General features: G+C 35.2%; 1 protein-coding gene, 1 non-coding gene and 1 pseudogene across 3 annotated transcripts; 1 reads left to right on the top strand and 2 right to left on the bottom strand.

Moving 5' to 3' along the window:
• Positions 1 to 19469: 19469 nt before the first annotated feature.
• Positions 19470 to 22548, top strand: LOC132032827 (casein kinase 1-like protein 1; annotated as a pseudogene).
• Positions 22549 to 26320: 3772 nt separating this feature from the next.
• On the bottom strand, positions 26321 to 43806 carry LOC132032809 (myosin-1). 2 transcript variants are annotated; one of them, XM_059422553.1, is made up of 22 exons: positions 42832 to 43806; positions 39225 to 39326; positions 38437 to 38583; positions 38188 to 38338; positions 38008 to 38035; positions 35787 to 35952; positions 35621 to 35684; positions 35486 to 35499; positions 35303 to 35387; positions 34647 to 34750; positions 34363 to 34501; positions 32956 to 33074; positions 32697 to 32849; positions 32532 to 32621; positions 29126 to 29203; positions 28801 to 28959; positions 28295 to 28707; positions 28072 to 28207; positions 27851 to 27980; positions 27625 to 27771; positions 27347 to 27414; positions 26321 to 27187 (listed from the first exon to the last, which is right to left on the bottom strand). In XM_059422553.1, exons 1-22 carry the CDS (start codon positions 43117 to 43119, stop codon positions 26522 to 26524), a joined length of 3447 nt encoding a protein of 1148 aa, XP_059278536.1. In that variant the 5' UTR covers positions 43120 to 43806; the 3' UTR covers positions 26321 to 26521. The 2 variants fall into 2 exon arrangements, with proteins under 2 accessions (XP_059278536.1, XP_059278546.1); XM_059422563.1 differs by having other exon boundaries at positions 38437 to 38580; positions 42832 to 43805.
• A 7183-nt stretch (positions 43807 to 50989) lies between these two features.
• LOC132048415 (5S ribosomal RNA) lies at positions 50990 to 51109 on the bottom strand. The gene has a single exon (XR_009412963.1). It is a non-coding gene; the product is annotated as a 5S ribosomal RNA (ribosomal RNA).
• Positions 51110 to 72089: the final 20980 nt, after the last annotated feature.

Here is a 72089-nt window from a genome sequence, read left to right as displayed (position 1 = left end):
GCACCATCTCACCCCTTTCCCTTATTATTATAATTAAACTTTTTTACGAAAAAATTAAAATTTTTCCCACAAGTCTTATTTTTAATAACATTATTATTTTCCTATTTCAATTTTTTTAGCAATATATACAAACTATTTTCCAAACATTTAAAATGTTTAAAATTTATACTTAGCCTAATTAAATTTGAGTCCGGCCGGATTAACCATTAAATGGAACTTAGGGGGATGCCTAATACCCCCGGGGTTAGTTGAACCCTTACCGATTTTTTGGGTTTTCCCAAGACATAAAAATAAAATCAACTTTAGATAATTATTTTAATTAACTTTGGGGTGCCCTAATTCACCATAATTAATTGGGTGGCGACTTTAATTTTAAAAAACCCCTTTAATTCCCGGGGATGTTATAAACTTTTTGACTCCTTAAAATGGGGATGACAAAAACTTTTCTAATCCTAGACGAAGATCACATTTTTTTAAACATGTTTGTTTTGTGCACTTTTGGGACTCGTAGATGATCCATGAGTTACATTTTAGATATGCACTTTTAAAACAAATTTAGTCATGATGTTATATTTTGTAACTTGATTTTGATGAATGATTTGACTATTTTGGGTTTTCCAACCCCAAGTTTTGGGGTTATTTTAAATTTAGTACTTATGTTAAAATTGGGAAATTTAAACCCAAAATTGTTTTTGAGATTGGGAGCCAATTTTAAATGCTTGGTAAAACCCTTTTAATTTTGAAGCTTTTAAAAGTATTTTTTTATTTAGGGTTTGAAAAACCCTTTTTAAAGTGTTGATTTAACTAAAAATGGGTGTTGTCCTTTTTTTGGGATTGGCTACTTTATGTTTTTTTGGTCCTACTATGGAAAAATTTGATTTAAAACTTTTTTTAATTTGGGGGTCTTTTTTTCACTACTAAATTATTTGAATATTTTAAATTAAATAAATTTCTTCTCAATTTTAAAGTATGTTCTTTTGTTTCGTAAGTGGCATCCTCCCAAAGGGGTGCTGTTACGAAAAACGATCCATCATGTCAACTGTGAAGTAAAACTTTCATGCCTCGTAGCCTTTAAAAACCTTTTTTTGTGCTTCTATCACCGCCCGAAAAAAAATTTCTCGACCTCGGAGTTCAACTCGGTTTTGAATCCATGTAATCACCTGATCAACGCCCATCTTGAATTAGCCCAATCATCAAAAAAAACACAAATTTTATAAACCACAAAAAAGTCACAAAAATATTATTTTTTCACATTCAAAACTACTCCTATGTCTCAATATTTTTCGTACTTTCCCTTTTTTTCCCCTTTAAAAAAAAAGTTTCTTTCCTTTTTTTAACCCTTTTAATTTACAATTTTCAATGCCCTTTTTTAAAAATTTCATTCCCCCATATCTTTAATTTAAGACTATCTTTTCCCTCCCAAAAACCACCCGAATTTTATGAAAAAAAACATTTAGTTCTTTTTATTAAAAAGATGATAAGATTTATTTAAATGTATGGTAATATGGTATTTTCTATGCATGCTGAGCTCACACTAAACTGATTCACTTTCTTCATTTAAGAAGGGCCCTACAGTTTTAGAAAATCAAGTTCAGCTCCTTATCCAATTTATTTAGTAAACAAAAAGATCACTAAAGAGTTTTATAGCAATAAGGATTTTCCAAAATTCCCCCCCTTCTAATCCTATTTTCTACTATTCATATTTTATTATTTTTTTTACCCCTTTTTTTTGTTATTGTACCTACAATTGTTTACAAACTTTTGGGAACTTACCTGCAGGTGATACCGTCATCGTGTGAGAAGTTCCTGCTTCAATTGTCCCTGTGGACGTTCGTGCATCTCGGGGCATTCCCTGCTAGTAGTCCAATATATCTTTAATCATGGAAACTATGTTGCTGTCATTTGGTTTGTTGTGCAAATCCTATTGCTTTAAGGTCCTTTGTTGATGTAAAAAAAAGTAACTCATCAAAATGCATCATTGTTGTCTATAAAAAGAAAAAAAAATGGTATAATAAATTGCAACCTATCCCAAAAACGAATAGCCACAAGCAAACCCTATATAATAGGTGATGCTGGTAACAGATTTTGGGTTTTAACAAAAATTCAACTCCTTGCAGAGATTTTTTTAAAGTAAATAGACCAGGCCAATCTCTTAGATACTGTAGACCCCTCTGTTCGTTTGAATTGATGCTTTTTAAAAAAAAAATGAAGAACTAAAAAAAGATTAACAATACCAAAAAGATTTTAAATGTAGACACCACATTTATCTCATGACATTAATATTTTTAGACCTAAGGTAGAAATTATTGTGTTTAAGAATACAAAAGAGATTGAGCCAGCCACATTTCAGTAGAATAATATGAAGAAACTCACATCTTTTGGGGAAGATGTTTTTGAGCGTTGTATTCCCGGGGTACCAGAAAAAAGAAAAAAAAAAAAAGAGAAGAAGAATCTACTTTTTTTTTTTATTAATCTTCTAATGTGGAAAAACAAACAAAACATCCCTTTAAGCCAAAAGGGGGATCTACTCATCATACGATCCACCTTATGAAACTTAAGAATTCACCCTTGCAACCAGTTTGGGGAAGTAAACATTGAGAGAAAAACACATGACACAATAGATTAAGCCCATAACTCAAATTTCTTTAGCTTAGAAATGATATTCTCAAACGCAATTTTTTGCCAATCATTTTTTAAGACATATGCAAAAGGGGAAAATGCCAAATAGATAGAAATGGGAAAAATCTCAAAAAAAAATTCAAGGGCAACGCATAATTGTGGGAAATGCAAAAACCCCCGATTGTCGTCCCCCCAAAAAGGACAAAAAAAAGGGTCAAGTCAAAAAAGGGGGAGAAGAATGATGAAGGATGACCCGTGTGCAATCTATCGAGTGAAATTTTGGGTTGGAAACCCAAAGGGTGGTGGCTTGATTCGGTGCCACTCGCATGTTTTCAAAAGAAGCATTTGAAACCTACCCCCCCGGGAGGAAGGGGAACCGTTTATGGGAAATATTAATAGCCATAAGGATATAAGATACTTCAAGAGACTTGGGAAGGGTGACTCTCAAAACTTCGCAGTTTAAAAATTAGGAAGAATTTAGTTTCACCGGGGTACTCGCCAAAAAAGAGTTTAAGTGCGTGCTTGTTAGTGAGAAAAATTTTAATAAGTAAGAATGATATGTTCATAGGGGGGCTACCTCACCGAGGGCCTTTTCAAACTAAATGTAATGGTTTTACGATTTAAAAAGAATTCAAATTTTCCCACTTATTGGGGTCAAATAAATCTGTTCGTTTTGGAATTTAAAACCAAACCCAAATTGATTTAATTTAGAAATTGCCAAATTAGTGTAATAAATCAAAATGTGAAATTTTTTGAATCTAAGGTTTAAAATTCATATAAGCTATTTATAGGAGTTAAATCCTTTAGACTTAATCCACAAATATATGGATATGAAGTCAATACCTCTCGGGTGGAAAAAATATTTTTTAAAATTTTATTGATGTTTCCTCGATATTGTTAGTGTATTTGCTAATAGTAAGGATAAAGAAGATTTAAGCAATACAAGAACAAGGGGAAAAACAATTGAATAAAAAAATAAAAATGATTTTAAATGATAAAGGAGAATACGAATTTTTTTGCGTATATGTTTAGAACATGGAACTATTCATCAAACTACTGCCCCCTACACACCACAATCAAATGGAATCATGTGGAAAGGAAAACGGAACATTAAAGTGAAATGAGTGAATGCTTTATTAATAAGTTCCGGTTTACCGCAGGGCCAGCTATCCACAGCTAATTGAATACTCACCGAGGCGCCCTACAAAGAAACACAATATATTCCATATGAACTATGGAAAGGAAGAAAACCCAAACGGAAATACTCGAAAGTTGCGCGGGTGTTTAGCACAAGCTCCTCACGACCCTTTCTTGTCCTTTTCTAGAGACGACAACCTCGGGGCTTCGTGGGCAAGCTCTGGACTATATGTACGGAACTTGATCTTTTTTTCTTGTTTTGCTCCTTACTCTTTCCAAAATAGCGATAAAGCAAATTTCCGATGACATGCGGGAAATTCTTAAATTAATCCGGAAAGAACAATCGCATCATTCGACTAAATCCGAAATCCGAATCCGGCTCGCGTTAACGACGACGACGGCGGCGAGGGGAGACCCTTCTTGACCCTTTAGCAACAAGAAGGAGTGCTTCTACTTTTAAGTAGGAGAACTTTTCTTTCCACCACCTATGAGTGGACAACAAGCTTATTTCATAACGCAAAAGTGAACAACTCATTTTCCCTCCACTTTTTTTCCTCCATTTCCCATTCAACCTAATTAAATTAAACCCAACAATCCCCCACATGAATGGGGAATGGCTATAAGATAAAGGATTGCATGTATATGTGATATACAAGCGGAGATTAATTGTATCCGGATAAATAGGTTTCCCTTGAACTTTCCATAACGAACTTATATCTGACAGTACTGGATCAATTCCGTAGATGTGATATCTTTGAACCGTCGAACTTTATTATATACCTAGACAACATAAGTCACACAATTAACCCTCAACCGTCTATGGTTCTCACAAATATGTTCGTTTCTACTGCGAAACACCACCTCGGTTTCGTGAACGCACATGATAATTTATTTTTACCATCATTCCCCTCGAAGTCGCTTATACTTCACACTCACATAGGTGATTTCTAAACGTGTAGTCCTATAGACACACTATCCGGTCATGTTCGCCGTACTTAGATACCATTAAGAAACTTCAATGCTTTATTAACTCATTAAAAGTTCTTAAGGTTTTATCCTTATCGAACATTGTCTTCTCTATCGTAGAATGTGTTTAGTTATTGACAATGTTGAACCGTCATTCATAACTCTTGTTTGATCTCTTTGAACCTAGCTCTTAGGATCTCCGCCTACTAGGTAGAGTTACTCAGCGATGATAACTGTCCTAGGCCTTAACCCCGTCCCCTCACGATCTTTCAAATTTCCGTAGATAAGCCTTTGCTAGGCTGCCAGATCCGACACGTTATCTCGACTTTACATAGCTTCATAGGCATAACACCATTGAGAGTAGTTGTCTAACCGTATTATGTCACATCGAACGTGACGCGATTTTCCGTACAACGCTTCCTCGCCCTACCTATTGCCGCTTGGCTATCAAGAAATGTATGGTTACAGGTGCTGAAGTGTCTGGGCCAAAATGGAATATCTTCCAAGAAATTTTGGAGCCATTTAGCTTCTTTCACCGGCCTTGTCTAAAGCTATAAATCTAGATTCCATTATAGAGCGAGCGATTAGTGTTTGTTTTTGATGATTTTCAAGACACTGCTCCTCCACCAACGGTGAAAACATATCCACTCGTGGATTTAACTTCAGATGATCCGGTGATCCAGTTTGCATCACTATATCCCTCAATTACTGCGAGATATTTATTATAATGCAAAACATAGTTTTGGGTGTGTTTCAAATACCCTAAGACTCGTTTCATTGCCATCCAATAAGTTTGATTGGGATTACTCGTGAATCGACTTGCTAATAGCACATGCCATATCTGGTCTTGTACAATTCATAATATACATTAAACTTTCCAAAACTCGTGCGTAGTCCAATTGTGAGTCACTTTCACCTTCATTCTTTTGAAGTGCAAAACTTACATCAATTGGAGTCTTTGCAACATTGAAATTTAAATACTTGAACTTGTCAAGCACCCTTTTGATATAATGTGACTGTGATAATGATAAACCTTGTGGAGTTTTATGGATCCTAATTCATAAGATCAAATCAGCAACTCCTAAGTCTTTCATGTCAAATTTGCTAGCTAGCATACGCTTCGTAGCATTTACATCTGCAATATCTCTACTCATTATCAACATGTCATCAACATATAAACAAACAATGACTTCATGATTTGGAGTATTTTTAATGTAAAGACATTTTTCACACTCATTAATCTTAAATCCGTTTGCCAACATTGTTTGGTCAAATTTTGCATGTCATTGTTTGGGTGCTTGTTTAAATCCATAAAGTGACTTAACAAGTTTGCACACTTTCCTTTCTTTACCAGGAACCACGAAACCCTCAGGTTGTTCCATGTAAATTTCTTCCTCCAATTCTCCATTTAAGAAAGCTGTCTTGACATCCATTTGATGGATTTCAAGACCATATACGGCCGCTTAGTGCCACTAACACTCGAATAGACGTTATCCTTGTTACTGGCTAGTATGTATCAAAGTAATCAAGGCCTTCTTTTTGTTTATAACCTTTGACCACAAGTCTTGCCTTATATTTGTCAATAGTGCCATCAGCTTTCATTTTCCTTTTAAAGATCCATTTTAATCCTAAAGGTTTATTTCCAGGAGGAAGATCAACCAATTCCCATGTATGGTTGTTCAAAATTGATTCAATCTCATTATTGACTGCCTCTTTCCAAAATGCTGAATCAGAAGAAGACATCACTGCTTTAAATATTTGAGGCTCACTTTCAAGCAAAAATGTCACAAAATCTGGTCCAAAGGAAGTAGATGTCCTTTGACGTTTGCTACTCCTTGGATCCTCTTCATTTGGTGTACTTTCCTTTGGCTCTTCCTGCAGTCGTTTAGATCTTTCACTTGACGACTCACATTCAGTTTTATACGGATAAATGTTTTCAAAGAATTCAGCATTATCTGATTCAATTACCGTATTAACATGAATTTCGGGATTGTTCGATTTGTGAACCAAAAACCGACAAGCTTTGTTTTTCGTAGCATAGTCAATAAAAACACAATCCACAGTTTTTTGTCCGATTTTTACCCTTTTGGGTAAAGGAACTTGGACCTTTGCTAAACACCCCCACACTTTGAAATATTTCAAGTTGGGTTTTCTTCCTTTCCATAGTTCATATGGAATAGATTGTGTTTTGCTGTGGGGCACCCTGTTGAGTATTCGATTAGCTGTAAGGATAGCTTCCCCCCACAAGCTCTGCGGTAAACCGAAACTTATTAATAAAGCATTCATCATTTCCTTTAATGTTCCGTTATTCCTTTCCGCAATTCCATTTGATTGTAATGTGTAGGGGCAGCAGTTTGATGAATAATTCCATATTCTAAACATATCTCTGCAAAAGGAGATTCGTATTCTCCACCCCTATCACTTCTAATCATTTTTATCTTTTTATTCAATTGATTTTCCACTTCGTTCTTGTATTGTTTAAATGCATCAATTGCTTTATCCTTACTATTAAGCAAATACACATAACAATATCGAGTGCAATCCTCAATAAAAGTTATAAAATACTTTTTCCCACCGCGAGATGGTATTGACTTCATATCACATATATCTGTATGGATTAAGTCTAAAGGATTTGAACTCCTATCAATAGACTCATATGGATGTTTAACAAATTTATATTCAACACAGATTTCACATTTTGATTTATTACACTCGAATTTAGGTAATACTTCTAAATTAATCAATTTTCGCAAGGTTTTATAGTTGACATGTCCTAAACGAACATGCCATAAATCATTTGACTCCAATAAGTAAGACGAAGCTGAATTCTTATTAATACTGTCAACAACCATTACATTTAGTTTGAAAAGGCCCTCGGTGAGGTAGCGCTTTCCTATGAACATATCATTCTTACTTATTATAATTTTCTCACTAACAAGCACGCACTTAAACCCGTTTTTGACGAGTAGTCCCAATACTTGAAACTAAATTCTTCCTAATTGTTGGAACATGCAGAACGTTATTGAGAGTCAGCACCTTACCGGAAGTCATCTTCAGAAGTATCTTCCCATATCCTTCAACCTTGGCTGTTGCAATATATGCCATAAATATTTCCTCTTCGGGTCCAGCGGGAGCGTAGGTTGCAAATGCTTTTTTTACAGAGCAAACATGTCGAGTGGCACCAGAATCAAGCCACCACTCCTTTGGGTTTCCAACCAAATTGCACTTTGATAGCATTGCACACAGATCATCCATGTCATCATTCTTCTCCACCATATTGGCTTGACCCTTTTTCTTGTCCTTTTTTGGGAGACGACAATCTGAGGCTTTGTGGCCAGCTTTCCCACAATTATAGTAAAGCTTGCCCTTGAATTTTTTCTTGTTCGCTCTCCTTACTCTTTCCAAAAGGTTTCTTCCTTTTCTTATTCTTTGGAGCAGCTTCTTCAACGATGTTCGCTCCCATAATCGTTGAATTTCCACGCGACTTCTTTTCAGCAATTTTATTATCTTCCTCAATCTTCAAGCGAATCACAAGATCTTCCAGCGACATTTTCTTACGCTTGTGTTTCAGATAGTTCTTGAAGTCTCTCCATGAAGGAGGCAACTTCTCAATCACAGCAGCCACTTGAAATGCCTCGTTGATCACCATACCTTCAGCAATAAGGTCATGGATAAGGACTTGGAGTTCTTGAACTTGGGTTCCAACAGTTTTACTATCTGTCATCTTGTAGTCAAGAAACTTGGCAACCACGAATTTTTTCAAGCATGCATCTTCAGTTTTATACTTCTTTTCGAGTGCAAGCCATAATTCTTTTGAAGTTTTGGCAGAACTGTAGACATTATACAAATCATCATCTAGTGCACTAAGGATGTATCCTTTGCACAAAAAATCTGCATGCTTCCAAGCCTCAGTAATCATAAAGCGCTGGTTTTCAGGCATTCCTTCTTCACAATGTGAGGATTTTCGTTTGAACTTCGCATGCCTAGAGTAGTCACCGAAGAACATTTTTTTTCGCCATCCTTTGAAGTTGATACGGAAACTTCCCCGGTTTTTCTGCCGGTGCCATTGCGTGTGCAGCATTTGGACGGCTTGACGACACAACATTTGTCGCCCCAACAGTAGTACCAATAGTAGTACCAACAGTCGCAGTTCCATTAGGAGCATTAACATCACTTTCTGTTTCCATTCTTCATTGTCAATAATTGACAAACTGTTTAATAAATGGCAAATGAAATGTAATAAAGAAATGAGAAGATATATATTTTTCAAATTGATTCAAAACTGTTTCACAATGAAGTTTTTATGTTCTTCAAATCGCTTCACTGTTATGAACTTTAATAATCCAACCAAGTTTTTATGTTCTTCAAGTTGGACTACAAAAATTCCAGCGGAGTAGAAAGCCAGAAGATTTTAGTCTCCAAAACAGAATTAATAACAATCTTAAGAAAATTAATGTTTATATATTTAGAATAATTCCTGAAACATAAAATGTAATCATTCCGATTTCGTAAAACCGAGAAATGAAATTAATACAAATCGAAAATAATATGAATAAATTGTTAAATAATATGGAAAATCAAATCGAGCCCACCGAATTCACAGCATTATTGTCCTTAAGAAAATTATTCCCCTCAATGTACCCGAGGTATTGGAATCTTTCCTCCCAGGATAGAATGATTTACTCACCAAAATAGCGGTAAAGCAAATTCTGATGACTACGACTCAAAGGTAGTATATCACACGAGAGTTTTTAAGAAGTGCAGAGAAAGAAGAAGAAGAATATCAGAAAATTTCGTAACAAAAAATTCTGAGGATCAACGAAAATATATAGCCTATTGAATCATTGTTTGGGAAAAGGTTTGCAACCTTTCAGAAAAAATCCGTTTAAAAACGGAGGGAAATTTGAAACTAATCCGGGAAAGAAATGGGTCACGGGTCAGACACGCGGATTCGGGTCAGGATCTGGAAATTTTAATTAATTAATCAATCAGATCATTTGATCAAAGCCGAAGCCGAGCCAAGCGACGACGACGGCGCGAGGGGAGACCCTCTTCTTGACCCTTTAGCAACAAGAAGGAGTGCTTCTACTTTTAAGTAGGAGAACTTTTCTTTCTACCACCTATGAGTAGGGGTGTTCATGGTTCGGTTTGGGTCGGTTATTGATTAAAATCATAACCAAACCAATTTAGTCGGTTTTTAAATGTCTAAAACCATAACCAAACCAAATAAAATAATAACCACCGGTTTGGTTATTGTCGGTTTGGTTCGGTTTTTAGGTTTATGTCTTTTTTTTCATTCAAACGATAACTTTTATTTATAGTTTAAGGTGGAACATACATCATAGAAATATTTTCACTATTAGTGATAGTGTAGTACTCAAGTTACCCAAAGTTGCTAAACTATTACATATAGAGCTAAAAACTAACTTAGTAGTGGCTGCACCATTTTTGTCATCTTAATACACATACCTGGAAATAAAGTAGAGCATAGGAGCTTTTAGTTGTTGTTACAAACATACATATTAATTAAACATAAAGACTACCTAAAATTAAAATGAAAATATATGAAATAAAAAAACTTTGTGTAATGATCCCAAACTTTGGGCAAAAGACTTGCATTTTGCCCACAATTCTCCCATTTTATTAAAAACTCGTGTAATGATCCCAAACTTCGTATGTTTTTCTATCATTATCCCCAAGGCTAGGATCTCGACTACAAGGAGTTGTTCTTTTCTCCTTAAACAATCATGTGAAATAAGTAGACCAAAATCAAATTAATGATTAAAAGGTATAAAATATTTATAATTATTTATGAAAAACTAATATTATACATATAAATAATTATAAAATTTATCGGTTTGGTTCGGTTATTTATTCGGTTATTTTTTAATAGAATCATAACCAAACCAAATATTATCGGTTTTTAAAATTTAAAACCAAATCAAACCAAACCAAACCAAATGTCGGTTTTTTTATTCGGTTTGGTTAAATTTTCGGTTTGGTTTTGGTTTTAACCAAAACTGTAAACGGCCCTACCTATGAGGGACAAATGCTTATTTCATAACGCAAGAGGGAATAACTCATTTTCCTTCCACTTCTTTTCTCTCCATTTCCCATTCAACGTAGCAATTAAACCCAACAGAATGCTATATAAATATGGCTATGTACTTCAACATATTGATAATCTTTTGATGTTATTATACATGAAATTTCCTAACTGATTGGTAAAATCTATGTTATAAATTTCCAATTACTGTGAGAAAGAAACTTAAAAACTTTTATCTCTTATTATTGGTTTCTTTGGTCCCCAACATTGACTAGAAGGAATGAACTAGAAGCTGCTTGATATTAGTTATAGACATTATAATACTACTCTCTAGCCGTGCATTGGTCAGCATTTAAGATTATTGCATATCTCTTGCTTTTTGAAGTAACATTAGGAAGATGAATCGAATATTCCTATAGACAAGTATGTATGTGCAAAATTGTTACGTAACTGAGGTGCTTTATTTGCTCATGCTTTGAAGTCTTGCTGCTTTATTTGATCATGCTTTGAAGTCTTGCCCTGGAATGTCTCGTTTTTTTGACATTATAAATGGCTGTTCCAGCATCTATTTATTCTTATTATGTTACAAGATGTTAATGTAAGTCACGTTCTATTTGGACGTGTAAAATGGTCCTCTATTTCAGGGACCAGTTGAAACTCTTTTCAACTCCTTTCCTTATGTGAAACTGCTGCCCAAATTGGTAACTGCTGCCCATTTAAATCCGGTCAAATAACTGTTCTTGACGGTAGAACAATATATATGAAATGCACTGGTTGGGTCCCTAAGTACAGAAAATACCTCCTTAAAATAAACTACACCATCTAGTGAGAATTTTGAGTGCTTAAAAGGCTCACTGGAGTTAGAGAAAACCGACGACGATTCCGAAACAATGGCTCGAGGTTCGCCACTCTAATTTTTCCGTTGCGCTATTGCTCTGTATTGTCTTACATTTGGCATCAGAGCCTCAGTTAACCTCTGTCTTGTTATTTTCGGAGATTGCAAGTTGGTTCAAAAATGGTGTCTGATTTCGGATCTGTAATTTTTGAACTTTTGATGCAAATTAGTGTTAGAAATCATAAGGAAACAGATTTTCTAACAATTGCGTGACTTTTTATCTGATTTTCGAAATCTAGTATGTTGAAAATTAGACTGGGTCTGTTAAATGGGTCGAATGACCCAGCTTAACGAAGAAGACGACTAAATTGTCTGCGCATAAAGAGTCTTTTTCCCTTATGTTTCGATAATAGCTTTCCTTTACATGTGAAAACTTTTTAATAAAGTGAGACCATGTTGTACTTTTTCATTTATTAGAACAAAAGTGAATGACAGTGGTTCTCGTTATCGGAGCTTTCAAACAATATTTAATCTATATAGAAGCATGGGTTTGCACCCATGCTGCGTCGTCCGTTTTCCACTAAAAAAAAAATAAAATTAAAAAAAAGGTGTAATTTTCAACTAAACATCAACCAATATTAAAAAAAAGTGTGGGCCCTAATTAAACACCAACCAATATTTAAAAAAAAAGAAATTAGAATCCACCATCTCCAAACTCACGGAAAAAAAAAATGAACCTCATATTAACAAAATCAAGAATATAAAAAAAATGAATCCCATAAAAAAAAAAGGTGAAACCCACCATCTCCAAACTCACGGAAAAAAAAGTGGACCCCATATTAACAAAATCAAGCAATATAAAAAAAAAATGAATCCCATATTAAAAAAACAAACAATGTAAAAAAAAAAAGTGCATCCCATATTAAAAAATCAAACAATATTTATGTAATTTCCAAAATATCTCATTAAATCAATAATGATGGATTCATTGCCACATGCGTATCAATCCATTGGTGGGAGCAAATGAAATTATTGTACAACAACATACTTAAAATACTTATATATTAAAATAAGATAGAATTTAATTACTTTTTCATTTTTTCCTTACTTTAATAAATGTGAAAAGAGATTAATGTCATAAAAGAAAAAATAATATTAAATGGAGATCAAATAATTAATAAGGTAAATTAGTGAAATTATAATTCTAATTGACGTTTCCTTAAAAAACCGTGCAAAAGAAAACATGACAAGTAAAATGAGTTAAACCAAAGATATTTACCAAAAATTAAAAAATACTAGTTCTTCATTTAAATAGAAAATCAAATTTCTACTTTGTTTCATTTTAAACATGTAAAATTAATACAATAATTTGAATTAGAATTATCCAAATCAAAATTTGATAAAAAAATAATAGGTATTGTTTATGCCTAATCTACATACATTAACAATAGAATATTTTACACCTTTAAATTAATCGAATTAAAATTCAAAGTATCAACTGATGCTTAAATATTGCTATTGTTTTATCTCAAAGAGAGGAAAATATTTTTTTTAAATAAGTCTATTAATAAATTTTTACCAACTTTGTATTCGTAGCAAACACTAATATAATAAAGTTTTGGATACGGAACACAACCTACAATGTTATATTAATTGTGTTTTGAACAATATATATATTACTTTACTACTATATAGAAGAGCCGGTTTATAAGCAAGATCGTCGTCCGTCCTTTGGTCCCACTTTTTTATTTAAGGGCAAAAAAATCCTTTGTGGTCCCACCCACTTTTATATTTAAGGGCAAAAAAATGACACTTTATACTATATTACCAACTCTTTTAAAAAGTAGATAGAAATACTTTATTATATTTCTATTTTTCTACTATATGAAGACGGTTTTACGTTTCGTTCACTACCTTTAAAAAATGCTTCTATATAGTTTTAAAAAAAAAAAAAGGAAAAAAGTAGACCCCACCCTCTCCAAACTCATTAAAAAAAAAGGTAGACCCCACCCTCTCCAAACTCATGAAAAAAAAAAGTGGACCCCATATTAAAAAAAAAAAAAAAGCAATGTCAAAAAAAAAAAAACGTGCACCCCATATATTAAAAAATCAAACAATATTCATGTAATTCCCAAAGTATCCCCATCAAGTCTTACGCGTATTAACCCATTAGTGGGAAAATGAAATTATCAAAAACAAAGAAAAACACCGACCCCATATTATTACTTTTCTTCAAAAGTTTCAGTAGGCAAATACATACAATTCCCTTTCTTTTCTTATATTAGCCTGAAATCTAATCTAGATATTTAATTGTTGTATTTGCTATTCCGCCATGTCATTTATTTGTTATGATTACTAAAATAAATATACTTAAAATATTTATATTTTAAAATAAGATAGAATTTAATTACTTTTTCATTTTTATTCTTAGAATTTAATTACTTTTTCATTTTTATTCTTACTCTAATAAATGTGAAAAGAGATTAATATCAAATGGAGATCAAATAATGAATAAGGTAAATTAGTCAAATTATAATTCTAATTCACGTTTCCTTAAAAAAAATCATGCAAAAGACAACATGACAAGTAAAATGAACTAAACCGAGAATATTTACCAAAAATTAAAAAATAGCATTTCTTCGTTTAAATAGAAAATCAATTTCTACTTTATTTCGTTTTAAACATGTAAAATTAATTTAATAATTTGAATTAGAATTTTCTAAATCAAAATTTTGATAAAAAAACAATAAGTATATTACACCTTTAAATTAATCAAATTAAAATTGAAAGTATCAACTGATGCTTAAATATTGCTATTGTTTTATCTCAAAGAGAGGAAAATAGTTTTCTTTTAAACAAGTCTTCTCTTTTAAAAAGTATTAATAAATTTTCGTAGCAAACACGAATATAATAAAGTTTTAGATACGGAGCACAAAATCCATGCTTCGTGTGTGTGTGTATATATATATATATATATATATAATCACTATCCAAACACAACTACATATACATATATATACTATAATCTAAAGTGTTGGGCACGCTAGTATGCAAATATGTATGTATTCATTGCCAAAGTTTTATTACGTGCCTCACATGCCACGTCATACTTGTGTGAGGCACTTCTTTACGTGACAAATGGACAATTGGGTCCCACTTTCAAAGACTTCCTCGCTTCTCTATCAAACTCTCCTAACACCTTGTTTCTCTGTTCCGGTAAAGATCCATCATTCTAACTTCTATTTCCCTTTTTTTTTTCTTTTTTTTTTTTAAATCTTCTTCCTTGTTTTATGCAACCATTAATTTATTTTTTGTTCCCCTTTCAGATTATTTTCTTTCTGTATTTTGTTCAATTTATTTTTTAGGAAAACACAAAAAAAAAAACAAATTCTATAGCAAGTTTTATTTCTTCATAATATGAATTAGAGTGATTTATATTTCAAATGCTTAAATTTGGAGAATTATTTTGGGGGATTTTTGTAGCTGATTGATCAGTTCTAGACTTTTGAGACTTCAGATAAGGCACTTGCTAGCACCCTGATTATGCAATTCTCATCAATGAGGTCTAGAGGTGCGAAGTAAGCACATCATGAAAATGCGAGATTTAGCGGCTCAGCTAAAGACTCTTGAGGTTGAAATGTCTGAAACTTTCCTTATGCACTATATTTTGAACTCTCTTCCTCTACAGTACGGCCCCTTTAAGATCTCTTATAACACACATAAAGATAAATGGTCTATTAATGAACTTATGGCCATGTGTGTTCAAGAGGAGGGTCGATTGCTGATGGAAACAGGAGAAAGTGCATTCATGGCTACTCAAGGAAAGAAGACCTATCAAGCCAATAGGAAGTGGAAAGGAAAAGCACCACTTGACCCTGAACCTGATATCAAGAAAGAATCAAGTGTCGTTTCTGTAGAAAGAAGGGACCCATAAAGAAGGATTGTATCAAGTATCAGAAATGGCTTGAAAAGAAAGGTACTTCAATCTCTCTCGTATGTTATGAAGCTAATATGGCTAATGTTAATCATAACACGTGGTGGATTGATTCTGCTTCTACAATCCATATTGCGAATTCATTGCAGGGATTAAAAAACCTGCGGAAGCCAGTGGGAGCTGAGCGAAGCATCTATTCTGGAAACAAGATGCAGTCGCGTGTGGAAGCTATTGGGACATGCACTTTAGTTCTTAGTAGTGGTTTCATTTTAGAGTTAGAAAAGACCTTTTATGTACCTAACTTTTCTAGAAATTTAATTTCAGTTTCAAGACTTGTACCCTTGGGATATTCCTTCTTTCTAGAAGGTTATTCTAATCTATTTTATAAATCTAAACTTGTTGGAAATGGTACATTGTTTGATGGTCTTTTCTCTCTTAACTTACAAAATGATTCCACTCATAATGTTATGCATGGCCAAACTGGTACTAAACGTTGTGTTATGAATGAAGATTCCTCTATTTTATGGCATCGGAGATTAGGACATATCTCCATAGATAGAATCAAGAGATTAGTAAATGATGGGGTGCTTAATACTTTAGATTTTACTAATTTCGATACTTATGTGGACTGCATTAAAGGCAAGCAGACTAACAAGTCAAAGAAAGGTGCCAAGAGGAGTTCAACCATATTAGAAATCATACATTCAGATATATGTTGTCCAGACATGGACACGTATAGTCAGAAATACTTTATCATCTTTATAGATGATTACTCACGATACATGTATCTCTACATGCTTCATAATAAATGCGAACCATTAGAAGTCTTTAAAGTTTTCAAGGCTGAAGTAGAGAAACAATGCGAAAGTAAATTAAGATTGTGAGAACTGATAGAGGTGGTGAGTACTATGGTAGATACACTGAGGATGGACAAGCCCAAGGTCCGTTTGCGAAATTTCTTCAATAAGATGGGGTTGTTGCCTAATACACTATGCCTGGTTCTCCAGATCAAAATGGTGTAGCAGAAAGAAGAAATCGAACATTATTAGGCATGGTGCGTAGTATGCTATGTAGCTCTAAGCTACCTAAGTCATTGTGGATTGATGCTCTTAAGACAGCAGTGTATATATTAAATCAAGTTCTAACTAAGGCTGTCCCAAAGACACCTTTTGAATTGCTCAAAAGTTGGAAACCGAGTTTGACACGTATACGCGTATGAGGATGCCCGTCTGAAGTTAGAATCTATAACCCACAAGAAAAGAAACTGGATCCTAGGACCATTAGTGGATATTTCATTGGATATGCCGAAAGGTCTAAAGGATACAGATTCTACTGTCCATCTAACAACACTAGGATTGTGGAATCAAGAAATGCAAAATTTCTTGAGAATGACTTGATTAGTGGGAGTGATCAATTTCAGAATACAAATTCTGTAAAAGATCAACCTTCTACTTCAAGAGAAAGATTAGTTATCGTTCATAACACCCCTCAAGTACAACCTGGTGTTAAGCAAATAATCAATGAGATTCCACAAGCTGCTGAAAATATTCCAGTAGATCAAGTTGTTCAAGAAATTCTAGAAATTATTAAACAACAAGTTGAACAACATGATCCTCAAGAAAATATTGACACAGCATTAAGGAGATCTACTAGAGAAAGAAAATTAGCAATTCCTAGTGACTATGTTGTGTATATACAAGAATCTGACTTTGGAGTCGAAAATGATCCTGAGTCTTTTTCACAAGCTATGAGTTGTAAAGAGTCAGAATTGTGGCACAAATCCATGAATGAAGAGATGAATTCGATGAAAAGTAACGAAGTCTGGATCTTGTCGAGCTGCCTAATGGTGTAAAAGCCATTGGATGTAGATGGGTCTTTAAAACTAAAAGGGACTCATCAGGCAACATAGAAAGATATAAGGCAAGACTGGTTGCTAAAGGATTCACTCAAAGGAAAGGAATTGACTACACAGAGACTTTTTCTCCTGTGTCTAAAAAGGATTCCTTGCGCATCATATTGGCATTAGTAGCCCATTTTGACTTAGAATTGCAACAGATGGATGTGAAAATCGCATTTCTCAATGGTGATCTAGAGGAAGAGGTTTATATGAAACAACTTGAAGAATTCTCCTTTAGTAATGGTGAGCACTTGGTATGCAAGCTAAAGAAATCCATATATGGACTAAAACAAGCCTCCCGTCAATAATACTTAAAATTTCATAATGTTATCTCTTCATTTGACTTTGTTGAGAACATTATGGATCAATGTATATACCTGAAGGTCAGTGGGAGTAAAATTTGTTTCTTAGTTCTATATGTGGATGATGTCTTGCTTGCATCCAATGATAAGGGAATGCTACACGAAGTGAAACAATTTCTCTCTAAGAATTTTGATATGAAAGACATGGGTGATGCGTCTTATGTCATTGGCATTAAGATTCATCGAGATAGACATCAAGGTATCTTAGGTCTATCTCAAGAAGCCTATATCAATAAAATTCTAGAGAAGTTTCGAATGAAAGATTGTTCACCAAGTGTGGCTCCCATTGTGAAGGGTGACAGGTTCAATTTGAATCAGTGCCCGAAGAACGATCTTGAAAGGGAACAAATGAAAGATATTCCATACGCTTCTGTTGTTGGAAGCTTGATGTATGCTCAGGTTTGTACAAGACCTGACATTGCATTTGCTATTGGAATGTTGGGAAGATATTAAAGTAATCCCGGTCTTGACCACTAGGGAGCTGCAAAGAAAGTCTTAAGATATCTTCAAGGGACAAAAGACTACATGCTTATGTACAAACGATTAGATGATTTGGAAGTCATTGGCTACTCTGATTCAGACTACGCTGGCTGTGTTGATTCACGTAGATCAACTTCAGGATACATTTTTATGTTAGCCGGTGGAGCGATATCTTGGAGGAGTGCCAAACATACTCTTATTACTACTTCCACTATGGAGGCTGAGTTTGTTTCTTGTTTTGAGGCTACCTCACATGGTGTATGGTTGAAGAGTTTCATTTCTGGGCTTAGAATTGTCGACTCTATCTCTAAGCCATTAAGGTTATATTGTGACAATTCAGCTGCTGTCTTTATGGCTAAGAATAACAAAAGTGGTAGTCGAAGCAAGCATAACGACATCACGTATCTGGCCATAAAAGAACGTGTTAAAGATAAGAAAGTGGTCATTCAACACGTTAGGACTGAACAGATGTTAGCTGATCCTTTAACTTAAGGCATGCCACCACAAAAAATTTAAGGATCATGTGGTCACAAAGGGACTTAGTTCCACTATGTAAAATTTCATTGTAACAACGAATATTATTGAAACTCTATTTTAAGTGATATTTCTCGTATTTGTTACTGTGTGCACATTCAGTTTTACTTTGAGAAATATCGCTAAAGTATGGACCTAGAATAAACATTAGGTTTGTTCATTAAGTAATATGGGCTAAGGCTTAGAGACATAATGCATTGTGATACATGGAAGATACTACTCGCTCTTAGAGGAACTGTCGCCATGATTCATGTATTATGATTCTTTTTAAAGTATACTTTGGGCTTTGCGTATTAGGACCAAGTGGGAGAATGTAAGTCACGTTCTATTTTGGACGTGTAAAATGGTCCTCTATTTCAGGGACCAGTTGAAACTCTTTTTAACTCCTTTCCTTATCTGAAACTGCTGCCCATTTAAATCCGGTCAAATAACTGTTCTTGATGGTAGAACAGTATATATGAAATGCACTGGTTGGGTCCCTAAGCACAGAAAATACCTCCTTAAAATAAACTACACCATCTAGTGAGAATTCTGAGTGCTTAGAAGGCTCACCGGAGTTGGAGAAAACCGACGACGATTCCGAAACAATGGCCGGAGGTACGCCACTCTAATTTTTCCGCTGCGCTATTGCTCTGTATTGTCTTACAGTTAAATATTTTGCAGGAAAATGTCAATCCAAAGAAACCTCAATTGCTATTTGAATCAAAGTTGTATAGACTTCTTCAGGGAGGAAGTAACGGTTTATCTTGTTTTGTATTCCTAGTCACTTGTCTAGTTTGTTCTGGTTAGCTTTATAATTGTAGTACTTCTCTTGTAGCTGGAATTCCAAATGTGTTGTGCTTTGGCGTGGACGGAGATCGCAATGTTACGGTCATGGATTTGCTTGGACCCAGTCTCGAAGATACATTTAATTTTTGCGGTAGGAAGTTTTCCCTGAAGACAGTTTTGATGCTTGCAGATCAAATGGTTAATTTTAATTTATGCAACAAATTTTTACCTTCTTAAAATGTGTTGGTTATATGGTGATATTTACTGCAGATAAATCGTGTCCAATTTGTTGATTCTTACTCATTTTTACATCGAGATATCAAGCCAGGCAACTTTCTCATGGGCTTGGGTAGACGTGCAATTCAGGTCCCATATTCTTATTACTTTTGTTTCCATGTTTTGCAGGATTTATTGTTTCTTTAATAGTACTTCGTTTTGGGTTAAAATGCAGACCTACATTATTGACTTTGGTCTAGCCAAGAGGTACAGAGACTCTTCAAGTCGCCAACACATTCCATACAGGTAAGTTGATTATGAGTTGCTGATAGAACTTAAGGGTTCACACTTTAATAGTTCACAACCTAAGAGTTTACTGGAACAGTCTAAGGGACCTGGTCCCTAAACTGTTTTCAACTGATAGTTGCAAGAAGTAAATAAGGCAAGATATTTACGTGGAAAACTCATTGCTCAAGGGATTAAAAACCACGACTTACCCCAGTAGGATTTCCAACTTCACTAAACTGAGCAATGTTTAGATTACAACTTATTGCAACCTAGGAATTAAAACTCTTAATCCCTCACCCTTACAATAACTCTATTGTAAACAACTCTTGACTACCTTTAGCCAAGCTACCTAATACACCTTGCCTACCTCTAGACAAGTGTACCCCTCAAAAGCTTAAGTAGGTAAACAGCCTACAAACAACTTCTAAGAATTCAAACTAATACACCTAGACTAACTCTAGCCTAGTGTACCACTCAAAAGCTTGTGAAGATAAACTTCCTACAAGCAGCCTTTGAGAATTCAACCACCTACAAACAGCTTCTTAAAAGAGAAGAGTAGGTTTACAATTTTATAGAACAAAAGACAAAGTCTCTCAACAAACTAAGGACCTAACGCATCTTCAGTGGGGGAACTGGTCCTTCTGATTGTTAGAGCTTTGTTCTTGGGAGCACCTTGAGAGGGTTGTGGCGGCTGCACTTGTATGAATTGGATTTTTAAGTTTTTCAAGTGTTAGGTTAAACAATGCCAACATATTCTATATATATGAGGCCAAGTAGAGAGCATGTGAGTAGCATGTGACCATGGATAGGAACATTACAATGTTCCTTGTCTTTTTATTGACATGCAACTGTGTTGCTGTGGTTACTTGTTGGAACAAGCTATTTGAACTTAAATCATCTATGTACAAATCCGAGCAACGTATCTTAGGTTGTAATCACATCACTTTCTTATTGTCGCTTTTGACTAATAATATTTACGTTATTCTTTAAAAAAAAATGATATAGTCCTGTTGGCGTCAGTTGAGTAAAGTTATAGGTAGGGTTGTTTTTAGATTTTAATATGATGGTGCGATACTCCGACTTGCCTATAATGATGCTATTATGCGAAATGTACGATATGCTTTTAATGCATGCATGTATTCCTACCAAGAACACTTACATTATTATGTTTGGGTGGAAGGATTTGGAAGGAAAGGAAACAAGGATGAGACTAGTGATTGTACTTAACTTTTGAAAAATACTCCACCACACCCTCGAGGAGACTGATGATTTGTACTTAACTTTTGAAAGTTACTCTACCACTCCCTCTCCTTCCCTAAAGAAAACATTGTGTTATGAATATCTCTTTATTCCAGCTTAGAATTGTATCTCTTGTGTGTTCTAGGATATTTTATGATTTTTACGACCATGCATTAGTGTATCTGAATCTTATTACGTCAGTTAGTTTACATGGGTATTTGGCCCTGCAGAGAGAACAAAAGCTTTGTAGGCAATCCAAGATATGCTAGCATGAACACTCGCCTTGGTATCGGTGAGTGTTGTTATTCTTTAGAGTTGGTTAGATGAACCTTACTGTGTTTTGACTATTTTGGAAATTATAGAACAAAGCAGGAGGGATGATTTGGAATCTCTTGGATATGTTCTTATGCACTTCCTCCGAGGAAGGTGATTTTTGCTGCAATCTGTCCTCCTCCTTGTTTTTGCCTTTGCCTGCCTTCATGTGTTTGACATCTATTTATTTGCAGTCTTCCTTGGCAAGGGATCACAGCACGAACTAAGGAGGGGAAGCGTGAGAAAATTAGAGACAAGAAGGTCAATAGATAAATTTATTCGCAAATATGGTGTGGACTCCTTTTTACTCCAGTTAACTGCTGATGTGTGTTTCTGCAGGACTTATGTCGGGGTCATCCAACTGAATTTGCATCATATTTCCATTATTGTCGTTCTCTCCAGTTTGAGGATAAACCGGATTATGCTTATCTGAAGAAAATATTCCGCGATCTCTTCATCCGTGAAGGTCTTAATGAGATGCTTTTTTAGCTTTGTCTGTTAATATGTTGTCTTGCTTTCCATTACAATTCTCTTTCCTTTGCAGGCTTTCAATTTGACTGTGTTTTTGATTGGATTAGAATTGCAACTCCTCCTTCTCAACCTCTTGTAAGTGGTATTACATCTCTGTTTTCTTCATAAATGCTTCACTTATATCTGACATGGTTTGCTTTATTTAGGGACCTGACACACATGGAATGGATCCTTGTACCTGACTCAGACATGGAATGGATCCTTGTATAAATTAATGCCATGCAGTGTAGTATCGTCTATAGTCTTCTTATAATTCTATCCAAATGTTAAAAATTGCTCGTTGGCCATTGTAATACTAAAATTCCTCAAGCCTCTACTTTTCAGTTGAGTACATACAGTTTTCGGATAATTGTGTTCTAGTAATGCATGCTTACGGCTTAGGGTTGTGATATCTTCATTTCTCTGCAATATCTCTCCCTTTCTCACGGTGATTAGAACTTGGTTGGCCAAAGTTAATATTAGCTAATTATTTTAAAATCTGATGAGTCGAGAATATGATATAACTAGCTTCCAGAATTTGGTATCACTACCAATATCTTGACATTCTAGAAAATTTCTTCCAAGATCTTACCTTTCAAACTCTACATCTAAATAAAGATAATTGGTTTTAGTTTTTAATTCTGAAACTAGCTTATCATTTTCGCCAATCCAAGCATTGATTTCGTCATTTGCACAATGGCTAACCATTTCATTGCTTCCATTCTTCGAGGATACTTCGATGGATTTTATTATAGGATTGCCACCCTCCCATGGTCGCCTGTTATATTAGTCATTGTGGATCGTTTATCCAAATTCAACCACCTTATTGCTATGCCCACCAACTTCAGCAGTCACAAAGTGGCTGATATATCTCTTCAGGAATTTATTCGCCTCCCTGGGCTTTCCTTCCACAATTGTATCTGATAGAGATTACTTCTTTCTCTGTGAATTATGGCACGAGCTACACAGGCTTCAAGGGACACAATTGGCTATCAGTTCGTCTTATCATCTGCAGTCGATGGTCAAATCGAGGCTCTAAAAGATGTATGGAGATGTATCTCTGTTGCTTCACTGCAGATTTTATCTATTGTCATTGGCAGAATCTTGGTATACTACCTCCTAGCTACCGTCATATTTCTAATCAACTCCATTTGAGGTGGTATATGGTCGTCCTCTGCCAACTGTTTTGAGCTATATCAAAGAGGCTTTACTCTAATCTTAATGTCACTGCTTCTCTTCGTCAACGTGATTGGCTTTGGCTATGTTCACCTATGTCCCTACCGTCAGTTAGCACTGCATTTGCAACGTCAAACCAAGCTGAGTAGACGATTCTTTGGCCACTTCCTGATTGCGCAATGCATTATCAACGTTGCCTACAAATTGGACCTGTCTCCATCTTCCAAAATACATCCAGTGGTTCATGCTGTTTTTGTTCTTCTCATCCATCTCATCAGGTTACTCCAATTGATCTATTACAACAACTTTTTCCATGGGGAAATAACACAAATGTCCAGCCATTAGATTTTAAATTACCCGGATGGCCTTAAAAGTTGATTTAAGTAGCCTTAAAATTATTCTAGCCGTATCAGTTAGGAAAACAACGGAAAGAGGGAGAAAAACTCGGTACTACAATTAACCCATGAAAAAATGGCAAACATTGATATTCACCAACCATAAAATTTCAAATCAAATGTTCTTTAGTGGAACCTTACAATTAATTTTTTTTATACCCACTTAAAAAAAGATTTATACCCTCTTTATGGATTAATTGTAAGTACCTAGATTTTCTTATAAATTATTTTATGATCTATGTACGTAATAAATAACTCATGCATACATTTTCATTCAATGTATAATGTGTGTATAAATGTATATAACTCATGCATAAATTTTCATTTCATGTATAACGTAGGTATAAATGTATATAACTCGGGTATAAATGTTACAGCTGTATATCCGATCAAAATTGCAGATAATAACTTGGCAAGCTTAGCCAACAATATGTAATCACTATCCATGACAGTGAATTTGTATTCCCTACTGCTACTACTAAGGTACTTCCTTAATATATAAAGGGCAAAGGTGCAAATATACCCTTTAATTTTGCGATTTAGAGTAGATATATCCCTCGTTAAAAAAGTTATGTATATATACCCCTACCGTTACAAAATGGTGCAAATATACCCCTGCCGTTACACAAATGGTGCAAATATACCCTTTTCGCTAACAGATTTTTTTAAAAAAAAAAATCATTTATCTTATATTTTAATTTAAAAAAATGCCACATTGCTTTAAAAAAAAATAAAAAATCTACCCATTTTTTTAAGAGAAATAGTTTTCTAAAGCCACATGGTAATTTTTTTTTTACTGGTGTGTCGGGTCTGGTTCGTTTAAAAAAATATCCCCGTGGCTTTAAAACAATAAGTCTACCCATTTTTTTAATCGAACCAGACCCGACCCACCAGGAAAAAAAATTACCATGTGACTGTAGAAAAATATGTATACTCAAAAAAAAGAAAAAATGGGTAGACTTTTTTTTAAAGCCACGTGACCTTTTTTTTAATTAAAAAATAAGCTAAATGATTTTCACAAAAAAAATTGTCAAGAAAAGGGTATATATACACTTTTTTTTTAACGAGGGGTATATCTGCGCTAAATCACAAAGTTGAGGGTATATTTACACCTTTTTCCATATATAAATAAATATCCAGTTCGCCAAAAAAAGATAATACAATAATAATACATACTAGATAATATATAATTAAAATATCAATACATATAATATTCAACATCATATACGCATAGAAGAATTACAGCTAAGAAGGAAGATAAAAACTATATTGCTAGAGATAACAATATTTTCATTCATATATAAATAAATATCCAGTTACGCTAAAGGAAAAGATAATACAATAATAATACATACTAGATAATATATAATAAAATAACTACCAAGTACAAGCATACACTAGCCTTGGTACAATCCTATTAAGCAACTCTCCTTTAATTCGTATCACATATACGCATATGAAATATAACATTATGTATATTATTATTATGCTCAATTATACATTTGTAGTACAATAACTGTATTTATTGAAACCAACTTAAAAGGCTCTATAGATACACTCAGTGGGGGTTGAATAAAAATGCAGGTTCATTGCGGATAAATAGAAACAAAATCACTGCAGTAAAATTGGTATTTTCAATTCCTTCAAAATAGGAATAGGTATTTGGTATAGAATGAAAGATATTTCCTTAATTTGGGTAATTGAATAAAAAATTCCTAAATTATAACCTTATTCACATGACCAAGTATTATGGTTAGCCCGCTAAAAACGGAAAAGAGAATCATGGAACAACTTGCTCTTCGATTTCTTAGTATACAAGTCTATAATTCTCTTCTTTTCTCTTGAATATCCACCTCTATTGTACTATAAAACTACTGCTTGAATTATGTTTTTTTTTAACCCTTGAACTATCCTTTCGATGATACTACATTATCAGACCTTAGTAGAATTTCCACATGTTGCAAGAGCTCAGAAAGGTGTAGGCACCAATTCATTCAGTTAATGAAATTATTTTGTATTCTGATGATTATGTCGTTTCAGGTGACAACCACCCTATACAAGGGCTTTTCAACTTCATTTGGTCATGCTCTACTATAATATAAAGTAGAGCTGTCCAAAGGAAGCAGAATTTGCGGTATATATGAATTCTTTTTAGAATCGTGAATGAAACTAAACTAACACCAAAAAAGCAAAGCTAATACTTACTCTGTCCTAATTTATGGTGAAACGCTTTTTTTAGCTTGTCGCACAAAGAAACTTCTCAATTTAGCCTTAATGAAATGTTTATAACCACACAAACGTCTATTGACTTGTTCTAGACCACAAGTTTCAAAAATTCTCTTTCTTAACCTCGTTTCCAATCAAAGTGCATCATATAAATTGGGACGAATGAACTGTTTGTATGAGCGCGATGATATACGTTTGGTAATTGGATTTAAGGAAAACTTCATCTTCTCTAAACTTCTACCAATTTGCCCAGCAACTCCATATTTTATTTGTGCGTCAGTTTCTGCTTCAATAATCTATTCTAATTGTTCTTGGCAAAACAATCAATTTCCATTTCCATACCATATGATCTTTGTAACCTTATCTTTTCTGCTAAAGAATGAGCTCTTGAACACAAATATGATATATCATAAACAATGATTAACTTTACAGAAACGCTGTATTTCCAAATTACATACTAGGAGTCTCACATGGTACTAACATCCCTTTCACTTCTATACAAACTTGCTCACTGCACAACACCTGCCTGGTATATAAAGCAAAATCTTTGATCCAACTCAATGCAAAATAAGAAGGCAATATTAGTTAAACCTTGTGCTATTCCTCCTTCCCCACCATTTCTTTTTCATTTTGTCGCTGCTGCCTCCTTCTTCACTGCCCAGTTTATTCAGAATGACCTTTGTTTCTCTCAATCTTGACCCGTAATCTTTCTTCCAAGCTTCAAACATCTGCTTCAACCTCCTTAGCTCACGATCTGGACTCAAGTTAGCCTCAACTTGACCTGATTTTACTTCCACCAAGAACTTTGCATCGTCACCAAATACTTGACTCCTCTGCTCAAACTCCTCGGCTAATCGGCTTATGACACTAAGACCAGCGCTCATTGGTCTTACTCCATTGCTGTCTCGGGTCCTATGGTTGCTTCCCGTCTCCCAACTAGACTCTTTATCATCAGTTGGATTGATGGATGCATCAGAGTTCCTCCTGCTGGAATCATCCAGGGCTAAGCTCCTTTTTGCAATGGAAAGACTTGACTGCAGCGATCTCATTTGTTTCTGCCATATTTCTTCCATTGATTTCATTTTCAACTCATACTCTGACCAACGATTCTCATACTGCTGTAGTCTCTGGTGAAGTATGTCATTCTCCTCTTCTTTTTCTCGTAGAGCAGCTTCAGCTCTAAGGACTCGACGTTGTAACTCTGCCAGGAAAGCAGATTTCACCAGCACCTCTTCTGACTCATTACCCTATAATTAAGAAGCTAACCAGGATTAGAAGAGAATGGGCCCATCGCTAATGGTATGCTTTTGTCAACGTTAACTAACAAACTTAAATAAGCAGTGAGTGAAATATAGCACACAACAAAGAGACATTGTCATCCCCAATTTAAGGCCACCCATCATTACCTTTCTGCCTCCAAATTGTAACAGTCCAATGTCTCCTGAGCATCTTCTGACTAACCAGCCACGAATCACTGGAGAAGAAACTCAAAGAGGTTAAAAAACTACAACATTAAGTTTTAAAAACCAGGATAAAACTATTGGATGAGCAAGTCAAAATCCATATAGTAAATATATCACTTTAACAAATAAGAGGAGTCTAAAACACTATAAAGCACAAAAAGTAGCGATCATACAAAATAAAAACAAGTTATTCAATCATGGCTGAAAAATTGATCAATTACCAGTTTGTATGACAATTGATGCATCATGAACATTTTCGTAAGTCTTCCTTTTGGTCCTGCCTTTTATTTGCTTTTGTATACACACAGCTGCTCTGTGTCTCTGTAGTAAGTTTGCATATTCTTTTCTAGCTTTCTCACCACGTATAACTGCACAGAGAATTAGCATGATTCATAAACCCTAACTACAATAAGCCAATAAGCAAACAGTTCAATCAAACCCACATACATGACTGAAGTGTAGCAATTCCTCTTTGAAAATGTTTGAGATGTCGGCGAGCTTGGTGACCTCTAAAACAACTTTGAACACGTAAGATGCCATGGAGAGTGCGATTTCTGGTATCTTCAAGAACCCCAATCTGAAAAGAGGTACTTGAATTAGTATATTGAACAATGCTCTTTAGTTTGGAGAAATAATTATTCAAGGAGATAATTGGTGGTCTTGCTCACCTGTCCAGTTCGGAAGAACAACTTTGTGAAGCCAACTTGGTACATATCAGGCAGAATATTGAACTGATGCAATATTGCAACTGAGACACTGAGTGGATCTTGTGATGCAACATGGTCTAATAAAAGGAATCCATACCTGATGCATGCAGAATGAATTCCAGTAAGTAAGAACTCAAGGAAATGAAACCCAGATAATAAAGCATTAGTGATCGATAATACCTACCTTCTAGCAAACTTGTGATGGGACATTCTGGTAGGAAAGCCAGATCTTGATATCCGAACTACTTCTAAGACACCACAACATCGTAATTGCTGCAATACAAGTCCTTGCTCATACTTTCCAGGAGACTGAGAATTGTTGGGCTTGATACAACGTATGAAATGTGGAGTCGTGTTCTCTAGTCGTTGCATCAGTTGGAATAATTGTCCCTTGAATTTTGTGGAAACACTTAATTTCTGGGAGTCTGCTCCACCAGATTTGTACAATGGGCCAACAACAGGCTTCTCAGATTGAGAAAGCATATTTGATGCAAATGTTTGAGGAAGGCGGTACTTGCAAGAAGATAGAAGCTGAATTGAATTGGAATGCAGTAAATCACGATTCTTCTCTAGAAATCCAGTTGTATCATAAGTTACCTGGTAACAAACAATTATTACATTTCCCAGTAAACATAAACAAGCCATTCACATCACAATGTTATTTGGGGGAACAAAACAAGTAGGTCATACCTCCCCTGCATAATGGCTTACTGTAAAAGCCTTCCCTCGTTCCCCTCTGAAACAAAGATTAGAATTTAGATGCTGCTTGAGTTTGTTGGCAAATGACATGTCTGTGCCATTAGGAAAGGTGGACTCCTCGTCTAACAGAGATAACAAACCCAGTGGTTTCTGCATAAACCAGAAAAGACAAGTTTCAATATGCTGAACCAGATATATACTTCAAGAACCACTAGACAATCTTGGTTTCTGCATAAAATGTTTAATGACAACTCTAAATTCGCTAAAGAAAACAATATAAATGGATAAGGACATTTAAGAGATTGCACATACAAACCTTCTCAAACAGATTTAGACAATCTTGGTTGTCGTCAAAATCAACTTTTGTCCAATCAATGCCATCTTGAATATACTCCTGGAAAGAAAATCAGCTGTCAATGAAGAGTTACATATGGCTATATACAAATAAAACAAACTAAAGCTCCTCGAAAATTACTAAACCACAGCCACAAGCATCCTTTGAGTTACCTAGTGGTCATGCATGTCAGAGTAAAAGAGCTGCCACCTAATTCTGCTAGGTGGATTTGCAAACAGTATTTATGTTTAACACAAAAATATCCTTATTCCACCATAAGGTTCGAGACTTCTTAGGTAACAGCCAATGGATTGGAAATCAGTATTTTTGTTATAAATGAACAAGTTGCTAAAGAAGCCTTTAGTATGTAGAAGCAAATATAGAAGATCAACCCGAGGCAGGTAGAATCAAATTAAACAACCCCCTTGAAGTCAACATGTTGGTGTCACAATTATTTGTTTATTTAACTATTTCTTTGAGAAATGCTGTGACAATTAAAATGTTTGGAGCAAACTTACTGTATATCCTTTAGTACATTAAAAAAGAAATAAAGACAAATAAATGTAAGCAACAACAATAATAAAATTGATCGTTCCAGTGACCATTCCACCTGCGTCATGACCTTTCCTTGTGACCGTTCTGGTGGCACCATGCTTCCTTTCGGTGACATTTCCCTAAGGCGGCATCAGTGTTTTAAAAGGCGGAGGCGTGAGGCGAGGCGTTTTACTTAGCACGGGGCGAGGCGTAAGCCCCGAGGCATGGGGCGTAAATCTTTAAATATTTAATTTATAATATAGTAAAATAATATAATAAACAAAAATTATATAAAATATATATTAATAGTTTTAAAAAATTAAAAACATTAAAGAAACTCATAGAAATTAAAACTCCTAACATGATTCTACAAGTATAAATAATGCAATGATATAAAAGCTATTATGAGATGCAAATCAACTCTAACATCTTACTTTCAAACAATAAAAGAATCACAATTTCTTAAAATACATTACTATCATACTATGAAAGTTACCTCCCTGAAAGAAAATAATCAATAAACTTTATTTGTATTACAATTAAAACATCACTCCTTCATGAATAAAAACAAAATTCTTTTCAAATAGTGAAATAATAAAATATGATAATTTTGAGACATGACAAAAACAAGAAGACCAATGATAAGTGAAGATGTAAAATACGTTTGTCTATTTTTAAAACAAATGTTAATTGCTATTCAAACTCACGTGTTCTCAATTAGTAAGTATGCAATACTAAGGCTTGTTATTTTGAGTTACTCTCAATCTTCTTATTTCTAATTTTCTATAGATGAAAAAACTATTAAACATCATTTTATTAAAGAATTATGAGGGTCAACAGTGTTAAATTAAGGAATTAGAAACATAATTTGTGTAAGAACTGTTAAGCGAGCCCCGAGCATTGGGCGTGTTTAAGGCGTACAATCGGGCGCTTAGGGCGTAAGCCTCACAGAACTAAGCCCCACACGTAAGCCCCGAGGCGTTTTGCCAGTGCCCCCCCCCCCCCCCCCCCGCCGGGCGAGCCCCCAGACGAGTCCCAAAACTGCCTTTTAAAACACCAGGCAGCATGCATCTTTCCAACCATTGTTCAATTAGGAACTTCTCGTGCAAGATTCGAGGGTCCAGAGATTTTTCGGCAACTTTCCGACATGTTTTAAGCATTATTTACTTCATCTTTCAAAATTAACAAACTAGATCTTTCTTTTTTTTTTTTTTTTTTTTTTTGATGAAGTTGTTATATTCATATTCAAAAGCATCAAGCAGATGCAAAACTTTACAAAGAAAAGGTTATTCTCACTTTATTTTGGAGGAGTGTTTTTAAATAACTTTTTATTGTAAAGGTCAGAATGTTGAGTGTTGGTGTGAAGAAAGAGTGAAACATGTTCTAGCGTAAGATATCATCCCACATTAGACAAATATCATGTCTTGTATCTAACACCTATAAATAGGTCTGTCTTGTATTCATCAATTCATGTCTTTGATAAGTTTCTTCCCTTCTCTTATTTTCTTGCACCCTTCTTCCAATACTTAATATTCACATTCTTTAATTATGCAACCAACAGTAAAACTAAAAGTTCCTCCTGCAAAGCGAAAAAAGCATAGAAGATGGAAGACGGATGAAACCACCTTCACTGACTCAAGATACCTAGGAGGGTAAAGTCTTCTATGCTTGGGAATTAAAATCCACAAACCCATGAAGAAAAAGAATCCAACTCAATAGCTAATATTGATAAAGATTGTTCTTGATAAGATTGAAAATAAACTTCTTTCACATCATTATGTAAAACTCGTTTAGGTTAACTTTCCAAGTGAATGCCATCTGTCATTCCTTCCAACAACAGGGAGCTGCTCTCGAAATGCCTCTTATTGGACAGAATAGCTGATGGATGTTTTAATAATTAGGAAGCAGCACCATTGTGAAAGGAAAAAAAACTTTCTTGATCTGACTTCTAAGAGGCTGGATCATGCTCAGTCAGGCATTTATATTATATCACCTTCATTTCTATTCACTGTGTCACATTAATGACGTAATTCCTCTTGGGACATTTATTAAAAAAGGAAGTTGGAAAGGTGCATCATGTTAGTTTTAAAAGAAATCTGTTGTCACCATCTGTTCAAAAATGGAACTATAAAGCAGTATGTTTATTCTAACAAAATTTAGATCTTTGAAAAATTGTTAAAATTCTTAACCTTACATGGCAACAGATTCTAGATTGGTATTACATGGTCTCAGCCTATAAAATAAGTACTCCCTCTGTCCCTAATTTTGTGGCATTGTTTGACTAGATGAGGAGTTTAAGAAAGAAAGAAAGACTTTTTGAAATTTGTGGCACAAAACAAGCCATAGACATTTGTATGACTATAAATCATCACATTAAGGGTAAAATGGGAATATTTAAGTTAAACTATTCTAAACATAAAAAGGTGGCACTTTTCTTGGATAGACTAAAACATAAATGGTGACACATAAATTGGGGACACGTGGAGTATACTTTATGAATTTACTTGATCTAATAATTCATCATATGAAGTCTCACATGTCGAATAGGCATATAGTAAGAGCTGAAATCTACTACTCCATCCGTCTCATTTATGTGGCTTTATTTGACTAGGCAAATAATTTAAGAAAGAAAGACTTTGAAACTTGTGGTCTAAAACAAGTCATAGACGTTTGTGCAGCGATAAATCATCTCATTAAGTGTAAAATCAAATTTTAAAGTGTCTCTAAATACAACCGTTTGGACATGATTTCGAATCATTGATTTGAAATCAGGTTGATTTGAAGTTGAAAGTCAGGTGCAAATATATCTACCAAGGCATCAGTTTCTAAAAGGATTAAGTAAAGGGGTCATCACCTCCTGTTCCAACTTGAACAAGTGACGGTTAAAGTGTTGTTGCAACCGTTCATTGGCATAGTTAATGCAGAACTGCTCAAAGCTGTTCCTCTGGGAAGGAAATCAAAGTCAGCATAATTAGAAATAAAAGAAAGATGAATGAACCAAGCATTGTAAACCCCATACCTCGAATGATTCAAAACCATAAATATCAAGAATGCTGATAGATCTTCCAGTTCGACGTTTGCCGACTGCAAGTGACTTGTTTATTTGTTCAACGAGCCAGTCAAACAAACAAGAATAAATTGATTTTGCCAATGCATCTCTTGTGTCAGTAGCCTAACAAATTGACAGAAAGATCAAAATTGTTCAAGTACTTCTTAAATGGTCCATTTGGTCAAACGCAACTAACAAGCTTTCAGCAAGGCATATAACAAATCATTACCTGAGATAGTGTTAGCTTTTGGACAATATCATCATTTCTTACTCTCATTTTCCGAGTTGATAAAGCTAGTTTTAGCTCTTCCACACCACACCCGATTAAAGTGGAAACAGTTGTTAGGCCTACAGAATTAGACATCATAGAGTCAATAATAAAGCATGCTACCGTTGTAGTTTCTTGGGAAACTAGACAGTTCTAACTGACAAAGCTAATAAGATACTCCTATGATACTTTAGGATTGATATACAATATAAATCGCCAGCATCTTAACCTCAAATTAGTTGAAGTTAGCTACACGAAACTTCTATAGCCATTCTACTCTAATTATATTAATAATTGTTAGGCCTACCCTAATTAAAAAGCTTTAATTAGTCTAGAAAGAGCCCTTCCTAAACATCGACCAAATGTAAGTGCAACAACTAAATATGTCACAAATTGGTATTGCTCGTATAAATCCTTTTGTTGAGTTATACGTCCCACATAGGTATATAATGACACCCTACAGACTTATAATGGTAATGTACCGATCCACTTTTGTTGATACTAAATTTTTCATATGATATTGGAACCAACAATTGGTAAGCCCATCCTCGTACTCATAAGTCAGCATTCAAATTCAAATTGAGTTATATAATGCTCAACATCTGGCGTAAAAGGCATCCAAAGAGGTCTATAAGGGGATGGGTCATTCCACCAACAGCCTTAAGGTTTTAGTTAAATGTTCACATTCTTTCTTTCTTTCTTCATTGTGTTATGTTCTTAACTAAGCAGAAGTGATTCCGTGAGATTGTAGATCATTGAGCTTTCCTCTATATTCTGCCATTTATTATCAAGATGATTCATAATCTGATAATTTTGAAGCTAGTTGTCAACCTACTGCAATCCTCCTCTTTTATCCAAACTTGGAACTAGATGCGCTCTGCAAATGGCCATACAAATAGAAGATCTTTGCTATTTGAAGAAGTATGAAATAGGTCAATCTCTCCTATTGAGTCACGTGAAGATGCAGAATCAAAACAAGGGCTGCGGGAACGAGTTTGTGCTTGCCCCAACCGATACCACCATTCATTACCATGAACCAGCCCCTCTTCAGTGTTTTATGTAGGTAAAGGAAGGCAATAGTAAATAATGCCTTAAGGATTCTAAAGTGGTTATGCAAAGTCTAAAAGTTGGTCCAGTATCACACGGTTACATTACATCCAATTTTTTATCAAAACTAGCATTTTTTTTAAAAAAAATTACTTTTCTTATATGTCCCATAGTTATCTACAAAATTCAACTTGAGTCAACCAAAGTACTATATATCAAAGAGGGGAAAGGAAGGTGGCCAAGAAAAACAGACTACCGCCAATTAGGAATTAGAAAGGCCACAAATAGCTGAAGTGATAATCTTTTTACTTTCCAAATTACCTTCATCCACAACTGGCTCAGCATGGTTTTCATTATCAACAGCTGTAAAAGAGATATTTCCAAGCCATAAAACTGCAGCTAGCATTGAGAAAACACTCTCTTGATCCTCCTTGCTGATATGGACAACGTCGAGTGCTTCCTAAAACAACACACCATATTTAGCGTCTCAACAAGTTTAAAGAAACAAACAAGATCCAAAGTCAATTGGCCAAAATATAAAAAGTGAAATCATCTTTTCGTGGAATAAGGATCAAACTTGACTTGCAAGACTAGAAGAATATTACCATTACAATACGAAATTCTTCAGCATCATCAACCCCAGAAATTGAACGGCAATTGCTTTGTCTCAGATAGTTATACTCACTCACATCCTTCAAATTTAATTTCTCTGCAGATGAGGCACAAAGAGAAATGAAATAACACCTAAGTGTCTGACAAATATAGTAATTACTTGTAACTTTAAAACAAAGTACTTGGTTTTAAGTTTATATTAGCCATAGTACCTATCAGCAACCACTACAAATCTAGCACATACTATCATTCAATCTAACTTCCATTTTTGTTGAACTGTACCTGCCCTGTATATGCAATTATCATCCAAAACCTCTCATATATTGATATGAAGCTTCATTAGCATATGCTATATTTCCATCCTCATTGCAAGCACATACAGATTTTTCAGGAAAGGATTGTAAGGAGGACGGGGAAACCAAAATAAAGATTACCAATGTGCATTGCAACTAAGGTGCACTATCTTCCTCTGAATAATCCACAAGTAGTTAACGGTTTCAATGACATTTACTATAAACAATGGAAGTGCCAACCAAAAATATGGAGCAAACATATAACAGCCGTATCTCAAGGGAAAAACATCTAGAGAAGATGTATTGAGAGATCATACAAGGAAAATCTCACCCTCGTATAGATAATCAGTTCATACCTTTGAGAGCCCCTGGAGCTCCTGCACAGAGCTGATAAAATATATGATATGACCTTTCTCCCTCGCTACATTGAACCACTCTGGACTGTTCCATAAAACTTCTTCATTAAGTTTGTATTAAAAAAAATATATATATATAATCAGATTTGCTGTCGATCCAAGGCAATTTGAAGGGAAAAGTACCTTTTCAAGTAAAACTGTGAAGATCAAGAAACCACACCAGCAGTCAAAGGAAAAATGCAAATACATGTCAGCCACTTGATTTGACTTATGTATAAAAAATTCATTTCAATGAAATCATACAGGTTACTGTCTTACATGTTTGAATATTAGCCCCTGATATTTTTCCAGTCTCACTAAAGTGAATCTCAATAAGCTTCCCCTGTCAAAAAATTGTTAACAGTTTCTCAAACACTTAGAACAGAAATCTTGAAATATGATTACAAAGTCAAAATCCAGTTCCGGTTAAAAGAAAACTACTTACAAATCGACTTGAGTTGTCATTTCTTAACGTTTTAGCATTACCAAAGGCTTCTAAAATCGGATTTGTTTTCAGAATCTCATCCTCTATTCCACTACCACCTCCAAGGGCAGCCAAGTATTGCATTGCTATTTTTGCTGTTTCAGTTTTGCCAGCTCCACTCTCCCCACTGGGTATGAACAAAGCAAGGATTATTATAGGATACAGATTATCTAAGATGGTCTAATGCAATAAATTACTACTAACGATATTCTTAAAAGTCAAGATATATCACATGCATTATGGGAAATCAAAGAGGATCATTCGTAATAATCAAAGAGTACTGTTGATATAACTACTAGTCGGAGCATAGATTAGGCAATAATTGGAAAAGATGTAGAAACAAAAGAATGTATATTAGTCTAACTCCAGCTAGCAGGAAATAAGCACAATAGAAAATGCCAATCAGCCTAAACTATAAGAATTTATACTTCATGTAAGCCCCCAAGCGAGAGTACCAAATTATCAAACAAATCATGCCCATTCTGAGTTTACCAAAAGTAATCTCCTTATTACTATTTCTTTTTTTCTTAAAAAGAATATCCTTAGTGATACTAATTGTGCCAAAGTGCATATGGACCACATTCTCCATATCTTGATACTATCATTGCACTATATAAACATGTAATGAAATAGCAGTATTAAGAAAAAAAGACTGCACCTATATATAATATGCAGTGAAACAATTATAATCAAAGAGAAGAGGGAGGCACTTAGTTAATCAGAATTTAACTTCTGCTTCAAAAATAGGGGGCTGTAAAATTTGAATATCCTTCAGAAAAGGTCAGAAAAATATAGGACTCTGTAGGTAACTTCTCATTACATCAATCAAAAAGGAAGTTCAGACAATCCAGGCCTTAAAAATGGCCTTTACCTCTCGTTGAAAGGTTCTCTTCCTCTCTAACCATATGTATGAAAACATGCATTTTAAAACTGATTTATTTTGATGAGACATACATTTAAAGATAGGACCTAATTACCGCACTATCTTTTCCTGGCTTTATCCAGACCTTCCCTAGCAAAAGACAAATAATTAAATATTTTGGCAGCATACAACTATCAATCTGCTGCCCATTCGCAGTGCAGTAAAACATGGCTAGCATTTCTCCCCTTTGATACGTAAAAAGACAGCAGTCACAGAGATTGCATACTTCTATGATTATGTCCTTGCCTTTGTTTTATAGCTGCGAAATCCCCGAGGCCAATGGCGCACAGTTCAAATTAAGGTGAACAATGGTTCGGCCCCTCTAACTTTCTCCGATTAAATACAGGATTTTGTCTGCGGCAGGTTCGAACCCATAACATGCGCCTTATCCACATATCATGTGTAGCGCTCTTACATTTTGAAACTGTGTTATTTTGGAAAATAGCATATATTTAGAAAAGATTGCCACTATCATTTTCGGCCGTTACCTAAACCTTCCCTAGCAAACAAGTTTACTTTTTTTTTTTTTTTGGGCATCAACTGCTGACACACCCCCGAATTAAAAGGCATGCACCAACACTCTGCAGCCATTGAAATATGAGAAAGCAAGTTAGCATTTTCCTCCATCTCATTACAGAAAAGATAGCAATGTCATAGATTTTCTTCCTTCTAAGATTATGTCCTTTCTGCTTCTTGAACTTAAATTTAGATAATGTAATTTCTGATTCTCATCTACCTAATCATGTCTAGTAACTAAGGAGATTGGTCCCCCTATTTGTTCCCCGAACCAGCTATTATAAAGGATATCAACATTTTAGAAAGTCTTTATATACATGTTCATACAAATATACAATAGCTTGAGTCAGATTAATCTCAGTTGGAGCAAGAGAAACAATAAGCACGTAAAATGATACAACATTTGTTCGCCTTTATGGATGGATTCTTTGCTTCCAATGTGGTTTTATTCTTTCAATAACGTCAATATGGTTGAGAGATTTTTAGTCTTTCAAGATAACTTCTCTCCTTGTCACAGGTACATGAATGGACCAGTAAGTAAAAGCGGTACATGCCGAGCTCGACAGCATGGACTTACTGCCCGAGCGGGGACAATAAAGTGATGGGGACAAATAACATTTAAGAAGAAAAATTTAAAGTAGTGCATATTAGTTAGATGAGATTCAGCTCTGAAGATACTAGAAGAAAGTGGATTTTAGAAGACAACAAACAAAATGAAAACCGAAAGACATTTAACTCGCTGACCTTATAATGATAGACTGATTCACTTCATCTGCAGAAAAAAGAGAACTATGTAAGATTTATCATGATTACCAGGAATGATGTTCAGCCTCAATCATATATATATATATATATATATATATATATATATATATATATATATATATATATATATATATATATATATATATATAACATCAGTACCTCGAACCATTTCTCGTATGGCCATATCTGTGATGGCATATACATGTGGGCTCTCAACGGATTTACGTTTATAAGCTTCAATGTACTCATTGCTATACAATGCGACTTTCTTAAAAGGATTCACGGCAACAAGAACTGGACCAGCTTTTGTCTAAAAGAGGTGAAGAGGATAAGAAACAAAAAGGCATAAGAACAAGAAAACTCAAGAAAAAAGTTAACTACAATTGAATTAGGGAAATGTGTGCATACATAAATCATATCTCTATTGTATCTGTACTGAAGATTGTACAGCACTGATGGCTCATTTAGATAACTCAATTGCATAAGATCATCCACACCATCAAGAATATCAGGATTTGCAGGTGTTAAATCATCAGCTTTAACTTTTAAGACCTGCTTTGACCAAGAACAAAAAAGGCGTGAGATTAAATCATAAACTTGAACCCTCAGTAAGCATGAAAAGTCTTTTAATTTCAAGAAGAATGAGATGCGTTTGTAAAACAAATTTGGAAGAAACTTCGACAGGTAAGACATAGAGCACTTGGGTTAGGAAAAAGTGTCGAAGGGACTTGGAATCTGGGGAGGGAGAAAAATGGTTGGAGCAGGACAAGGGTAAGGTGCACAAAGGCCATGAGGAAAGGAGAATGAGAGTGGACAGATAGAAATTTTTTTTTAAAAAAAAAAAAAAAGGAGGGGCAGCCCAGTGCACAAAGCACCCCCCCCCCCAAAGGTTAGCAGGGTCCGGGGAAGGGCCGCATCCGAAGGGTGTAATTTAGAGAGCCTTCCCTAATGCAAGCATTAGTGGCTGCTTCCACGGCTCAAACCCGTGACCTATAGGTCACACGGAGACAACTTTACGGTCGCTCCAAGGCTCCCCTTCACAAATAGAAATAAACACACTTCTTTTTGTTTTCTAAGGCATCCCTTCTTTTCAACATTTTGAACAGATTGACTAGAGAACTGCCGAAACAGTTTGTTTCTTTTATCAGAAAGCTCTGTAGGCAAAAAGATGAAAGAATCTTAGTAAACTGCCTTACTTTTCCTTCAGACAATGATATGAGAACTTCATTTCCAGATTTCGAAATGAATGTTGCCAGCTCCCAGCTCCCATCAGCTAGTTGAAACCATGAATGAAGCTTCTGCAACAAGTCAACACCAAAAGTTCAAAAAAGAAGGTAAGAAAATCATTGAAAAAGGGGAATATCTTTGTGCATTCAAACCAGCATATGATGACTACAAGCCAGTAGAAAACAACCCAACACATAACATATGGGAGGGGGAATCATTGTAAAGGTAAATAATTGCACTGTTGAACATTACTTGTATTACATCGCAACCCAAATCCAACATAAATTCAAAAGAACTAGGATTCAAACAAGAAAGTATAACAATTGGAAGGATATCATTGACTATTTCAAGTCTTAAGTATTTTTCTAAAAGCTGTCTACAGTTGAGATCAACTAAGCCATCTTTTGCCTTTTGCCAAAGCTACACCAACAAATGATCCTGTAAATAATTAGCCACCAGCCATCTCACAAGATCCAACGCACTTTTCGAGAACCAATAAAATATATCCGGATTAATGAAAACCCCTGTAATTGGTTACATTGTGTCTAAATTTACGGGTTGCACAGAAACAGTGAGATTTATGTTCACAAAATCAAAAAACAATCTCTATGTTTGCAAGCTTCATGAATGGGTGATAACTGCTCCTTCTCCAACCCCCCCCCCCCCCCCAAAAAAAAAAAAAAAACCCAAAACCCCTAATTCCAGTCTCCAGAGACCTTTCAAAGCTACTTCGAATCATTCAACAACTTTCCAAGAGTTGTAACTCTCATCTAAAAGCTTAAGCTGTTAGAAAGGGAACACTTTTATTTATTTAATCATGTCTTCAACATGCCCCCTCACGTATGGGCTAGATTCTTTTTCCTGAGTCAAGAACGGAGAAATTTCTTTTTGATTAAAGGTGGCGGTGAGACTTGAAAACAGGACTTATACCTGTTGTTGTACCATGTTGAAATATGTCACTAACTCATTTAAAAGCTTAAACTGTTACGTGAAACTATTATTTATATTATAATGTCTTCAACAAAATCCAAAAAGGATAAATTGTTTGGTTCACAAACTCCATCCATTTGCACGGCCTTTAAATTGATTGGGCAAATACCAATTGTACTGGAACTCTGAAGAGGGGAATTAAGCATGAACCTTTTGAAACAGGAGTGAACACAAGTTAGTATAACTAGAAACTCTTCTAAGAGCATAACCACAAACTAGTACCAGAAGAAATACTCTACAATCACTCACAATACCAGAAATTATTGAAAAGTTAAGGTCCCAGATTTTCCTTCAGAAAGTTCTGTAATCCTGTCAAGATATTCCCAAATCAACTGGTCTACTACACACATCCTACTGTACTCACAAATTCAATCCTTTAAGTCGACCAATATGTATCGCCCCATACTCCTTGGTAAGCACATAGACAGACTTTCGAATCACCGAGCCTTTTGTCAGAAGCAGATGCATCTCTCATAATTCACAAGCCAATTACATAATGAGAAACATGGGAGATAGTCTTTATCTAAGAACAAAAGATGCAGCATGCATTATGTTTGATTCTTCTGATATTCACATGATGGCAAATCCATACTTCATTCGACAAAAAGAGGACTAGGTAAGTAACCTCTATGTGCTGAAACTTTAATACATTATTTTCACACTGCATATGGTAAGTTGATCATCTTCTAACTGTAACACAGAAGAGAATCTCCAGAAAGACATTCCTAGTAGAAAGTGTTGAGTTCTCCCACATCGGCTAGGGATGGGAGGCTTGGTCTCTTTATATGGACTTGGGCAATCCTCCCCTCATTAGCTAGCTTTTGGGGTTCAGTTAGGCCCAAGGTTCATTCTTTACAGAAAGGTTGCAGATATCGATGGTATCTGGGCCAACTTGTATACACGTCAACTAGTCCACTGGACAGCCTATCCAGCCCACAAGCACAGGTTGTTAAGGATCTTGCTCATACAGGCTGAAGCAGATGGCCTCACACCAAGTCACCATCAGATTGATACTCCCGTACCTCAAACTCTAGGTCATCGCCTTGGGAACAGAAAGGAAAAGACAGTTGCTGATAAAGCATTCTTCTTTGTCCAGATTATGAAGATTAACATAACCACCTCTGGGACTTCATTTCAAGCAACCAGATCAGAGAAAATTTCAACCTTTAACAGGCAACACATTGGAGAAAATGTCACCATCCCTTGTAAAATTCCATTTCTTGGTGATTCATCCATAGTAGGAAACACTACCCTTAATAACAAAAAGAATATATCTCATTGTTCATAAAGCATTTTCTTCTCCGGATACTGGGGAAAAAACAAAAGCTCTCTGGATGCTCCCTTCCAAGCTACAGATCAGAGAAAATCTTCAAACTATAAGACAACATACTTGGAGAAAATCCTACCAACCCCTCTAAATTTTCATTCCTTTATGGCGAGTCATCCGTTGTATGAAACACTACCTTAATTACAAGGATGTTTCCATTGTTCATCCGCATTGCTACTGTTTCTTTCATAATGAACAACTACGCGGTTGTATAAGATTTGAAAGGCAACATTCTTCAAAGAGCATTTATCCACCATTTCTTTTGAGTGATGAAATACTAACTATGTCATGACAGTCTAGTTTACAAGAAAATACTGCAGTCCAATCAAATGATAGGAGTCCATAGGTAAAAGATTAACTTACTACAGAATGGTAAGCTTTGAGTATTTAAGATAGGCACAAGAAACATGTGATCTAGAATTTCCTAAAGTTTCTTTAAGTAAGATAACATTTTGATATATACACTAACTCCATTGTGGGAGAGGTTTTCCCCAAAAAGGAGATTCTTCTGGATTAGTTAAAAAAAGGGGAGAAAATTGATTTGTTCAAACAGCTATAGTAAAATTTACAAGCACTAAGTAAATAAATAAATATACGGATAAAATGTGAACTACCGACAATTAATAATGATGCCTCTTCATGTTTCGAAAAAGCAGCTAAAATTGATATCCACCGAAAGCACAACACTCAACTCCGAACAAAAGCAAGAGTGTGGAAAAGAGTGACAACACAAGAAAAGAGATGATCCAGTGCTGATTTGTGGCCTACATCACATTAATAATCACAATATCCTATCAAAAATACTGAAATCTAAAAATAACCCCTTCGTCATATTTTTATGAATCGAGAATGATATAATTAGCTTCCAAAATTCTTAAGGTATCACCACTAATATCTTGACATTCTAGAAAATATCTTCCAAGATCTTACCTTTCAAACTCTACATCTAAATAAAGATAATTGGTTCAGTGCTTCATTTGTAGACTAGCTTATCATTTTCCTGAAAGAAAGGATACCAAAGTTGTCCTCCCTAAGAAGCTACTGATACCTCAAAAAGTGCAGGCTAAGAATCAGCTCTCAACCATTCTCACAAATCACATCAAGGTGTACAAGCATAAGTGACTTTCATAAGTAGTTTAGCCAGCAATATTATAAACCAGATGCATTAATGAGGAACCGAATATGATGGTTTATCTAAATGTCAACCAAGCAACCAACAGACAAACAGATGATACCAATCTACTATGATTATCGAGTACCTTCTTTGTCGCATAAGACATGGTGTCACTCCATTTTGATTCTACACGAGATGAGTCGAATGCATTGGCACTCGGATCATCATCACCACTAGACGGGCTTTCCTCTACAGAAAAGTTCAATCTACTATAAGGGGATTCATCAACATAACCATCAGCATTACCATTAGCCTCCTTCTTGGATTCCATTCTATGATTCACAGTCTCAGACTTGTTCAAATCGAATGCATATCCCACTGGCAGTGATTTAATGGACTGAAGGGATGCCACACCCTTAACTCTCTCTGCCATTTCTCTTCTTCAAAGTAATAAAGCTTTAAAACAACACAATCAAGATTCTAATAATTGAATCAAAAAAGTTAACTTTTTTTTTTCTTTCTTCTTCTACAAATAAAGTGAATCAAAAAGGTCCCAGTGGGCTTATCTGCCAAACCTAATGGAGGGGACAACAAATAATGTCTCCTAACTCACCAATATCAACATCATTTCCCACTTATAGCATTTCCAAAATAAATAATTGGGTCCAACAAAAGTTTCTTGATTTACAAATTCTTCCCTTCAAAGATTCAATTTTTGCACAACAAACTCCTCAAAAAGAAACTGAACTAAGCAAAAACCAAGAAATCTAATGGCAACCCATAAGATATTGATCTATTAAGAAGCACTTAACAGCTTCAAACAATTGCATTACAAGAATAGGACAAACCCAAGATCTATCTAGCAAGAAAATATGACAAAAAATGTAAAATAAAAATTAAAGTAAACCCAAAATTCCCAAGATGACTATATTTTTGAAGAGAGAAAATATTAAGTTGAAACTAAGGAAAAAAAAGAGAAAAAGAAAGGGTCAAAAGCAAATCTAAGGAGTATAGAAAATAGAGAAGGTAACAGCTTTAGCTTTACTTTATTCTCTTTTTCTTTTTCCCTTGTGTGAATGTTTGGTCTTTCACTGTACACAAACACTGCATTTTGAAAAAAAGGAGATGAGAGGCGTGGGGGGTGGGTTGTGTCACCGTGACAGCCTCCAAATTTCAATTTTTTTTTTTTTTTTGAACACCAACCATAATTTAAAATATATTCAAATTCACATGTCATAAGGTAGTGAAATGACTAAAATGTCTTCACACTGTTTGAACCATAAAAAAATTGGATTTTTGCCCAACACGACAGGTTATTTAGTTTTTTGTTTATTTTATGAGGTGAGTATGTATCTATGCCATTTGTCTCTATTTACCTGTCCTAAAAAGAATATGCTTAATATGTGGAAAACAATGGGACCAATGTCATAGACTGATTTTTGATGATCAAATTAGAGTTTGGTCAACCATTATAAATCAGAAACGATTAAAATTCGTTTTTTCACTACATGATTTGACCTGAAAGACAGTTGTATGTAAATACATATATTTCAGAGGTTTCATTTTACTTATGAATGCATAATTATAAAATACTTAAGTTTCAATTTTATGTGTACTTTTTTGTTGGGTTGTTTGGATAACGGGTAAGTATGAACTGTACTTCTAAATTTGGTATATCCATTAATCTAAAAGTTCATTACATAATATTCATTTTATTTAAGTTAAAATTTATAGTTTTGCTATTTTTCACCAAGCAAACCCTTCATTTTAGATTGTTTTACTTTTTTGACTACTGATATTTATTAGACATTATTCATGTTGATTTTAACATTAAATATGAAAAAAAAAAAAAAAACAACCTAAGCCTAGACTAGAAAATGGAAAATGTTGGAAACGTAGCATTAATCTACTGTTGTAATTTATTTACTTTTTCTATAATAACTTATGTTAGTCCAATAAAAATTCTTAAATAATGTTTGGATTGGCTTATTTTTAGGTGCTTTTAAGCTAAAATAGCATTTAAGTATTTTTGTAGTGTTTGGATAAGATTAAAAAAAAAAAGTTTTTAAACACTTGTTTTTAAGCTAAAATAATAAAAATAAGCCACAAATCATATGATAGGATTCAAACTTATGACTTTTTCGTATAAGTCATAAGTTATAAGCCTATCTAAACATGCTCTTAGAGTGATTCTTGATTTTTATGTAAAAATAACAGTAAACAAGAGAATATTCTGGTATATATTGAGGAAAGCACAAATTTGAGGGCAATATTGACATGATGAAAATTAAATTTGCAGTTACATTGCGTATTGAATTTGACCCAAAGAAGACCAGACAACACAGTAAGGCCGGTGGAGGGAGGGAGTCAAAGGTGCGTGCCCCCGTTGGCTTGGACCCATTTCAAATCTGAGCTGTTGGATTGAAATCGACGGTTGCGATTCGACCACGTTGGCTTAAGACTTGTCCTTTTTTGGTGGGCGGCAAATGGGCTCCCTTCCATTTAAAAATGGGCTTTGCTTCTGAATTGTCTTTACAAGTGTTATTTTTTTCTATTTCGTCTTTTTTTTTCTTTTTCTTTTTTTTCTTTTTTTAGGTCTTGCTTTATATAGACCTTCAGAGGACATTTGGCCCTCCAGATACTATTACTTCTCCATTTCAAAATATTTAGCTGGTTTTAACTTAGCACAGATAGTAAGAAAGTAAACAATTAAAGATATAAAGAATGTATCAAAATGTCATTTAATCTTGTGATCTTAAACATGTCATGTGAAAAATTAGAATTAAAGAGTTGTCAAAAAAGAAAAAAGACATTATTTTTTAAATGGATTAAAAAGAAAAGTAAGAGAAACATTTAAAAACGGAAGGAGTAGAAATGTTGTATTTACATGATTTGTTTCATCACTAAAGGAAGAATAATTATAGTTATATCTTAACTCACAAAATAATATTTCTCCGTCTCTAGTAATTCTCGTGAAAAATCTATTTCTCGTTAAGGAGTCTCTTGATTAACGAAGTAGTTGCGTAGAACCTGATATGTACTGTATGATAATATAAAAATTTGTTAGACGATAAATAAAGGCTAAATATAGCGAGTATTATGCATGAATCCTCTATTTAAGGATATTTTTTATTTAGATTCTTCTGTCCAAATTTTTTTTTTTTTTTGGGCATTCTATCCAAATGATATTAATGCATATATTTGTATTTCACATTACTTTCGGGACGGAGTCGTATGACGCGAGAGTGTAACACGAGAACGGAGCCTTATTAACGCAACGGGTTTAGCAGAATCCACTAGCTTTGGTTCAAACCTTATTTTTCTAGTATTACAAAATTTATTTAATATGTATAGATAATTTATCCAAAATTCAATAAGTAAATGTGATACCACCACCTATCAGGCCCGACGAGCAATATTATCTCTTATTAAGCAATATAAAGTTTTGCATAAGTACTAGTTTTAGTAATGCAAAGTTTAATATTGAAAAAGAAAAAAAATACATTAATCACGCAAAGTCTTATATCATAAATGAAATGTTTTATTCATTATACATATATAAAATAGTAATTGTTTGCACGGAAAATCGATACAGTTGAATTTGTATACGTGGATCAATATGACCGAATAATGAGATAATATGTAAAATTAAGCAAGATAATTATATAGAAAGCTAAAGGAATTTAAAGCAATAGCCCGAGCCTTGGAGAAGCTTTTGAGCTAGAGTCTCCGGCCAAGCGAACTATTAGATCTTTGCTTAGCTGAAAAATAGCAATTAGGAACTAAGAGCAAAATAAGAGCAAGGTAATTCTTGTATATATTTTCAGATGATCCTTACAATGAGATGAGCACACCTATTTACACTAGAGCTATGGGGGTGCATGATTCACAAATCATGCTCTCTTCATTACCAATATTAATGCCAAGGGTAATAAAGGGATTTAATACTATGACAATGAAGGGTAATAATGCACATTTAAGATCAGAGGAAGACTTGGGGTTTCTTGTAACTGTTGCACATTGAATAATGTTTGTCCGGTGAGTTGGCATGCTTCTCCGGACCCTTTGTAGTTTCTGTCTCCGGTAGCGGCTGCCAAGTTACTCCTCCGGAGCATCGTTTTGCTTTCCCGGAGCCCCTCGCTTGCTGACTCAAATCTGACATGTCACCATCGCCACGTGTCATCGTTTGATACGTCCACTTGGTATCGACGGATTTTATCCTATACAATAATGCAAAGTATTATGTAGGGGAGGAGTCAGCCCTTTAGCTACGGATTCGGTAGAGTTCGATAGCGTCTGTCCAACTTCTATATATGTGTTAAAAAAATTATCTGATATATATGTATAAATAATATATCAAGAATATATTCCATAAATAAAAATAATTGTTATTCAAGATACATAAACTAAAATCATTGCTCTGCCTGGTGTTATGTTACGTTGCAAACTAAACGTTGTATGGGTTAGACGGGATTGAGCTCCTCTCCATTTCCCTTCTCTCCATTTCCCCCAAGTTCTACCTTAGATTAGAGACACATGGCATGGGTTAGAATTAATGACTGAGATTTAATTAACTAAAACAAGGCCCTAATCATAGTTTATATAATTAATAACTTATCCATAAATATATTAACATATTTTCTCTCTCTTCCTATTTTAATATTCCATCTTTTTTTTTTCAATCATGATAACTCTTTAATGGTGATATTTTCCAGAATATAGACAACTCTTTCAGAAATATACAATTACCAATTGAATAATGGGGTCTATATTATGTGAATTAGTAAGCATCATAATTGAAAAAATGGAAAATATCACCAATTGAATAATGGGTCTATTAGGGAAAAAAATTAAGTGGCAAACAATAATCGGATAAAACAGAAAAGATATTTCACTAGGTAGGAAAAGTAAATAGGAAGAGAGAGAAAAATATTCTAATATATTTATGGATAAGATATTAATTATGTAATCATGGTTAGGGCCTTATTTTAGTCAATTAGCTCTAATCCAAGATAGAACTTGGGGGAAATGGAGAGAAGGGAAATGGAGAGGAGCCCAATCCGGGTTAGACGGTACCACATGATTATTTTTCTCATACCTTAAACCAAAGAAACCCGAAGTAAAGAAATTCTAGTTTTATGAAGAAAAAAAAAACATTTTGAGCCTAAAGTTTAAACTAGAAATAAGTTCAGATTAAGAAAAATCAAGTTCTTCTTTGAATAATCTTTCTTCCTAGTGTACATTTAAGAAGTTAAGAAACTTAAATTGTGTGAAAATCGAAAGGTTATATCAGATATATTCTTTGCCCTGCTAAGACGAATGAAAGAAAACTATCCTTTTTTTCACGTCTTTCAGAATTTCATATTTTTTATTGTTGCGTTATTTATTTTCATAGGTTAATTTTTTCTCTTCTTATTTTCTGGTCAATTTCTTTTATATCTCTGTTTGAGAAATAATAAAGCAAAGTAGGGAAGCCAGGTATATCTTTCGTTGGAAAAAAATATTTATTTAGTGATACAATATTCAATAGTTTTGTTTTCTTGGTTTACCTAATTATGCACATTATCTCTTCAGATTATGTTCATTCATATCCATTTATTATTCTTTTTCAATGTTAAGTTGTATTTCGTCCAAAACTTAAATGCTACCTTTATGAAAGATCATCCATCGTATAAGTTAAAAATTTAAATACCGTGTAATTTTTGTTAGGTGTTTTAAACTTAAATAGCAAAAGTAGTTAAAGGAAAGAACCAAAATATTTATCTGTGAAGATAGATAAATTATACGGACAAAGGAAAACATATCCTTCTCATTTCTATTTTGCTTGATTTAATTTTCTTTATTTGGTATATTAGTGAAAAGGGTTAAGTTTTCAAACTAATCATTCCTTTTCCCTCCCTGCCTTGTATAATTTAAGACAAACATTCAAAGCATATCTTAATCAAGCAACGAATAATATCAACAACAAGCAGGCATATTCCATATTCTATATTGTTAATTAGAAGTGTCCCATCCTACTTAAGATGCTCGATAACTCTTTTTTTTTCTTTTTCGTAGTTTAATTTTTTTTTTTTTTCAATAAATCCACTCACCTAGGTTATCAACCTATGGTGATGGGGGGTTTGGCCGGACCCCTACCTGTCCATATATTTAACCAAAAGAAGACACTGAGGAGGACATAAACCTTAGCCTCTATGATACAGTGAAGAATGAGATTAGACATCCTGAAAAAGCTAGCAAGCAAGTAGAAGATGATATCAAGAAAGGACTGCTTTCCTGAGTTACATATGAAAAAGAAAGTGTTGAAAGCAAAAACTAAGAACCACATATTACAGTAGCTAAGTTTAGTCATTGTCAAAAGTGTAGTGCCCTTTTTTGGTCCTAATTCTGAAATGAGCAAAGCCCCTTTGATCATTCTTCATTAAAGTTTTAACCTCATGCGGTAAAGAAATAGCTTGAGCGAAGAAATTATCCCTTCTGTTAGCAAGTCCCATATTACCAAGATGATCAGGAACAAAATTGACTTCTCTAAAGCAGTGTTGAGCAATAATCCTTCCTTGTGACATAGTCTACCTGATCTTTAGGATTTGATCTCTCAACACAATTGGAGTATTATATGTCCCATTGATCATGTGAATGACCATTTGAGAATCTGATTCAATCACAAAGTCGCGAAAGCCATGATCATTACACCATTGCAGTCCTTTCAAGATAGCCAAACATTCAGCAACATTGTTACTAGTAGTGCCAAAGTAAGAATGAAAGGCTATCACCAGCTATCCATTGGAGTCTCTGAGGATGCCACCACCTGTTGCCTCTCCCGGGTTACCTTTACAACAACCATCAGTGTTCAGTTTCATAGTGAGGTGATTAGGCTTGGCCCATCTAACAACCTTGATATCAATAGCTTGTTTAATAGTTTCAACCTGATCCCACAACTCTGGCCAAATTGGCTTGAGATTCAGAGATGGTATCTGGCTGTTACTAATGAGATAAGCAAGCCAAGTAACTTGATTAATGATCCTGTTATAGGAGATTGGGATATTCTCATATCTGAAAGCACATCTTGCCTTCCAAATTTCCCAACATATCAAAATAGGAATACTTTGTAAGAGAAGTTCATGAAGTTTGTTTTTTGGTTTAGTCAACCACCACTGGAGAATCAAGGATCTAGCATTAATCCTTTTGTACGGAATGCCACAAGTGTTACAGAAATATTCCCAAACCTTGGCAGTCTCATTATGACAAAAAAGGTGTTCAATAGTTTCCAGTTTGAAAGTTTTGCAACAACAACATCTAGAAGGTCCATTGACACCAAATTTCACAATTTTCTCATCTGTAGGTAGCCTGGAATGTAACAATCTGAGCATGAAGAAGGAAACTTTAAATGGGAGCTTACAGTGCCATGTTTTCGCTGCTGAAAGTGTGTGGTTTCTGCTTGGTCTAAGTAGATCCCAAGCAGATTTACAAGTAAATCTACCACTGGGATCAGGTAGCCAAACTGGATAATCATCCTTGTCTGGTTCAATGCCAATCTTGGCAATATGTTGCCAAATATGATCAGGCAATAGACTGGAAAGAGTAAGAGTGTTTCATTTGCCATCATATATAAATTCAGAGACCCTCACATCTTTGCTCTGTATTCAGTAGGTAAAAGGTAAGCAATGGGTCCAAGTCCTGTCCAATTGTCCCACCAAAAGGATAGGTTGCCTTGGCCAAGTTTCCACAATATATGTTGTTCACATCTGGCCCTAATGTCAGTGAGCCTTTTCCAAACATGGGAATCCCTACTCGCATATTTTTTATCAACTGGATGAGATCTTATGCAGTATTTTGCTTCCATGAATTGGTTGAGCAAAGAAGATTTAGTTCTAAAACTCCACCAATTCTTGGTACGCAAAAGCATCACAAAAGGATTGGATGCCTCTAAAGCCATCTCCTCCTTCACAAGTAGGATAACACAGCTTTTTCCAGGCCATCCAATGGTATTTTTTCTTGCCATCACTATCCCCCCAAAAGAAGTTAGCAATGCACATTTCGATCTATTTAATACAGGTTTTAAGGGGTTGAATGACAGAAAGAGTGTGAAGAGGAATAGAAGCAAGAACTGATTTGATAAGTATTGCCTTGCCTCCAGCAGAAAGAGTCCTGTTATGCCAACAAGTAATTCTATTGGACACCTTAGCCACCAAATCATTGAAGTAGGTAATTTTCTTCCTACCAGTGTAAATAGGACAACACAAATAATTAAAAGGGAGTTTTTGATGAGCAAAACCAGTGAGATTAATAAAGCGACAAAAGGAGGGATGCAACACGAGGACTTCCCAGGGGGTCGCCCATCCTAGTGCTACTCTCGCCCAAGCACGCTTAACTTCGGAGTTCTAATGGGATCTGGTGCGTTAGTCTTTGGTATGATCGCATCCGAAATATGTTGAACCCACAATCGCCTTATCCATTAGGCCATGGGACGAGTGAGTTGACCTAATTAAATTGTAATGATGAATTGATGATCCTAAAATTGTCAAAGGGTTTTTAAAAGAATGTGTTAATTTTTAAAGGTTTCTTTATATTTGTTTTGGATAATCTTTTAGGTAAAAGGCATATGACTGAAAGGGGCATCATTGTTAGTTGTTAATTAAGATGACTTATATTGAATTTTGTAATGATGAATTGATGATACCTAAAAACGGAAAATGTGTTAATTTTTAAAGGTCTTATATTTTTTTATTTTTATTAGGCATATATTTGAAAGGGGCATCATTGTTAGTTGTTAATTAAGATGACTTATATTGAATTTTCTACCCGTGGATGAATACCAAACGGAAAATTGAGTCTTATTTTTTTTATTATTATTACATGGGGGCAGGGAAAGGGGAAATGGGAGAGGGAATTACAATGTGGGATTCGAATTCTCACCAACAAGGTTATGGCCATTACCAACTAGCCTACTAAATTCCTACGTCTTATTTTCTTTTGTTACAGTCTTTTTTTAAAAATCTTTTATATATATATATATATATATAAAACTATTACATCGTAAACATCATCACGAAAGGATAATATAACCAAGAAACACAACAATGGGATAGGAACCCAGCATTATTTAGCTAGTAAGATAAAAGACGAGGGGTTACATAAGTCCTAATATCTAAGGTATTATTGTTGGCCAAGTGTTTGCCATGTTGAGCTAAAGCATCAGCGACAATGTTGGTTGCACGTTGACGTGGCCTGTACTGCACTTGTGATACACCGAGTTCATCCGACAGGGCCCTGCAAGTTAGCAAAATATGTAAGTATTTTGGTGTTGGATATTGTAAGAGTTTTAATAATACCTATGAATCTGTTTCTATGAGAAGAGGCGCGTAAGCCCGTTTGGATTGGCTTATAACTAACTTATAAGTTGTTTTTAGCTTTTTTAGTGTTTTGCAATTTTTAAAATCATTTTGTCTTAAAATAAGCCTAAAAAATAATTGAACCCGTTTAACTTAGCTTATCTAAAGCAGCTTATAAACTGAAAACAGCTTATAAGCCAAAAAAAATAAATTGAGGTAGCTTATAAGCTGCTTTTTTTAAGCTCATCCAAATAGGCTCCAAGTGTATTATTTGGCAAATTGTAAGAGTTTTAAAAATCTTGATACATAAAATTTTATTTTGGAGAGTGTGGATGCTTCTTTCTTCTGTCAGTGCTTTCTAGAGGACATAGTTTGCAACGCTTGGTCCTATTTTAGTTAACCTAATACTCCCATATTAGTAATTCATAATAATAAAATTAACATATAATTTATAACTTACATTGCAAAGCTTTGATCAAATTAAAACAATAGAAACATCTCTGATAATCGACAGGCCAATCCAACAAAATAGAAGAAAAAATAAAACATGGTAAACGAATTATAGAATCCTTCCAGCACATACTATCTTTTCCATGATCAATTAAATCAAAGCATCATCTTTATGACCCCCTTCAGTACTTTTAAGTAGAATGTAAAATGAAAAAAAGAAGAAGAGAAGATAGTATAAAACTTCTGATAATGTATATATACTCTTATAAACTGAAAAAATATAACTATAAAAGATTATACACAAATACATGCATTTATACACAATTATACATAATTATGCAATATTGTACATGTGTGTATAAATACATGTTATATAATATCTACACTAGAAATCACCTTCTGTCACCACTACACTTACTGTCAATAATATATCAACTTGTATAAACATGTATAATAGTGTTTAACATATATTTATGCATCCATATACACAATTATACAGTGTTGATACAAACTGCTACATTTTTATTAGCACCTTTAAGCTCAAACCAATCACACCTTAAAACTCCTCCGAACCCCCTCAAATTTGAGATTTAAGCTCTCTAAAATATACCCGATCTTTTAGAGCAAGACCCAATCCAAATAAAACACTAATTCGAAACCCCGAAATTGAAGTTCAAAGCTTCAATGGCTGCCCAGGTTGTCTTTCAGTCACAACCTCCAAAATTTCAGTTGTAATTTGTTATTAAGTAAAGCAATTTCTCTGATCTAAGTTTGGCTTTCATACTCAAAATCTCAAATACAGTTCAAACTTAAAGCTTCAATTCTTCAATAGAGTTGTTTTTAATCAATTAAATTCTAGATCTAAGAAACTTGAGCTCCAACAATGGAGATATACCTGTAGAAGTTGAAATCGGGAAGAAGAAGAAGAAGAAGAAGAAAACAGTTAGAAACATAGAGAAAGAAAGGAGTTCGACGATGAAGAAAAAATATAGGTTTAAATTTAATGGGCTAATAGATGTAAAGTATTTTTGGGGTTACATAGGAAGTGGGTCATTTAAGGAGAGAACCTCAAATATTAGCCCAATTTGGTAGTAACTGGGGCACACTTGACATACAGTGTAATTAAGTCAATGAAATATGTACTTAATTGTGGCAAACGGTATTGTTTCTATTTCCTTGTAAATATAAACACTTATTCAATCAGTATTCCATCAGCTATCTAGTATTCTCAAAGACGAACCAAGTAGATCCTCACAAGAAAGCAGATTATAATATGGATATAATCTCATGGTCACATTTTCATGATCTTAATATAGTCTGTCTCGACTATAGAGATGGCTGGCAAGTGCAGGGGTGCGGTTGCGGTGCCATATAACAAAAATTTTCTATTTTCATCTCACATGCAATCTTCCTTTTTTCTTTTCAGCATTTTCTGTGAGTAGTTTTTCCTAATCTCCTCAATGTTTTTCTTTGTTAATACTTCTTCCGTCCCAAAAAAATTGTCTTAGTTTGACTTGACACAGAGCTTAAGAAATAAACGAAGACTTTTAAAATGTGTGGTTCAAAACAAGTCTTAAATATTTGTGTGACTGTAAATCATCTCATAAAGTTAAATTGTTTCTAAATATTAAAAAAGTGACAATCTTTTTGGGACGGATTAAAAAGGATAAAAAGATAATCTTTTTGGGATGGAGGGAGTATGTATTAACCGAGCTGTTCTACTTGCTTTATAATGGCACTAGCTAGTAAAATTAAAGAAGTAAAACGTTTTGCTTTTTCTCCGGTGAACATTTAATCTTCTTGTTATCTCCATTAAAGGAGTAAAGCATATGAAGCAAACTTGTAAGTTAGCGTGAGATTAATTCATTCCTGATGTTGTGATGTTGTATTGAAGTCAACAACAAAAACATACTAATCTCACGAGTGAGGTCTGAGGAGGGTAATGCGTACACAGACCTTACCCCTATTTTGGAGGTATTATTATTAGAAATCAAAATTAAATGCTAAACATAATCAGGTATTTCATGTATTTTGATTTTTTGAAGGAGTGATTTTGTAAATGTATTGATCTGCACGTGAACTCATATGTAAGTGCATTTGGACATGTAGTAACAATTTAAAGGTTAAATCATATACAACCTCTTAAAGTTGGTGTAAATTTTCATTTTGACACTTCAACTAACTGTTGTCAACTAGCTGTATTAGAGCCCGTTTGGCTTAGCTTATAAGTTGAGCTGTTTTCAATTTTTTTAAGTGTTTGACTAACCAGCTTATAAGCCATTTGTGCTTAAAATAAGTCTAAAAAAATAAGTTGAAATAGCTCAACTTATTTTTTTTAGTTTATAAACTATTTTTTTAAGCTAAGTCAAATGGGCCCTCAAACACTTCAACCTCTACTAAAATGTGTCTATTAAACACCTCATGTTGACCTGGCACAGCTGGTGGTATCACACCGAATTGAGCACTTGAATTGCTAGATGTGATGTTCTTTTTTCAATTATTTTTATTTCTTTCTCCTCCATTCCTCTCCTAAGACTGATTGAAGAACAGAAAACTCAACTTCTAACCTTCCAACACCTTTATGCTCATCATTCACTCTCTCCACTATTTCAGCCTAATAAGTCGATCATTTTTCAATTTTAATCAAAATTCCCATCAAACCCACTTCCAAATCCACTATTAATTGATAGATGAAAGTCTATGAAGACGAAAAGGAATTCCGTAAACCTCAACTATTCAGTCCAACAAAGTTCCTTAAATTAGTAAAACCTAGAAGGAAAAAAGCAGCCACAAAAGCAAACTTTCTCATTCATCGAAATGCTTAAAAATATTAAGACAAACAATAAGCTTCAGGGAGGTGGGCATTTGAGCAGGGATGGTTTTGACTGTCCTCATGATTTGTGTTATTGGAACAGAGGATATTTTCTATTGTTTTTTTTCGTTTTGGGTATGTGGAGAGAGTAAATTGATGAAGAAATATTCATGGGATAAGAGGTAAAATGGAGGAATGAGTGCCAGAGAGAAAAATGGTGAGCCTTTTTCTTTTCTTTTTGGAAGGGGCGAGGAGATGACAGAGCGGACATTTCTAAATTTTGTTTTTTTTTTTTTTAAAAAAATTCTGAATAGTTGGATTTAAAAGCCATGTGGCTTTATTTAATTCGCTAATTTACTACTAAAAAACTGACGGAGAAACCGAATTTCGTCACTTTTTCGATAATTTTTTTAAATCCTCTTTTTGTTAAGAAAACCGACAGATTGCGTCGGTTATTTTCAGCTCAAAAATGTGCGAAAAATATCCGTCGGCTTTTAGAGCGAAAAAACAGTATAAATTAAATTAATGTAAGTATTTGAACAAAGAACATGAATGGTCTAGTGGTAGAGCCCTTTAATGCCAAGGAACATACCCGGGTTCGATTTCAAGTTGCTACACTTCATTTTTTTTTTTTACATAACCGACGGGGTCCGATAGAGTCATCGGTTTTCGAAAAGCGATGGACCGTTTGCGTCGATTTTCAGTCAATTTTCACTGAAAAACCGACGCAGATTTTTGCCTTGTTTTTGGTAGTGATTGGCCATGTCATTGCGTGTGTAATCTACGCATGTTCATTCTTAGAGAGTCAGGTGTTTGATAAGACTCATTTTGATAGAGGATGAAGTGCCTAATAGGAACAAGGGATAGTTGAGGTGTCAAAATGACTTGCACTAACTTTAAGGGGCTGTCCATGTATTTGGCCTAATTTAAATATATAAACTAGTTTGAAAATGCTAACCTAAATATAGCAATTTAAGACGAGGGAATAAACACCGGATATGTGGTGTGTTTGGTTTGAAGGAAAGAAAATTCTTCAATTTTTCTATGTTTGGTTGGTTAAAGTTCCATAAAAACGATTTTCCTAATAAAAGTAGGGAAAACAAGTTTCATAAGTAGCATTGCATGTGTCATGACCCAAATCGCCCAATTGTCGTGATGGCACCAATCGCTGTTAGGCGAACCAAAACACAATATTTGCCAACACATGAAAAAAAAGGTCTAAAATAGAGTTATGATATTGATAAATAACACCCAATTATTACAATGTAGAAGCATCTCAAATAAATTCCTCAATGACGGGTGATACTAGTCATGAACATCTAAGCGTAGAAATAAGTACAACAATCTCAAACCGAATACAAAGTCTGTCTGAATGAAAATAACATAAATGGACATTCTGGATACCTTGGAAAAAGCTGGTAGCTCACTGTAGGAAATAACATAAATAGACATTTTGAAGCTTGTTTTGTCTGTTCTCCCGAACTGGAATAGGAAGCAATCCACCTCCATTTGGCTGGCCAACAGGTGCCCTTTTAAGCGTTATTAACCTCACGAGGATCAACTCAAGAGTACCTTGAATCCCTATTTGGGTATTGGTTGTTTTAACACATTAGCCAACATCTTATCATGTCTAGCAAGCTTGTCATCCATCAATTTCAAACGAATTTCCTCTGTCATAACAACCACACAGATCGCACAATCGAGACTTTAATATCAATTGTCAGGATCCAATTAAGGATATGAAATTCAATTGCAATTTCAAATCGAACTCTTAGCTTTTTTGAGGCAATTTTCTGGATTATATATAAATGCAAAAATGGATCTCAATTATAAGTAATGAATTAGCTAAATTGAACTAAACTAACTAGATTGGATAATTCGCCATAGCCAACTGAGATGAAGAGAAGAACAGAATCAAAAAGAAAGAGAAGAGAGGAAGAAGAGATCGAGAAGACAAAATGAGAAAGGAGTGAGGAGAAAAGAGGAGGTTGCTCAGATGGTAAACATCTTCCACCTCCAACCTAAAGGTTGTGGGTTCGACTCACCAAAAGAGTAAAAGAGGGAGCCCCTGGGAGAGGGGCCAAAAAAAAAAAAAAGGAGTGAGGTTTACCGAAAATTAGTTAAGCCTTTCCTCTCCATCGGTTGGGTTATATAACAACCCTTACTGACTTGGCGCAATCATGGCCCTCACGTATCATTAACCCGGATCTAATCTTAGCCCTTCGTTGGGTAATTCTGGTATTCCCTTCACCTAGCTTAAGTTGATTTCGAACCTCACAGGTACATTTATTCAAAATGATTTTGAGATTTCGCTGGATCATAACATCAACAACATAATCAAATTACGTCTTTTATTCCATATCATCATCCACAATTGTATTTATACACAAATAGCAAGGTTTGGATAGTGGGGTTACCTTACATGAAGAACCCTAGATTTTCCCCCTTCTTTGAGTTCTTGAAGATTTTCTTGTCCAATCCAAATTTTAATGATAAATTAATGTTAGTGATAGTATTTAATAGTCGAAATCAACTCAAAACTACCAAATGAAACTCATCTTAATGTTTTTTATTTCCCCCAATCTGTAGTGTCCCTTGAATATTTCCTCATGACCTTATTATGACGTTGCAATATTGCTGCTGCGCAGTCCTCGTCCAAGAATGGCCAAGCACAATGCTTGGTCTTATTGAAATGGAGATGCCCAATTGACCAAGTTAATGATTGGTATTTCCAGCTAAAGCACATATATGTCTATGTTTATGTGATAAACTTGACTACGACATTAGGAAGAGATGCCACTGTTGAATCCAAAGAATTTCAACCATTCCTATAACCCCAATTTAAATTTAATCCTTTTCAAAGTGTCCAATACACTTCCAAACCATCGCTTGTTCATCCCATCGTATCTCAATTAATTTATCAATTTTGTAAAAATTCTTAGATACTTAGAAATCTTTCTCAAACGTTGCATCAGAGTCGTAATTAGGCCAAATTAAATACAAAAGATACGTGGGGCTTTACATTCAGCTTATTCAGTAATACCAATTCATTTTGAACTGTTTATTCCAGTATTTTGCAGAACTTTTCTTTGTGTGTGTAGACTTAGTCTATTTAGGCCCTCTCCAACCTTGCACCAAATGCTATTTTGATGCAAAAAATGGTGTTTTGGAGTTCCAACCTTACACCATTTTAGTGCATGAATAGTGTTGCACCAACTTTGGTGCAACACTATTCATCTACACCCTTACTATTCATTAATATTTTTTTATTTTTTTTAATTATATAACACTTTTAATTTAACATATTATAAATTTTAATTTTTACATTTAGATTCCTAATATACCTATTCATCTACACAATTACTATTCATTAATATTTTATTTTATTTTATTATATAACACTTTTAATTTAACATATGATAAATTTTAATTTTTACATTTAGATTAAAAATATACCTAATTATTTTTTATGTAATACCTTATAATATTAATTTTACATCTTAATTTTGGAGTGTAAGTTTTATAAATTAATTTTTGCATATATTATTTTTATATAAAATTGTAAGTTAATTTTATTATAAGTTATAATTGTATAAAAAAATATAACCATCACAAAAATGAAAAGTGCAAATATAAAATATAATATGTTGTTAATAATATGCCATCGCGTTTTTGGAGAAAAGAAGTGCTACATGATATATTAACTACATGTATTATACTGCACAACATGATAATCGAGGATGAGCGTGATCTTAATGCACTAATTCAAGATGCTTGGGAAGGTCCAAATCCAACAGTAGAAATGGTAGTAGATGAAAATTACCGATTTGAACAATTTTTAGCTCAAAACAAAAAAATTAAGAACAAAGATGCTCATTTTGCACTTCGTAATGCATTAATAGAGCATTTATGGGAGCAACGTACTAATCATGGAAGTTGAATATTTATGTAGAAGTTAAAATAAATTCTACCTTAATGTAATATTTATTTAATTATATTTTATCAATGATTTCACTTTTATTTGAAATATCCATTAATATGTATAACGTATAATATTTGCTTACAGTTTATATTATTTAAAAATTTATGGTATAAAATAATTTTATATTAAATTTTTATATAACAAAGGATTATGAATTACATGGGACGGATATGTAAAAAAGAAAAAAAGAAAGGATTTGTTTTATGAAATTAAAAAATAAAATTTAAGTAAAAGAGAATAATATTATATAGAAGAGAGAGAATAATATAAAAGGAATATTCTTTTTTGGTGTAAAAAATAGTGCAATGGCTTAGAGTTAATTTGCACCATTTTGGTGTAAAAAATGATACAATGGGTTGGAGATGCCCTTAAGGTATAACATTGGCGCAGAACAGTTGCACACTATTCATACTTGTGTCTTTCTCACTTTTTGTTGTACAAGAACTAGTGTATTATCGGGACCCACAACTTAAATGACTCCAAAAGTGAGATTTTGATCCAAAATAATCCAAAAAAAAAAAAAAGTTATAAAAGTGTCTTTTGCACACAAAATTAGTGCGCAATAGGAGTTAACTGTGGCGGCTATAGTTAAGTTCTATTGCGCATTAATTTTGTACACAATAAGGGTTAGTTTTATTTTCCCCACACTTTGTATAATTTCAAAGGAAATTCACGTTTTTTCCATATTTCGACTAAAGATTAGTCAAGTCTCAAAATTTCGGAATATCAATATTTTTATATAGAATATGATATCTTTTTATGCGAACAATAATGTACGCTCAATACATCAAGTATACCTAAACGTTTGGATCGTCGTTTTAGGAGTTATAAAGTGTCCCGAAGTAAGTTTTGTTTGGAAACTTATTATCGTTAGGTTTAAGTGTTTTATTTTGTAAGGTTTTGATTTAAGCGTTTTATTATTTCGACAAGGCATTGCTTTATTTCGAATATGTCGAAATTTTTTTCATAATTAATTTAGGACGTCGCACGAGTTATTAATAAACGATAATAAAGACTAAGATAACTAATTATCATTAAAAAAATAATACTAAAAAAAAATAATATTAACATAAAATGTATAATTAATTTACATATACACAATTTCTAATGGGTCCCACATGCACCACCCTTACCATCATCTCCATCCCCCTTCTTCCTCTTAATAATATGATGTTCTATGTCATGATCATTCTTCCTTCCCTTCCTTGCACCCTTGAGCATAATATGCTTCTTCTGGGGTTTACGTGCGCTATGTACGATTAGAATCTCATCAACATCAGGAGATGGGTCCACAGGCGCAGAAGGATGAACCTGAAATAATATATAAAATATAAGTATTAATTTTAATTTAGATTTAATTAATACCTTATCTTTTGGTAAAAAATCAAACCTGTGTGTTGATGGCTCCTGAGTTTAGGGGTGGGTGTTCGGTTCTTCGGTTCGGCTATTTCAATTTCGATTTTTTGAAGGTGGACACCAAACACCGAACCAAACTAGTTCAGTTCTTTTGGTTTCGATTTTTGAAGTTCGGTTTCGTTTTTTTCAATTCGGTTTTTTTGATATGATATTTGAAGTGATTCCATTTACACTAATTCATATTCTCAAAAGCAATAAAATATAAAAATGATAAATTGAAATCAAAATCAAACAAACAGGATAGACAAAAATAAAAAACCATAACCATGATAGAGGATTACTAGGTGTTATATACATACAGTAAGAATAATTAAGAAAACCCATAAAGGACATATATTAATCCTAAAGATACATCCTAGTTACCTTCCTTTGTTAAGGATATTACAATTGGGGTTTTTTGGGCTTGTTACAATTGGTTTTTTTGGGCTTAAACTTAATGGGCCTAGACTATTTTAATTTTTTGGGTAATGTATTAAATTTTGATTTAAAGTTCGAATCTGAGCAGCTTCAATTATCGGTTAAAAATAAATAAATTAAATTTCGATTTAAACCGAAACACCGAAGAACCGAACTCTAAAAATCGAACACAGAAGTTTCTGAAAACGTAAACCGAAACCGACTCGAAAAATTGAATTAATTCGGTTTGGTCCGATTTCTCAGTTTTCGGTATTTATGCCCAGCCCTACCTAAGATGGCTGATGAAAGGGCTCCTGAGCTGGCTCCTCAGCGGTCTCCCAAGCGGGCCCCGGAGCCGAAGCTGTAGATGGTGCCGGAGCTGGAGCTGGATCCTAAGAAATGAAAAATTATATAATAATCAGTATAAGTATTTTAATTTGTTAAAATAATTATTTTAAACACTTACATCTTAGCTCTGAAACATGTCGAAGTCCATGAATGTGTAGTCTCATCTCCTTGCCACCCTGTAGATCACGAACTGGCTGCTCATCCTGTGGATGACGAACTGGCGGCTGTAAAGACATTGATGCCTCTACTGATCCCTAGTCTATGTCATCTGAATAAAGTTCCGTCGGCTTATATAGAGGTGGTGTCGACGGCTCGGGCCGGAAGCTCAAGTCGACGCACGCCGCCGGGCCGGAGCGGAACGTAGCATGCTCGTCGTGCTCATCTACCAGACGGAGGCCTCCACCGCCACAACATCGGCCACGCCCCTTCCGGCCCCACCCTTCGTCCCACCCTCTCGGCCACCGTCCCTTCGGCCCCACCCCCTCTGTCCCTACCCTCTCGGCCACCAGCCCCTCTGGCCCCACCCCCTCTGACACCCCCCTTCTGCCACCACCACCTCTATCACCACCGCCTCCACGAGCACGACCACCCGCTGCCTGATACGGGATCTCTGGAACACGCTCATGGATACGTCCGAGCTCTTGTGATTGTCGCATACCACTATCGGCTAGCTCAACGATCGAGGCTGCAAATCCTGCTGTCTCGGGGGAATCCATATGGTCCATGCCTACCCAGCGTATCGTCTGTACGCTCCGTAGCTGCATTTGTTTGCAAATATTAATAATTGAATAAATTTGTAACGTAATATATAAGACGATTAATTAAGTTTAAGTGGGGTAAACTTACCAAAGTCTCATACTGTCCCGCGAATGCTGCATATCCTCGGCCATCTGGAAGATGCGTCCTAGGGTTGCCAATCAAGCTGCGTGTGATCTGTCAGTACCACTCCATGTACTCTAGGATCGGAGTCGTATGTCCGACCACCGCTAGCATCCCCATCCTATGATCCCAACACTGAATCTTCTCTTGTATAAAGGCCAGGTATGCAGGAGTGATGGCTGCACGCTCGTCCCGCATATAGTGATCATGCTTCCAAAGAACTGGCTCAGGTATATCCTGTACATGCCCGAACTGTCATAAGACGCGGTGGGTCTCGTGATCCTCAATGATATCTACGTGTATCAACGGACACCCGACCTCTACATGGGCACACCGGCCCTACAAAACACCGGCAACTGATCCAAAATCTGATCATATGACCTCCATATAAAAAACTATAACAAAAATGAATTAGTAAACAATAAAAGACAAAAATAGTCAAAAAAAAAGAAAAAAAAAGAAGAAGATAATAATGTAAAAAAAAAAAACTTACCATGTCCGCCGTCATACGATCTAGCTGATCCCGGAATGGAAGAAGTCAGTGGTGCGTATCCATATCTTAGATTACGCCTCCCGTTCATCTCCGCGCATAGGGCATGCCCTCAGCAATGAAGTCAGGCTGAGGCTACGCAGCTACGGGCTGAAAAGGCCTCATCCTAAACCACACTCATATCTGAAAGGGTCATTAAAAAATTGTTTTATTAGTCATCATTTCAAAAAGCTATATTTAGAATAAAATTACAGAAGCTATATTTAGAATAAAATTACACACACTTAAATATATTACCTGGAGGAGCGCTTGAAATCCAGAGATATCCCTCTTATCGCCCATAGACGCTCGACATAATGCTCGATACAGGTAAGCCAGAACAGCAGCGCCCCAGCTATAACATCCCAACTCGTCTAGATCCTCCAGAACTAGCAAATACTTTAAGCTCACATAGGAACCCGATGTGTTCGGGAACAGGTGTTATATCTCGCATTTCGCACGTCGGAATATTTTTAAGTTGGTTGCGAAGAGCTATGGACAAGGTTATCTCTTGACCTTGTTTTACGACAAATGGTTTATGGTTTTGTTGGAAGGAAGTATTAAGGAAAAATTTGGGACTAAGAATGCATTATGGAAATGAATTCAAACCATGGGAATATGGATGTTGAATAGTAGGCCGTGTGGTGTGTGCATGTGTGTTGTGGCCGTGTGCCTCAAGTTGGAAGGGTAATGGTTCGAGTTAGCATGGAAATTCATTGTTAAGTTGTCGAGGGGAATTTATGTGATTTTTATATGAATTTCGTATGATTGTGAAAATAAGAATTTAAATGTGAACTTTGGTAGTTGTTGATGAATTTGGAAGAAAACTATTTTGGTTGATAGTGTTGTTGCGTTTGTTGGAGTTCGGATGAATTATGACCTTGGTGGGGAATTTGTATATTTTGTATATTTCGTGAATGCTTTGTGAAATGATACGAAATGATTTCAAATGATCTTGATTAGTAATGAACGTGAAAATATTGAGATTAGTTTGGAAATGTGAAGTTGGAATGAAAGTTATTGCAGTTATGTAGAAAGAAGACTAGTAATGCTATATTGTGTTCATAATGATTGTTTGTGTTGGGTTGTTGTTGTTGACATTGGGCCGAGCCATATTCTCGGGATGGTGCAATTACGGAGGGAGATCGGTAGACAAGAACTAATTCAAATTGGAATTTTGTAGAAAGTGGCGGCAAGCATGACCAAACGCGGATTTGCATATATGACGGGGGTTGTAGCGTAAGCGTTAAAAGGTATGTAAGGCTTATCCTTTTTTCTTACGGCATGTCCTAGATATACTAGGCTTGAAAGGGCGGGGACAACTCTACTCCTCGGAATTCATGTCCAAAAATTGTCCTTTTTCTTTCAATATGAATCATTTATGTTACTAATGGTTTATGTTTAAATGCCTAGAATTGAACAAATGGAACCCGATTGTCTTAGAACTATTATGAATGACATTATATATTATGTAAGTGATACGTCACCTCGCGTTGAACGTGGGCCCACAAACCCCGAGTATGTTGTCGTAATTTTGTCCGAAAATATGAAAATTTTATCCGAATAATTCCGTATGTTTTGGGTTTGACTATTCCGATATAAACGTCCGATATAATGATTTTATCGAATAAATCCGTGAAGGTAAATACTCCGATATATATATATGATCCGACATATATATCCCGATCTAAGACATCACAATCCGATATGACGGATCGTATTTCCGCATAAGTACCTATGACTTCGGACATAAGCGATCGGTGATTAAGTCTTAATGTTAAGTATTTCGGATCGCCTAAAAGTGGTTGACTCAAAATTTATAAACTTTAACTCGAAAGCATCCGAAATTATACCGATTGGAACGTATTCATCGAACTTTTGGAAATGAGAACGTCTATCGGAAGCATTTATACGATTTTATGCTATGCGTGTATGTAATGCCAGTCCCGGCCGTGACATGTTATCGTGCTCTTCCTTCTTCGCATTATTCACCGAGTCCCTTCGGGCGGGTCCGATATATATGTATTTATGATTTGATGAACGTTCGGTATATTATGATTATTTATCCGTTATACGATTTTATCGAATATTCCGATATGCATGATTCTACTTCACCGAGTCCCTTAACATTCCGACACGATATATGATTTTATCCGATATATGATATTTACCGAGTCCCTCGTCCGGACATGTGTGACATCACGTCCGACTCCCGCGAATTCGTATCTCCGCACATCTTGACGAACACGAATCGGTGATCGAAAGTAAGTATTTTTTCGATATATTCGGTTGACTCGATATTATCTTTCGAACACTTTTTTTTAGACATGTTACGCAGTATGTGACTTGTCGATGAACTACGCATTTCGACAAGTATCCGAGTACGTGGATTCTTATTACGAGCGTCGTACTTTAATATACGAGAAAACGTATGTACCGATAGTCTCGTTTGTTTGATTATAGTTTTGTTTCTCCGTATTGCATGCCTTACGTACTCGACATTTTATGTCGTATAACCGACCCCCGTCTTCATATATGCGTTTCATGCCGCGCAGCACTCGCATGAGCCGAGGTCATTATAGAAGATGTTCCGGGGAGATGGCAAGCTCCATTTTCCCGAGCACCGCCGAGTCGAGTTTGTCCGTTATGATTTACGGACCCGTGATAGAGACTTTGCGAACATATCGTGGGAGTGATATGTCAGTCTGCCAGCGGCTCCATCAGCCGACATGTTGATTTGTGTTATGTAGTAAATTTTGTATGATTACAGATTTTGTCAAACTCATAAGCTTCATTATGTATTTCATGATTTTTCAGTTTAGACATTTGAAAAAAAATTCATGTGCATAATAGGAGTCTGTGGGTTCGCTCGGCTCCGGATGTGGGGTCGGGTGCCCATCACACCCTATCGGAAATTGGGGTGTGACAAAGTGGTATCAGAGCGAGGTCTGTCCTAGGGGTTGTCTGCAAAGTCGTGTCCGGTAGAGTCCCGTTTATGGTGTGAAGCGCGCCACATTTATAAACGGAGAGGCTACGGGGCATTTAGGAATTGTTGACCTTCTTTCTGTCATAGATCGTGCGATAGAGCCAAGTCATAGGAAAATGAAATAAGAAATTCCATCTGTAAGCCTTACATACGATGAAAGGAGGTAAGTGTGGATATATTTGATCAGTTACCCGAGACCGACAGTTCTGGATGGCAAAAGTGTGGTAAGAGGTTATATACTCTGTAAGGTATTGATGGCATTCGCGGTGTACAAATTTCGGCTAATAAGAATTGGTAAAGGTAGTATGGAAGACCAAAAAGGGCAAAGCGGTAATTGCACAAGAAAGGACTTGCTACGAGCATGTGTCGGAATCGGTGAAACTATGACTGGCTCCAGATTGTGTAGTAAAGGGCACATGAGGAAGGGGACGCGATTATATCAGCATTAAGGCACTAAATCCCACCAAAGTTTCGGGGTTAAGCGTGCTCAGGTGGGAGCAATTTCATGATGGGTGACCCCCTGGGAAGTATGCTAAAACTTCCACAAATGTTGATCCAAGAGACAAATGGAAAAATGGGATGTACAAGATGGCTGGGGAGGTCAAAAAAGGTCATATAGTACGTAATGTGTTGGATTAGAGAAGAGACGGGAGTACGCTATGGCTTTGGAATAGGATAGGCTTGAACGACGTTTGGAAGTATTTTATGGATTAGTTGATAATAATTATGTATATACATATGAATGCGTATGATGCCCCTTTGCGATTGAATTGGTGGACACGTGTGTCCCAACGTGAAAACTGTTGGCATGCAAGGAGCCCCTTAAAAAGGGGGGAAGCAGGTAAGAGAAATGCAAGAGTATGACAAGGGAATGGTAATGGATGACCTAAGAGATAGTATGAGGGACAGGCTATGGGCGTCCCGGGGCTACCAACGAGCCCCTTAGTTGAACATTCGAGGACGAATGTTCTGAGATCGGAAGATGTTACACCCTCGCATTTAAGTGTATCGAATATTCCGAGTTAATGGAAGTTAAGGGTAAGGCCATTATCCGGTTTTATTTTAAAAAGCAGCTTACGAATATTATTATTGGCATGGAATTGTAAGGGTGAACTTGGAAATTGGAAAAGAGTATGACAAGAGAATGGTATTTATATAGACTTAAGTATATATATATAAAGATGACAAGGCAAGAAGTCATCCTTACAACTTAAGGAAAATTCAAGAAAGTTGGAACAAAAGAAAAAGAAAACTCTAGAAAATTTGAGAAAGAAGAGGGGGAAAAACGGCTAAGAGGCACATGATTAGTCATGTGCCTATAATTATATATATATATATGTATAAGTAAGGAAGGCATGAGGTTGATTCATTATTTTACAAGTCAAGAGAAGTTGAGTTAGAGAAAGAGCATCATGGACAAGGTTGATCTATTTGTCTTCTTGTTTCCCCTACGACAAATGGTTTATGGTTTTGTTGAACAAGAAAAGTATTTGGAAAAAGAATGCCCCTAGCCGTGAGAAGAGATGGAATGGAGAAGGTAAGATTCAATCCTTTCTTGCATGTTTTGTGGATGTTTGGACGTGTGTTGTATGAAGAAATGGATAAAAATCATGAAGGGTGTGTGTTGCAAGTTGTGGCCGTGTGGTGTGTGTATGTGTGTTGTGGCCGTGTGCCTCAAGTTGGAGGGGGAATATGAATTAAATTATCTAGTATGTTAATTGTGTTGTTGAAGTCTTGTGATGAAAATGGAAGGCTAATGGTTCGAGTTGGCATGGAAATTCATTGTTAAGTTGTTGTGGGGAATTTATGTGATTTTTATATGAATTTCGTATAATTGTGAAAATAAGAATTTAAATGTGAACTTTGGTAGTTGTTGATGAATTTGGAGGAAAACTATTTTGGTTGATAATGTTGTTGCGCTTGTTGGAGTTTCGGATGAATTATGACCTTGGTGGAAAATTGGTACATTTTGTATATTTCGTGAATGTTTTGTGAAATGATATGAAATAATTTAGAATGGTATTGGAGTGATCTTGATTAGTAATGAATGTGGAAACATTGAGATTAGTTTGGAAATGTGAAGTTGGAATGAAAGTTGTTGAGTTATGTAGTAAAGAAGACTATTTATGTTATAGTGCGTTTTATGATAATTGTTGATGTTATTGGATTGTTGGGTTGTTGTTGTTGACATATTTGGGCCGAGCCATATTCTCGGGATGGTGCATTTACAGGGGAGGTGCTGCCGAAATCTCGGTAGACAAGAACTAATTCAAGATTGGAATTTTAAAGCTTCATGAATAGTAACTGGCAAGCATGACCAAATTGCGGATTTCGCGAACTTCGGACGGGGGTTTCGAGTAGCGTAAGCGGGCGCGTAAAAGGTATGTAAGGCTTACCCTTTCTTTCTCTGGCATGTCCTAGATATACTAGGCTTGAAATTGGACCGCGGGGACAACTCTACTCCTCGGAATTCATGTCCAAAAATTGTCCTTTTTCTTTCAATAGAATTGAATCATTTATGTTACTAATGGTTTGAAAATTTGTTTAAACGCCTAGAACTTGAACAAATGGAACCCGATTGTCTTAGAACTATTATGAATGACATTATGAAGTGTAAAATTATGTAAGTGAGGTACGTCACCCGCCTGACCCGAAGTGGGCCCACAAACCCCGAGACCTATGTATATCGTCCTGTTTGCCTTACTTCCGCACGAAAAGTACTGGAAACCTTTGGCTAATGTTCCGAGTTTGCTATAAGTGTCTGGTAACTCAGATAAAAGTGTTTTGGGTTTGACTATTCTGATATAAACGCTCCGGTATGAATAATCTGATTTGAATATTCTGACATAAGCATTCCGTGAAGGTAAATATTCTGATATATATATATGATCTGACATAAGTATCCCGATCTAAGTATTCCGGTATAAACAATCCGATATGACAATTCCGATATGAGTACTCTGGTATGAATGTCTGACATAAGTATCCTGCTATGACTATTTGGGTATGAATCTGTTGACCTAAGTATTCTGATACGGGTGTCTCTTTAAGTCTTAATGTTATTCACGTATGATCTCGGATCGCCTAAAAGTCCGAAGAGGTTTCTGCACTTCAAAATGCTCATAACTTTCTGATACTAACTCGAAAGCATCCGAACTTGTTCTGAATTCTCTGATGTCGGTAAGTATACGTATTCATCGAGTCTTGATTTATGTGCATATGTTTCTGCACTACTCTACTCGTGCAAGGCTCAATGCATCTGCTCACTGAGTCCCGGGCCAGGGCATGTTATGTTCTCGTGCGTGCTCGACGATACGATTCTGATTCACTGAGTCCCGGGCCAGGACATGTTATCGTGCTCTTCTCTGCATTATTCACCGAGTCCCTCGTACTTGCGGGCCGGGACACGTTATCTGTATGTATTTATGATTTGATGGTACGGGATGGTGGCGTAATGGCATATTATGATTATTCACCGAGACCCGCAGAGGCGGGACACGTTATGTATACTTGGCACATGATTCTCGATATGCATGATTCTACTTCACCGAGTCCCTTAACAAAGGGCCGGGACACGTTATTTGCATATATGACTTATGAATCCGATATATGATCCTATTTACCGAGTCCCTCCTCGTAGGCCGTGACATGTCATTCCGACATATCTCTCCGTACGTTCGACTCGAATACGACCCCGTCTCCGACATATCTCTCGCACATCCGACCGAACACGAACCGTCCGATACACCTCTCGCATGTCCGACCGTGATTACGGCCCCGTTCGATATATCTCGCACGTTCGCGTCTGATATACGATCTCGTCTGAACATTCTGTACGATTTGCACCTCCTCGGACATGCGGTCTGTGGTTGTAACGTACGCATTTTGGTATTCTGGTTGACTTACTTTCTGTACTTTTTCTGACGTTTGAGACAGGTGTGTATGGACTATGTCTGAACGGTAAGCGTTTGGTATTCTGAGTAAAGTATTTGCTTTGCTATGTCCGTCCTGCTTCGTTTTTTAAGCTATGGTTCCGTTTTCTCGTATTGCATGCCTTACATACTCGACATTTTCCGTACCGACGACCCCCCGTCTTCGGGGCCGCGTTTCATGCCGCGTTGGTACTCCCGTATGATCCGAAGTCACTGTGGAGATGTTTCCAGCGAAGATGGCAAGCTCTACTTTCCCGGAGCACTGCCAAGTCAGAGTTTGTCTGTTATGATTTCTGGACCTGTGATAGAGGCTTTGCAGACAGCGTCGTGGGAGTGATATGTCAGTCCGTCAGCGGCTCCATCAGCCGACTTGTTGATTTGTGTTATGTAGTAAATTTTGTATGATTATAGAGTTTGTCAAATTCATAAGCTTCATTATGTATTTCATGATTTTTCAGTTTAGACATTTGAAAAAAAAAATTCATGTGCATAATAGGAGTCTGCGGGTTCGCTCGGCTCCGGATGTGGGGTCGGGTGCCCATCACACCCTATCGGAAATTGGGGTGTGACATCCTTTCCTCTCTTTCCCCTTCAATGAAAACAGCAAAAGCTCAGAATCCTTTCATTCCTAACAGGCTATGCATGGCCATTTTGAGGAAAAGTAATTAATGTCGTCCTTTCCCCGTCAATCTTCAACCATTGAAGATTTGTCCTCTTCTTTCCCTCTCTGCTTCGATCTGAAATGATCTTAATGGGTTTCGTCTCTTTGTGAGGGGCAAATCTCTTTCGATCAGTCTCTTTTTCATTTTTCGGGTACAATTCTTAATGGTTTTTGTCTATTTATTTTCTTTTTCTGATCGAGTGGTTGGGAACACATACCAAAATCTGAACGTTGAACCAAAATCCCGCCCACTTTCAGTTTTCAAACCCTAGAAAAACCCTAGTTAAAACCCCTATAAATAGTTGCTAGTTTAGTGGATTGAGGGGGGTTTTTTAGCGGAAGTCCCCTAAAAAGATTAAGTCTTTTAACCACAGAAATCCCTTGAGATTATAGCTCTCGAATCACCAAGTTTCCTTTGAAAATACAAGTTGCTTTTTTAAAAAAAAAAATCTCCGGTTCCTTTGTTTAAAATATCTCGCTTTTAATTTTCTCCTATATCGTCACAAAATATTAAAACATGTTCTGTTCTTGTTTTGGGTGTTCGTTTGAATCCGAGCATAGCAAGTTCGAATTCCGTAGTGTTTCGAGGTAGATCGAAGACTCGAGGCCCCACTTCGCTGCACCCAAAGAAGGTAATCCTATTCCCTTTCAGTTATTTTCAGCATTTCTTGCTTATTTTCCGCCTATATGTTAAATCGTTAGTATAGTCATGTTAATCACTAACTTAAGATTATTGGTTAAGCACGTTTACATGAGTTCAATTCCTATCTAAACATGTTCTATATGAATTAGTTGTTAATCCGGTCTCGATTAGTTAGGTTCGGTAATCGAGTATGCGAGGTTGATAAGTATATGCCCGTGTTAAATCATGTTTAGTTTGTATGGGTTAACTATCGATCTCAAAATCAAAATTTTTTAGTTACTTTTTCTTGGTAACTCGGTCTCTCGTTGTGTTTTGTAATTAGCTGAAGATATTCTTGGTATTCGAAAATGTTGAATGAGGTTCAAAAATGCAATCTATACTTTCAATATTGGCTTAATGCTGCTTGATAAAGTTGAACAAATATATGTCTATGTTTCAGTTAGCCTTAATCTTGATGCTTGTTTATGTTCGCATTATCTGAAGATCACCTTAGTATAAATCGGCATCTGTTTATTGGCTCGTTTAATCAAATGGTATGATTGATAATCCTTAACTAATATATAGTATTTCCTAGCCTAAAACAAGTAACAAATATGTCCCTCATGCCGATTCATAAGTTAGAAATAGCAAGTTTGGTGTTAACATAAGGTGTTTGGTTCACTTAGTCCTCAACATAATAAAAACAATGGTTTATGCGATTGATTTAACTGCATTGTATCTAAAGTTGGTTTTTTTAGCGCCTTTGAATAGTTGGGATCTTGGGCTTGCTTCATAAACAAACCACGAAGGCCACATCTTAATCTGTTTTGATTGTTTGGAAATGAATTGTTGCTTGAATGTCTTGCATCCCGTATAGTGCTTTCATTTTGAGTTGAGTCCTTAACTTTCAAATATGCAATAAAAATTCTTTACACGTTAACTAGCACATCCAATCCATGTTTCCATGTTAGTTAAATATAAAAGGATATGCTATACATAGTAGTTCAAAGAGTGACATGCCAAGCCACTATAAGTGAACTTTTAAAACTCGTGGTGAT

The sequence above is a fragment of the Lycium ferocissimum genome, chromosome 2 (assembly GCF_029784015.1).
Source record: "Lycium ferocissimum isolate CSIRO_LF1 chromosome 2, AGI_CSIRO_Lferr_CH_V1, whole genome shotgun sequence".
In the NCBI taxonomy this organism is placed as follows: domain Eukaryota; kingdom Viridiplantae; phylum Streptophyta; class Magnoliopsida; order Solanales; family Solanaceae; genus Lycium; species Lycium ferocissimum.
The sequence above is the reverse complement of the archived record's forward strand: the minus strand, read 5'-3'. Positions and strand labels throughout refer to the sequence as shown.

Coding starts and splice junctions, on each gene's coding strand:
- LOC132032809 (XM_059422553.1), bottom strand. CDS start 43,119: ATGGCAGAGAGAGTTAAGGGTGTGGCATCCCTTCAGTCCATTAAATCA. Junction 33,075..34,362: donor TGAGCCAGTTGTGGATGAAG/GTAATTTGGAAA, acceptor CTAATTCTGTAG/GCCTAACAACTGTTTCCACT. Junction 28,960..29,125: donor GTCTAAATCTGTTTGAGAAG/GTTTGTATGTGC, acceptor TGGTTTATGCAG/AAACCACTGGGTTTGTTATC.